General features: G+C 37.7%; 1 protein-coding gene, 1 long non-coding RNA gene and 1 pseudogene across 6 annotated transcripts; all 3 read right to left on the minus strand.

The window, feature by feature from the left end:
• Positions 1–9,044: 9,044 nt before the first annotated feature.
• LOC145161614 (heat shock cognate 70 kDa protein-like) lies at positions 9,045–14,186 on the minus strand. 5 transcript variants are annotated; one of them, XM_079081189.1, is made up of 4 exons: positions 14,128–14,186; positions 12,173–12,344; positions 11,080–11,302; positions 9,045–10,989 (listed from the first exon to the last, which is right to left on the minus strand). In XM_079081189.1, exons 3-4 carry the CDS (start codon positions 11,282–11,284, stop codon positions 9,341–9,343), a joined length of 1,854 nt encoding a protein of 617 aa, XP_078937315.1. In that variant the 5' UTR covers positions 11,285–11,302; positions 12,173–12,344; positions 14,128–14,186; the 3' UTR covers positions 9,045–9,340. The 5 variants fall into 5 exon arrangements, with proteins under 5 accessions (XP_078937315.1, XP_078937307.1, XP_078937324.1 ...); XM_079081181.1 differs by having other exon boundaries at positions 12,173–12,339; positions 14,128–14,184; XM_079081198.1 differs by having other exon boundaries at positions 12,173–12,339; positions 14,150–14,168.
• Positions 14,187–30,204: 16,018 nt separating this feature from the next.
• Positions 30,205–30,849, minus strand: LOC145124331 (secreted RxLR effector protein 161 pseudogene; annotated as a pseudogene).
• Positions 30,850–69,374: 38,525 nt separating this feature from the next.
• LOC145107548 (uncharacterized) lies at positions 69,375–71,428 on the minus strand. Its single transcript, XR_013707896.1, has 3 exons — positions 71,152–71,428; positions 70,182–70,403; positions 69,375–69,755 (listed from the first exon to the last, which is right to left on the minus strand). It is a non-coding gene; the product is annotated as an uncharacterized LOC145107548 (long non-coding RNA).
• Positions 71,429–72,089: the final 661 nt, after the last annotated feature.

Below are 72,089 nucleotides of genomic sequence, written 5' to 3' on the forward strand. Positions count from 1 at the left end.
GGTGTGACTGGGGACTCTGGAGTTGGAGGACTGGTTTCTTCATCTTCAAAATCATTACTGGAATTATCCCCTGAGCTCCCACTGTCAGTTGAATCATCCCCAGATTCAGGGATTTCGACTGGAGCTTCTTTCTTCTTTTCAACACCTTCAAACTCAACATACTCCTTCTGATCTTCTGGACTTTTGTTGTTTCTGTCTTTGTATAACTCGGCTTCGTTAAAGGTGACATTCTTGCTTCGGATTATCTTTCTGCTCTCACTATCCCAAAGCCTGTAACCCATTTCATCCGACCCATAACCAATGAATGTACACTTCTTGGTCTTTGAATCAAGTTTATCCCTGTCACCATCTTTTAACAAACTGTAAGCAGTACAACCAAAGACTTTCAGGTGTTTGAGACTTACTTCCTTCCCTTGCCACATTTCTTCTGGTAATTTAAAATCCAAGGGAACACACGGTGAACGGTTGATCAAGTAGGCTGCAGTATTAACTGCATCAGCCCAAAATGTCTTAGGTAAACCAGAATTCAACCTCATGCTTCTAGCCCTTTCATTCAGAGTTCTATTCATTCTTTCAGCTACACCATTCTGCTGAGGGGTTCCTGGGACCGTCTTGATCATCTTTATCCCTTGCTTGGCACAATAGTCAACAAACTCCTTGCTTATGTATTCACCACCATTATCCGACTTCAGGCATTTTACCTTCAAATCAGTTTCATTTTCAACAGCAGATTTCCATATCTTAAAAGTATCAAATACATCAGATTTATTTTTAAGAAAATAGACCCATACCTTGCGTGTTGAATCATCGATAAAGGTTACATAGTAGTTTTTGCCTCCTAGAGATGAAACTGGTGTTGGTCCAAATACATCCGAGTGAACAAGCTCCAACTTCTGAGCTTTCGGTGTCTTCCCCGTTTTTACAAAAGTAACCCGCTTTTGTTTCCCGAGAACACAAGATTCACAAAATTCAGTTTCGACTTTCTTCAAGTCTGGAAACTTTCCTTTCTGAGCCAACATCTTCAATCCCTTATCGCTCATGTATCCGAGTCGTTGGTGCCATAAATTAGATGGACTCGGATTGGTGGTTACTGCATGAACACCATCACCAGGTATCTCTACCATGTATAGAGTGCCTTTCTTCTTTCCTTTGGCAATCACCAAGTTGCCTTTGATCACTTTCCATTGTCCACCCCCAAAGTGAACATTAAACCCTTCATCATCCAATTTTCCAACTGAAATCAACTTTCTCCTTAAGTTTGGGATAACCCTGACATCTTTCAATGTCCAGTTGGTTCCCATGGAGGTCTTCAAATCTACGTCCCCAATACCCGTAACATCAAGCACTTGATCATCGGCCAAACGAACTTTGCCAAGATCACCTGTTTGTAGGTTCTTGACCATATCTGGGCATGAGACGGCATGGAAAGAAGCACCCGAATCCATAATCCAGGATTCCACTGAATTCTCAACACAGCATATGAGAAAATCTCCCGATTCTTCAGAGGATACATTGTTTACTTCTTTCTTTTCAGCTGGTAGTTTTGGGCATTGGCTTCTAAAGTGACCCTTTTCTTTGCAATTCCAACATTCAATATCTTTTCGGTTCTTGGACTGCCCCCTTTTTCTGGACTTTGATCTGCCTCGACTACGTCCTCTTTCGTTTCTTCTTCCTCTACTTTCTGTATGCAATAAAGAACTAGAACTAGAACTAGAAGTCTCACCATTGCTTCTCCGTCTGATATCTTCATTTACAATCAAGTCACGAATACTCTCGAAAGTGAGTTTAATAGTGCCGGATGCACTACTAACAGCTGTGACGGTGCCTGACCAACTATCGGGCAAAGATGATAAAAGGAGGAGCGCTTGTACTTCATCTTCAAACTTTATTGCAACTGAGGCTAAACGAGAGATAATCGAGTTAAACTCGTTTATGTGAGCGGTAACTGACATGCCTTCCTTCATTTTGGTGTTAACCAATTGTTTGATGAGGAACACTTTGTTGGAAGCGGACGGCTTCTCGTACATGTTGGACAAAGCCTTAAATACTCCATAAGTAGTTGTTTCATTAACAATGTTATACGCAACACTCTTTGCCAATGAAAGCCTAACTACACCCAAGGCTTGTCGATCCAACAACTTCCATTCTTCATCATACATGTCATCCGGTTGTTCGCCCAACATAGGCAAATGCAAACTTTTCTGATACAACATATCTTCAATTTGCATCTTCCAAAATCCATAATCGGTTCCATCAAACTTGTCAATTTTGATTTTACCATCTTCTGCCATTTTTGTAATTTTCTGAAAGAACAGGGACCTGTCTTGCAATTTTCTGAAACTTCAGGGACCAAATCTGAGTTTTTCAAATTCTGCTACAGTGACGCTACAGTGACGCTACAGTGTCGCTACAGTGTCATCTTCTCCGGCAGGTCTCCGGCGTACAGTGTCGTCTTCTCCGGCAAGCTCCGGCGTACAGTGCCGTCTTCTCCGGCAAGGCTCCGGCGCTACAGTGTCGTCTTCTCCGGCGAACTGGTTTTCCCGGTCACTATTCCGGCGAACCTTTGACCGGCGATTTGGACGTCTTCCGGTGGTCGAAAAATTCAGAAAAAAATATTTTCGGAATCTTCGGAACGAGACCTTTCCAACGGTATACACCAAAATCGTTTTTGACGAAAACAAATTTCGACCAAAAAACTGAAAATCACCTTCTGGAGCTAAACCAACGCTCTGATACCATTTGTTAGGATCGAGACACTTAACACACGACTCTAAACACACACAACTCACGAAAAAACAAGAACACGAGGGATTTAAGGTGGTTCGGTCTATTTCTGACCTACGTCCACACGAGGGTAACTTGGAGTTTATATTTCTTGGTGCTAATCTGCACTCTTTCTTTGTTACACTATGTTGGGTCAAAAATATGGTTTATACTTTGCTTTTCTAGGAAAATATAATTTTATGTCTGGAACCGTAAACTGCTCGGTGTTTACGGCCGTAAACAAGTTTACGGCCGTAAACCCTGTTTACGGCCGTAAACCCTGTTTACGGTCCAATGGGTGTTTACGGTTGTGTTTACGGCCGTAAACAGGTTTACGGTCGTAAACCCATTTACGGCCCATGTTCACCAAGCCCATGTTTCTTATGTATAAATACAAGTGTAAGGGGTGAGGAGTAGATGGATGAACACTAGAGGAGCTTAAGTGTGTGCATTTGAAGGTGTTCTAGAGAGAGAAAGAGAGAGAGAAGAGAGTGTGTGTTAGTGTGTGTGAATCTTGTATCCGGATCTTCATTCTAATCAATACTATACAAGATTCATCATATTCTTCTTCCTCTTCTCTTCTTTTTGATCTGACATCATCCGTTTGATTGGGATTCCGCACCATCAAACGGATCTGATTGATACACAAGCAGATTAGGGACTTACAATTGGTATCAGAGCTTGGTTTGTGTCACTCATCTTTGTCAGATCTGGAGCCGATTTGATCTTATTTTGGAAAGATTCTTGCGTTTTTGGATAGATCTCGAAAAATTAAAGGGGGTTTGTTCTTCCCGTTTTTCGTAAAAACGAGTTTTTGATCGAGTTTTGGAGCAAAAAGGGTGAAAAAACGCTGTTTTTCGTCAAGAACAGCGATTTCTGGAGAGTTTACGGTTCTTGAAGAGTTTACGGTCTTTGAAGGGTTTACGGTCCGGAGTTTACGGCCGTAAACGTGTTTACGGTCGGGAGTTTACGGTCGCCGGAGTTTACGGCCGTAAACGGGTTTACGGTCGGCGGTTGCGGCTCGGCTCGGATCGTCTGCGCCTCGGCTCGGTGGACGGTGGATTGCGGCTCGGTTCGGCTAAGCTGCGGCCTCGTTTCGTTCAGCAGTACCTCCGGTTCGTTCAGCAGCTTCAAATAAAAAGGGACGCGAAGTTGGGGGTGCCGGGGATCGAACCCGGGACCTCTAGTTCACAATTCAGCGCGCTTAACCAACTCAGCAAACCAATTCCTTGTGACTTAACTTCGAATTTTTGAACTTAAACTCTCCCAGTCGCTTCCATATTTCGCAATTTGTCATTTTTAACCCAAAAATTCAAAAAAATTTATTTTTAAAATCCATTTTCAACCAAAAATTTTAGTTTTTAAATTTTGACTTTTATTTTTCACTTTTTACTTAAAGTTTTGACTTTGACTTTAAAGTTTGACCTTTGACTTTAAACTTTGACCTTCTTGTTTGACTTTTAAATTTTCAAATTTAGCTTTTCGGTTTGACTTTTAAGTTTGACTTTTCAAGTTTGACTTTTGAGTTTGACTTTTTAAATTTGACTTTTAAGGTTGACTTTTGAGGTTTATAGTCAAAGGGCATTTTTAAATTTAAGTTTGACTTTTAAGGTCTAGTTGTGCTTTTAATAGTTTTTGAAGTTTACGAGGGAATTGAAGACATGAAAGAGAGTCGTCAGGAGATGTTAAGGCAAGATTTCAACATGTTTGATTATATCCCTGGAGAAACCCTGGAAGCTCAGTTGCAGCGTTTTACCACACTCACTACTGAGATGAATATAGCTGGGATCTTCTTGACCAAATCTGAGATAAACAAAAAGCTATTGAATGCACTTCCGAAATCATGGGATATGAACGTGGCTGACATCAAGAAGACAAAAGATCTCAATCGTCTTAGTCTTGCTGCTGTAATTGAAGAACTTGACGCTTTGAATTGTCGAAAAACAATGAGTTCCACAAACCTTCCGGTCAATGAAGTTTCTTGTTCTCAATCATGTGAAGTTTCATGTTCTCAATCATGTGAAGCCACGATTAAACTTCTTCGTGAACATAATGATTTATTAAAAAGAGAAGTTGAGGACCTGAGATATGAAGGTTATCAACTCAGGAAAGGACAGAAACCCCTAAAGGCCCAGTTAGAAACAAAAATAAAGGACTTTAGGAAGCTTCAGGAAGAATTCAGCAACAAGTGTGAAAATTATGACTATATTAAGAGACAACTTGATGCTGTAACCGAAGAACTTGACGCCTTGAAAATTAAGTGTGGAAAAACTGATGTTAGTTTCAAAAATTATACTGCGTCAAGTAAGACAGTCGACTCCTTATTTGAAACCCAATTAAAATTCAAAGATAATAAAAACAAGGGTCTAGGGTATGATAGTGTTCCTCCACCTTTCAATCATAACTACACATCCATCCCTTCGACACAGGAAGAAATTGACAGGGAGGCACATCTTCAATATGGCAAACCAGCTGGTTTTGTATCAGGAGGCATTATTAATGTTGATAATCCTGATGCTCCTGATGTTTCTGTTACATGTGCAGGTAAAGTAGTAGAGGATGAGAACAAGGAGAACACCATTGAACAAACCAACATCTCCTTGAGCCCTGAATCTGTTGCTTCGAACTCAGTTACTTCTGATCAACCTGTTGTTCAGAAATACAGGCCACCAATTCCAGTGAAACAGAGTGCCTGCTGTAGCTGTGCGTGTGGGAAAAGCAAGAGACAAGGCATGGATACGCCACCAGGGGCAGGAAGAAACAATTTCCCAGTGAAGAAAAGGACTTGCTTTCACTGTGGAACACCTGGACACATTGCCAGACATTGTCCAAATCGCGCATACGTTCCTTACTATGCACAAGGCTGGCAGAACGCGCCAAGAGGGAGATACTCCAAAAGAAACCCCTCAAGGTCACGTTCAGACCATGATGACTGGAACGCGCAGAAGGTCAAGAATCAAACCCACAAGGCCAAAAATCCAACTCCCAAGGGAAATAAGGGAATGCCGGCCAAGAAGCCAAATCCAAGAGATGCTCCCGTGAAGTCAAAATCAAAGTCATCTCAACGACCAACATCAAGTTCAAAAGCAAGTACTGAGCCACCCATCAGATCGAAAAAGAAATGGGTTAAACCCAACTACAAATGGGTTCCAAAGGCTCACTCTCCCAAATCAACTAATGACTCTAATATTTCTTCATCTTCTGTTTGTGATAAACAGGATATGTCATGGGAGAGAGTACCGTGCAAGGATGACAAAGGTCGACCCAGTTTCAAAATGGACTGGGTTCCAAAGACCAACTGATCCCACTCTGTGTCGGAGCAGCTATGGAGGCATGTCATCAGACTTCGGTTTGTTGGTAGTGGCTGTTCCTGGCACATGATAGGAGACATCTCTCAGCTGTACAACACTCAGAACATTGTTTGGGAGTATGTGTCCTTTGCGGGAAAGGAAGAAAGGAAGAGATCACAAACGGGGTTAGTGCTTAATGACATGAAGAATTTTCGGATCTGTTCTGAGATTACGTGTGTTGTTCTCAGACCTTCTGGATGCAAATTCAATCGGTGACTTACGGTTTGAGTTTTCTTCTCTATACTCCTGAGTTTTTCTTAAGCTGATTCGCTTTAAAGACTATTTTTTGTTTTAGGATAGTTTAAATTTGCGCATTTACTTTCGTTTCTCTCCTATGCACAAATTTAGGGGGAGAAATAAAAACAAAAAAAAAATTATTAGAAAGTTTTAAACAAAATCCAAAAACATTAGAAAATCCAAAAAATCCAAAAATATGTTGGTTAATGAAATGAGTTTGAGTGAGATGTTTTGGGAAGTGATATAATCAAGTGATAACAGGCATTCTGAGTCTGCGTAACGTACCCAAAGTTGAAGGGTCTATGCTCTGGGTTTAATGCGCTGGTAGGCACGAAAGATTCTAATGGACTTGACTAGGCAGAGTTGAACTTAAGAAATTCTTAGACTTGACAAATCTTAACCTAGTTAAATCCGTTTAGCCTGACAATACGACGCTCGGATAGGTTGAGCAGGGAGATATATATGGGAATCTGCTCGTCACATTAAATGAACCCGTACTTGGAACCGTGGATTAACTTTTCCTCGATGTGCGGATTTTGTCCTTAATTCCGGTATTGATGGGGCGACTGGTAAATTCCGATGAGTTAGGTCTGTAGAAAATTGTTTTCTTTCTCTTCTTATCTGTCATTCATATGTTGCATCCTTTGCGTGATTGGAAGAGATCCGACCTGGACAGCAACATATGCAAATCTATTTCTCTGCATATTATTTCTGTGAAACTCTTCCTATCTGTTAGACATATACTGTCTCCTTTGCGTGACTCATAATCCGACCTGGTACACAGTATATGCACCATTCTACTTCTCAATCCCTCTAAGAACTATAATTAATAATAATCTAAATCTATCCTCTCTATGATTAATTGTCTGCTCACCCGATGTAAGGAGTATTCTGGAAGTCCCTGATTACTGGAGCATATCAGGAAGCGGGAATCATGTTCTAGTACAATTAACAATTGAACACTTACAGATTGTCTGTAGATCTCGCTGCTCAATTTAGGTGGACAACAATATCCCTGGTTGTCGTCAGCTGAATGGTCCTTAAGATATAGTATCTAGGAACTTAGGATCAGATTTAGTATCTGGGAACTTAAGCTCACCTGTCTTGTAACAAATAGTAATGTCCAAAATCTGTCACAATTTTTCGTGTTTAAGTGGACAACAATACCGGCGATCGACCAGACAAAGACGTGAAGATGAAAGGTACCGACAAGTAGATTATGGCTGTCTAAAAACTTTGATCCCAAATCACTCTTAAAGTTAGATATCATTTTATTTTTGTTAAATTTGTTCATAGTTTCTTCTAATTTAAATATTAGGGGAGAATTAAAAATTTAAAAACCAAACAAAAATCAGAAAATTAAAAATCCAAAAATAGTGTTATCTCTGTTTTATTTCTTTTTCAGAAAATATGAAAAATCCAAAAATATTGTGTGCTAAAGTTTTCTTTTAGTCTTGTTTTGTCTTGAAAAGTGATTTCAGGTATAGATAAGACTCATGGAGTTTGTGTTGAAGATTTCTGAGCCAAGGCTTCATCCGTGAGCATCGAAGAATTCTCATTCGAAAGAGCAAGAAATGAAGATTATTCTTTAAAATTCAATCTTTCAACCCCAGAAGCAAAGTGAAGCTGAAATTGAAGATTATGTGACGGATTGCATTGAAGCCTCCTCAATCAGTCCGCTGCTATCTATGAACCTGCTGAAGTGATCCAGAAGATTTGTTCTCTCTGATGTTCTCTCTAAAGATTCTCAAGCTGAAAGCGCTATCTTTCAAGAATCAGTACAAGAAGCCTCCTCACCCAACGTGCGTTCAAAGCCAAATTCTGAAGAAAAGCCCAACTGCTCAAGATGAAGTCATTCATGGAAGATTCATATGTTCATCTTGATGCTGTGAAGAATTCGAAGATTAAAGCTGAAGCCAAAGCTCCTAATGAAGATTATCAAGAAAGCCAGCTACTTTTTAGGGGGAGCTTGTTGGGTCATTTGAGAAAAGAAAAGAAAGCTATAAACCAAGGGGGAGATTGTTGGGTCAAAAATATGGTTTATACTTTGCTTTTCTAGGAAAATGTAATTTTATGTCTGGAACCGTAAACTGCTCGGTGTTTACGGCCGTAAACAAGTTTACGGCCGTAAAACCTGTTTACGGTCCAATGGGTGTTTACGGTTGTGTTTACGACCGTAAACAGGTTTACGGTCGTAAACCCATTTACGGCCCATGTTCACCAAGCCCATGTTTCTTATGTATAAATACAAGTGTAAGGGGTGAGGAGTAGATGGATGAACACTAGAGGAGCTTAAGTGTGTGCATTTGAAGGTGTTCTAGAGAGAGAAAGAGAGAGAGAAGAGAGTGTGTGTTAGTGTGTGTGAATCTTGTATCCAGATCTTCATTCTAATCAATACTATACAAGATTCATCATATTCTTCTTCCTCTTCTCTTCTTTTTTATCTGACATCATCCGTTTGATTGGGATTCCGCACCATCAAACGGATCTGATTGATACACAAGCAGATTAGGGACTTACACTAGATACAAATGTTACAAATACAGAATAATCTCTTATATAGAGATGGAAATCACAAGTAGTCAAAAAAACACAACTGGGTCTTCATTCAACAATTGTGGCTTCACAACTTCACATTGTTCCTGCCATTTTTGACCAGCTTTTCTGTGGATTCACACTCAACATTTCTGTGGATTCACACTCAACATTTCTGTGGATTCATACTCAACAATCAATATCATACACACATGATCAATTTGTACGTGACATACATGACAGTATCACTCATGATCAAATCAAATTCATACGTTACACACTTGAAAAAGAAAAAAGAAATAAATCTCATTCATACAGACATGATCAAATCAAATTCATTGCTTAATTTTGAACCAATGTCCAACTCTTATTGAAAAATAAAAACAAGCCCATAGCTTATAAGAAAAGCAATACTACCACAATACCACTCATTTTCCACCATAGACAAATTAATCTTACTTCTCAAGTTGGGCAATGATTGGAGCACATACCTTTTCCAGCTCATTTAGTGTTTTCTCATACATATCAACATCTGCAAGCTTGCTTAGATCAAGAACATGGCTTGCGCTCTCTATCACATTTTCCATTTTTCCCAAATCTTCCTTTGGGATCTTTGTGTTATCAATACTTCCTATGCTTTTGATTTTGGCGTTCACGTCGTAAACGTATTCCTCCAACGCATTATGTGCAAAAACCTTCTTCTTATACTCCTTATCATCAAGTTTGTACTTTTCAGCATCTTTCAGCATTTTTTCGATCTCTTCCTTTGAAAGTCTCTGTTTGTCATTGCTGATTGTAATCTTTTTCTTTAGGTCAGTGGTTAACTCCTCAGCCGAGCAATTTAAAATACCATTAACATCAACTTCAAAGACCACATTTACCCTTGACTCACCCTTTAGTGCAACTGGTACTGCAACTTGGAATTTCCCCAACCAGTTATTGTCCATAGCTCTACTTCTCTCACCTTGATAGACATCAAAAGTAATAGCACTTTGGTTATCCACGCTTGTAACATAGATTCTTTCCTGTTTGACTGGTATTGGGGAATTTCTTTTGATTATAATAGATGAAGAGCCATCATGAATACTTACACCAAGTGAAAGAGGGACGACATCCAACAACACTAAGTTGTTCACTTTTTGATTCATTTCACCATTTAACTTTGCAGCAAGAACTGCTGCACCATATGCAACCACTTCATCATTACAGATATTCATAGAAAGCTCTTTCCCATTGAAGAAGTCTTTCAACATTTGTTGTATTTTAGGTATCCTAGTTGACCCACCAACAAGAATTACCTCATTTACATCTTTCTGATTCATTTCAGCGTCACCCAAACATTTCTCCACCAACTGTATGCACCTACTAAATAAATACTCATTAAGATCTTCAAATTTTGCACGAGTTATTCCCATAGAAAAATCAATACCCTGATGCAAAAAATCAATTTCGATAGTAGTTTCAGTAGTTGAAGAGAGTGCTCGTTTTGCTTTTTCACAAGCTACCCTCAAACGCCCCATTGCTTTTATGTTCCCACTCATGTCTGTATTCTGCCTTTGGTTGAATTGCATCATTAAATGGTCCACCATTGCGTAATCAAAGTCCTGACCACCTAAGTGAGTGTCACCGGTAACAGTTTTCACAGTTATCTTACCATTGTTATTAATGGTGACAAGAGATAGATCAAATGTTCCACCACCCAAATCAAAGATGAGCACATTTGTGTCATGAGTTATATCAGTTTTCATGTCGAATCCATAAGCAATTGCAGCAGCTGTAGGTTCATTGATTATTTGTAGAACATTAAGTCCAGCAGCAAGACCAGCATCTATTGTGGCTTGGCGTTGGGAATCATCAAAATAAGCTGGCACTGTGATGACTGCATTTGTCACCGTTTCACCAAGGTATGCCTCTGCAACTTCTTTCAGTTTCACAAGAACCATGGATGAAATTTCCTCTGCAAAAAACTCCTTCGTTTCACCATTGTATGCAACTACAATCTTTGGTATGTCGTTAGTCCCTTTTATAACTTTAAAAGGCCATAACTTCATGTCTTCCTGAACCTTGGCATCATGAAATCTCCTTCCGATCAATCGTTTTGCATCTGAAAATTCAAGTATGTAATAATCAATTGTGAATAAAGACACTTTTATAAACTCAAACTGCCTATAACAAAAGACAATAAAATACAAACCATAAATTGTGTTGGTGGGGTTCATAATCATCTGGTTCTTAGCACTTTCACCAACTAGACGGCTGACTTCGTTGAAACAAACACAAGATGGCATCATCCTATTACCTTGCTCATTGGGTATGATCTCAACTTGCTCATGTTGCCAAACAGCCACACAAGAATATGTTGTTCCAAGGTCAATACCAATAGCCTTTTTCCCAACCATAATGCTTTCAAGTCAAACCTACATTATATGAAATATAATGACTATTCATTTAAATATTTATACTCATTTAACTTGATTCCAACTATTTGCAGTTGTGTCACATTAGCATCTTTTAACAATAACAAAAACACAAAAAAAATACACACAATGTTAGAAACGGGGTTGGACACTAATGTATAATGCAATAATCAAATCTTGGATATTGAGTGGGTTACATGGAGTCACTTTCCTTTTGCAATATTTCAACCCTATAAAGCTTTGATGTTATGTAATTTGCGGAAGGACAATATTAGAAACTCTTTGTTAGAAAAATATTTGCTATAGACTAAAAATGGTGAGACTTAGTCTTGTGCATAAGAGTTAAAAGTGAAAGAATCCTTTAGGAGATCAAACAAAGCAGATACCAAAAATACAATATTAAGGAGATCCATTAGAGAATTGAAACATATATTAGAATCGCTTTATTAGAAAATTATTTTCCATCGGCTAAAAATGGTGAGCTATAGTCTTGCGCATAGGCGTTGAAAATGAAATAATTTTTACAATAAAAGTAAGCTTAAAGGAAGATATGAGTTCACATGAAAAGACCTAGACATCGTACTTGGTTAAGTTAACAGAGAAAAAACATTACTAAATACGTAGGTGTTGAAAATATATGAGAAAAATGAGCGATGTCGACAAAATGTACTTTCGCAATATTGTTAATCATGGATTTTCTAACTGAAAAAAGAGCCGACTACAATGATATATTCTCCCTGGTAGTAAAATGATAAAAATCTGATTAGTCTTGATTATTATAGAAGTATTAGAATTAATATGACACAACCCACAGGATTTTAAATAGCGGGAAAAGAAAATTTAATATGCAAATTGAAGAAAAGTGCTTACATATTGACGCAAAGACGATGTTTCTTGTTGTTTAATAGCTTTATGTAGATAAGTAGATAGATGCACGATATGTGAAAGAGGAAACACACTCTTGATGTTACTTAGACACGAAGGTATGTATGGAAAGGATCCCTTACATTTTGTGTGTCGGTCTTTCCCTTACTTTTCTTTCCTTCATCAAAACTCAGGGTGTATGAGAATGATATTTCACTTCTTTTTCATTTTTTTAAATAATATATTTCATACAAATATTATATTCATTTTGTAGGGAATAAAAAACCATAAATTTAGATGTATATTTTTTTAATTTTTTAATATGTATATAATTTAATAAATATTAAAAAACCAAAAAAATAAAAAAGAAAAAGTTAACCAATCAAAACAGAAAAGAAAATGTGGAGTCTCTATCCCCACTCCCTTTCCGCACCTCAATGCAGAGACGGTGCAGTTTAATGTGTCCATCCGGCCTTAGAGAGATGACATCCATTTAAAGTTTTAAAGTAGAGAAATTAAATATTCTCCTACTTTTTGTTCCTACATATCTCTTATCCAATGAAATCGTGACATGTGTAACATTTAATGCTAATTTAATGAAATTTAATGATATTTTAGAATACTAATATGAAACATGTCATCATTTAAATGGGTAGACGGATTGGTAGGATCAAAAGGTAGGAGGATATTTAATTTCTCTTTAAAGTATATTAATCTTTTTTTTTTGTGGAAATACAGTCCGACAAGAAAGAAATCTACGCATTTATTTATTATTTCGTTTTTATTCTATGTTACCGATATGAATACTCTATTTGACAAAGAATACAAATAAATCAAAAGAAAACCAATGATAGTTAAATAATAATTTGTAAACTGCAACAAAATATAAATAAACATAAAAAAAATGGCTAGCTTCTTTATACTTTAATTAGGGATATATATATATATATATATATATATATATATATATATATATATATATATATATATATATATATATATATATATATACTACTTTTTGTTCCTACATATCCTCCTATCCAATGAAATCGTGACATGTGTAACATTTAATTCTAATTTAATGAGATTTAATGATATTTTAGGATACTAATATGAAACATGTCATCATTTAAATGGGTAGGAGGATTGGTATGATCAAAAGGTAGGAAGATATTTAATTTCTCTTTAAAGTATATTAATCTTTTTTTTTGTGGAAATACAGTCCGACAAGAAAGAAATCTACGCATTTATTTATTATTTCGTTTTTATTCTATGTTACCGATATGAATACTCTATTTGACAAAGAATACAAATAAATCAAAAGAAAATCAATGGTAGTTAAATAATAATTTGTAAACTGCAACAAAATATAAATAAACATAAAAAAAAATGGCTAGCTACTTTATACTTTAATTATATATATATATATATATATATATATATATATATATATATATATATATATATATATATATATATATATAGAGTCAAGATCAAATAAGAAGAAATTTTTTGGTAGGAAGATAAGAAGTTTTTTTCTACATATTTTTTCGCGAACAAACAAAATGAATCATTAGATGATTCATTTGTAAGATGATTCACAAGAAAAAATTCTCAAAAAAAACATCTCGATGATTCATTTATACAATGATTTTGTTGTTATTGACTAAAATTGTCATAAAAGTGATTTTTTTTTAATTTTACTTAAAAATGAATCGTAAAGATATTTTTTTGGGAAATTTTTCTTGTGAATCATCTTACAAATGAATCATCTAGTGATTCATTTATTTTGTTCGTCAAAAAAATATATAGAAAAAAAACTTTTACCTTCCAACCAAAAATTTCCTTCTTACCGGATCTATATATATATATATATATATATATATATATATATATATATATATATATATATATATATATATATATATATATATAGAAAGTTTATAAAGCTTTATGAGTACCTGTTTTGAGTTGAAGACTCACCAAATTTTGTATGATCCCTTGTTTATGTGTACCTCCTGCATGTACATTGATCACAAGCACACCACGTATAAGGTTCATTTCACATCATATTAATTCACACGGAAAATGTAGAATAAAACATGCAAGCGTTTCTTTAATGTTTGTTGAAAATATTAAATAAGACGTGACATCCAAGCATGAAATCAACTATTATAGAATTTATATATAAAAGAAATAATAAAATTTTATGTTATTGCGATAAATAGAAGAAAGATGTCATTACATCAAAATCTCACCTTTTGATGAGTGAATGAATGAATCCCACCGTTCCTTATATATATACAACCAATTACCCAGTTATTAATACTCATGGGTGAAGTTTTTGGGTTAAAAAAGAACCAAGTTGCATTAACCTAATCAATTCAGATCAAATCGAATCTAAACTTATAATCTTTTAAGACTTTCCAAAATTTATGGTTATAATATTAAAATTACAAATATGGTTGTTAGAGCGTTGACATATATTGTCGATATTAAAATGACAAATATGGTCGTTAGAGTGAGCATATATTATTTGATATTAAAATGACAAATTTGGTCGTTAGAGTGTGAACACTGTGAAATTACAAAAAGAATAGTGGACATATTTTTATTCCCATATTTATCTTCTACATTATTCCCTATATTGTTTAGGATCTATGCTTTATCCTTTGCTTAGACTTTTATATAGCTGCTTTGTAATTATCGTTAATTAATGAAACATAGTGAAAACCATATCTTGCTCTACCGATTTTCTCATGGTATCAGAGCGGGATATAATCCAACCCTAATCCGCATCAACCCTAGCCGGTAATCATGGCCGGCAATGCTGAATCCTCTAACAAGAATGTTGTTACCACACTCAGACACCAACTCACCTCTCTACATTTATCCTTTTGACTACCCAAAATAGATGCATGCCAATGACGCCCTCACCGAAAACAATTATGTTGATCGGTCCCAAGAGATGATGGACTTTCTCTTCGCCAATAACAAAGTAGGGTTCATTGATGGCTCGATTCAAAAAACCTGAAAATAACTCAACATATTATATGTCTTGGATGCAATGTGATGTCATGGTAAAAGGTTGGATCACGAAGACTATGGAGAAGGAGATCAGAACTAGCGTGAAGTACACAAACACCACTTCATAAATATGGTCAAATCTCTTTGAAAGATTTGGAAAAGAAAGTGCCCCTAAGGCTTACGAGTTGAAACATACATTGACTGCAAACTCATCAGAATGGATCTTCTATCTCAGCTTACTACACAAAACTTCGAGGGATCTGGGATGAGATGTAGGCTACACTACCAACTCCTAGATGCACATGCAACAGCTGCACATGTGACATTGGAAAAAGCAAGAGCCAAATCAAAGACAAAGAAAAACTTTACAAGTTCCTCATGAGTCTTGATAGTGAGTTCGCTATCATCAGGACTAAAATCCTCGCTATAAATTTGATTCCCAACCTAGGAAATACCTACCACCTCATTGTAGAAGATGAAATACAGATGGCTATATCCGCTGAAAAGAAACCCTCAAGGGAGGCGGCTGCCTTCAAGCCAACGTTCATGTGCAACATAAAGTATTACCAAAGATTCCAAAGACTTGCGGGCTATTACCAAAGATTCATCGAAAATTTATCCAAAATAGTCAAGCCTCTCCCACTCTAACCCATAGAGACAAGAAGTTCGATTTGACAGACAGATAAGAGTTTGTCTTCCATAAACTGAAACAATTGTTGTGCAATGCACTAATTTTATCTCTTCCACCGGGAACAAAAGACTTTGTATTATTCTGGAACGCTTCTCACTAAGGGTTAGGATCCGTATTGATGCAAAGGAATAAAATCATTGCATACATATCTAGACAACTTAAGTCAAACGAGACTAACTACAGTACCTACAACTTAGAATTAGGAGCTATAGTGTTTTCCTTACAACTTTGGAGACACTACCTATACGGAAGGAACTGTGTCATGTTCACCGCCCACAAAAGCCTTCAACACATCTTCGATCAGAAGGAGGTCAACACGAGACAACAAAGGTGGGTCGAATTGCTAAATGATTACAAATGCGAAATTCATTATCATCCTGGTAAAGAAAATGTCGTAGTAGACGCTTTAAGCAAGAAAGAACGAGCAGATCCACTTCATATAAAGGCTCTAAACTTAACAATCTAATCCAATCTCACCACCCGAATTCGAGACGCTCAGCTGGAAGCACTCAAACCTGAAAATATCATAGAAGAAAACCTATGAGGAATGGACAAACAGTTCGACCTGTAACATCCCTAATTTCTCTGCCAAAAAAGATCGATTTGCTTATGCTTTATTTGAAAATCAGAGTATACTTTTGAAAAATATGTTGCGGAATTTGTTCCCAAAAATATGATAAAGAATTTATCAAAGCATTTCTGAAGAAACGTATTTTCATTATATTAAAAACCTCGGGATGTCATTGTTAATACATATAAAAAGCATAAACTGAAACTATATACGCCTTACAACATTATATTTATTTCGACTGGCCTATAATCCATAATCCCTTATCAGATCATCGCATCTATGCTCTTGTGTTACTACCTGTAATACAAGAAACTGAGTAGGTTAGGCTTGGGAGCCTTGCGAGCACATAGGGTTTTCAACCCACAATAATTAAGCTTATTAATTTCATCAGATCAATCAACCTGATTACACATTCCGGTTATCCTCAGTTTCTGTCCCTAAAACATCTAAATTAAGGGACTTAGCCTAAGTATCATCATCGGGATGGCAATACTGCTTAGGGGATTCCTCAACAATATATGTCAGTAAGGCAACCATGTGGGGGATGGAGTACACCGGTGAACACATCGTTCACAAACACCTACAGGTTGCGAGCCTGCCAACGTTCCACTAGACTGACTAGAATAGTCTGTGGTCGTCATCTATACTCCACTAGATGACTAAGTCAGCTTAAACATCGAGGCCTCTCATCATTTTAATTCATCGCTCATCATCTATTTCATCTACCCATCTTTACCCGTCATAATTATAGGCATAAAGTACATATACAGTTTAAATCCAATAAAACATGTATATTTTTTTCATCCAGCATAGATATCAAGAACACAGATAATATGCACACATAGCACGTAGTTTATATTAAATACTTCATATCTATGTTTAAGTTGAAAGTAACTATGCACTCACTTGTTAAAATGATTATTCCCAACTCGGGCAGCGCTTCGCTTCTAACAATTCTATTTTCCTTCGACGAAACCTAGTATCATTACCACTAGATTTTAGTCTGATATTTATTGCGACTATTTATGAACAATATAGTTTTATAAGTGTTAAACAATACTTTTCAACCACTATGTACAGATAGGGGGCAGACATGAAACACCAGAGGGCAGGACCATTTTGGCATTATAGCACTTCTGAAATCCTACAACCCTATGCGGCCCTTCAAACCAGATTCTCCGTACCGCAAGTAGTTAAAAGATATTATAATAACACTTTGTATATTATATTTTATAATACATATATTGTTTATAGGTTTATAGTAACGATATTAAACTTAAACATAAGCTATACTTAAAGTAGGGTAAGCATAACATACTTATAAGAAGGTTTGGCTAGGAAGCGGGATCTGCGGGGGCCGAACATACGAGCTGAAAGCTCTTCTTCTCGGAGTCTTTTGGAGCACCGAGACTCGCCTCTAGCACTTAGGAAGTACTAGGGAAGGGGAGGGATAGTTTTGGAGTGTTGAGAGAGAAAGAAGGGTGAAGGTGTGAAGAGATGAGGTGATTTATACCTCTATTTATAGGCTGTCTGGGGGCCTCTCACGTTCTGAGACATGCCTCTCACGTTGTGAGTCTTGCGTAGGCACCAAGGCGAAGCCTGGTGCTGACACGTGGCACCAGACTCAGGTAAAACAACCAATTTTAAAAAATTCATAACTTTGGCATATAAGCTCTGTTTTTGACGTTCTTTATATCAACACGTGGGTATTGACAAGATCTATAATTTTCTGTTTGACCTTGTTGGCTAATTCTTGACCAATTTTTAATTTAACAGTCTGAGAAGATTACACTGTTAACGACTGTGTAAAATTCATAACTTCTACATATGTACTCCGTTTTCTATTGTCTTTTTATCGTTGAACTCCTATTAATGAGATATTTAATTCTCATTTAGGTTGTGTCGGCTAGAAACCGATCAATCTAAAATTCGATTTTCGGTTTGTGCACTGCTACACTAAATCTTAGAAAAAATCATAACTTCCTCATATGAAGTCATATTTGGACGTTCTTTTTATGCACGCTCTCGGTTTAACGCATACTACGACTTTAGTTTACATTGCTAAGGCTAAAAAGTAGTTTATCGCAAACTCACTTTTTACGATACACATCGTCGTGCCGATTTTGTCGCAAAACTTCGACATACCATAACTTCTTCGTTATAAGTCGGATTTTAACGTTCCGTATATCCCCGAAATCCTTGTTACGAATACTTCAACTTTCTATATAGATATTGGGTCTATCTATTATTTTATTTTTGATGCTTATTTTTATTATTATTTGATTACGTCGTTATAAGCAAATATAATGAAAACTAAATCACATAAATAACATAATAATCAAATAATTCCTCTTTATTACTTCAAAATAGGTTATAATTGTTTACCGTAAATATTACATCATCATACTAATGCTTAGCCAGAAACACAAGAGTTAAAATTCTCTCCTTCTTAGGATGATTATGTCCCCAAATCATGCATCAACATGTGGATAGCGACTCATCATCTCACTCTCTATTTCCCAGGTGAGGTTCGGTCCATTCATATGTTTCCATTACACAAGCACTAAGTTGACCATCTTGCGTTGTAATTTCTTCGTCTTATGGTCAAGAATTGCCTCAGGCTCTTCGATTAGTCTCTTATTTTCATCCATCCTTAACTCCGAAAGTGGAATTATATTTGGAACTTCTCTCGTGAACTCCCTCAAATAACACACATGGAAAGTGTTATGAATACCATCTACTTCTTCTGGAAATTCCAGCTTGTAAGCTTGGTTCCCAATCCTATGAAGAACCTTGAATGGTCCAACAAACCTTGGACTCAACCTTCCTCTCTTTCCAAATCTTATAAGTCCCTTCCACGGTGAGACTTTAAGCAATACCGAATCTCCAACTTCAAATGTCATTGGCCGTCGCTTCTTATCAGCATAGCTCTTTTGGTGATCTTAAGATGCTAACATCCTTTCTCTAATCACTTTTAGCTTTTCAGCAGTTTGATGGACTATTTCGGGGCCCATAATATGCTTTTCTCTGTCCTCAAGCCAACAAGACGGCGTACGAAACGTTTGTCCGTACAAAGCTTGATAAGGTGCCATCTTAATGCTCGAATGGTAACTATTGTTATAGGAAAACTCTACCAGGGGTAAACGCTCATCTGAGTTACCTTGAAATTCTAGTGTTCATGCTCTTAACATATCTTCCAATGTTTGAATCGTTCTTTCGCTCTGACCATCAATCTGCGGATGGTAGGCTGTACTTAAACACAACTTCATACCCATTTCCTCTTGTATATTCCTCCAAAACCTTGTTTTGAAATGACTATCATGATCTGATACAATTATTAAAGATACACCGTGAAGTCTTACTACCTCCTTCATGTAAGCATTTGCAAGCTAATCCATAAACCATCTTTCATTGGCTGCTATGAAGTGTACACTCTTAGTGAACCGATCCACGACTACCCAAATCATGTCGTGACCGTTCTTCGTCCTGGACAGTTTCGTCACAAAATCCATGGTGATTTCTTCCCGTTTACCCATGGGTATAAGTAAAGGTTCTAAACTCCCACACGGTTTTTGATGGTGTGCTTTAACTCTCGCACATGTTACACACTCTACCACATACTTTGCAACATCGAGCTTCATCTTCGGCCACCAGTAGTAAGGTTTCAGATCCCTATAGATCTTAGTTCTCTCGGGATGAATCGAGTACAGTGTCTTGTGAACTTCTTCCATCAGAAGATCTCTTATTCCTCCCATTTTAGGGACCCAAATCCTATCTTGGAATACCTTTAATCATTGACTATTTGTACTGAATTACAACGTTTTTCCTAAATGTTCTTCCTTTCGGTGATTTTTCTCCAAAGCTTTTTCCTGAGCTTTCTTAATGCTTTCCACAATTGTTGAGACAACTTCTATTCTTAATTCTCTTGCCCTTTTTTATTTCCTATTTTACTTTTCGACTTAGAGCATCAGCTACGACATTTGCTTTACCAGGGTGGTAAAGTATCCCACAGTCGTAATCCTTGAGCAACTCTAGCCAACATCGTTGCCTCATATTCAATTCCTTTTGATCAAAGAGATACTGGAGACTTTTATGATCAGTGAAGAGCTTGCACTTTTTGGCATAAAGATAATGCTTCCATATCTTTAATGCGAATATTGCCGCTGCCAACTCCATATCATGAGTGAGCTAGTTCTTTTCGTGATCTTTCAGTTGTCAAGATGCATATGCTATCACTTTATCTCTGTGGGTCAAAACACAACCTAACCTAACTCCAGATGCATCGCTATAGACTGTAAAGTCTTCAACTCCATCAGGTAAAGAAAGAATTGATGCTTAACACAAATTCTTATTTAATTTCTCGAATGCTTCTCACTCCATATATATGTAGCTCCTCTATGGGTCAACCCTGTCAAAGGAGCAGCTATCGAAGAAAAGCCTTGGATAAACCTTCGGTAATATCCAGCTAATCCCAGAAAGCTTCGAATATTGGTGGGACTTTTTGGTCATTCCCATTTCATCACAACTTTAATCTCTGCTGGGTCAACGATTATACCCACTTTGTTAACCACATGACCCAAGAATTGGACTTCTCGAATCCAGAAATCACATTTGGAGAAATTTGCATACAGTTTCTCCTTCTTTAGAACTTCTAATGCTGCTCGCAGGTGCTTGCCATGCTCCTGCTGGATCTTTAAGTAAATCAGAATGTCGTCTATGAAAACTATCACGGATTTATTGAGGAATGGTTTACAAATCCTATTCATCAAATCCATAAATGTTGGTAGAGCATTAGTTAGTCCAAATGAAAAAACCAATAACTCACAGTGTTCGTATCTCGTTTTGAATGCGGTCTTCTCAATATCCTGTTCTCTGACCTTTAGCTTATTATATCCTAACCTAAGATCGAACTTTGAGAAATAGATCGAACCTTGTAGCTGATCGAACAGGTCAACAATCCTTGGCAATGGATACTTATTTTTCGTCGTTGCCTTGTTCATCTCTCTATAATCTACGCACATCCTCATGCTTCCATCCTTCTTCTTTACGAATAACATCGGAGCTCCCCAGGGAGATGAACTAGGTCTAATGAAACCGGTGTCCAACAACTCATGAAGTTTCATCATAAGCCCCGTCATCTCTGTTGGTGCTAACCGATATGGTGCTTTCGCTATTGGTGTTGATCCTCGCAACAAGTCCATTCGAAACTCCAGTTGTCTATCACGGGTAATTTAGGAAGATCTTGAGAAAAGACTTCCGAATAGTCACACACCACTGGTATTCTTTGTATCTCTTTCTTCTCCGTCTTTGCATCAATCACAAATGCCAAGTATGATGTGCATACTTTGGAGTAACATTTTCTGGCTTTCATCAGGGAAATGATTCAAGAATTTAATCTGTGTTTGTCCCCGTACACCATAAATAACTCTTTTCCATGTGAGTTTTCTCTCACCATCTTCTTCTTGCATAGTATTTCGGCATCATTTGCACTAAGTCCATCCATTCCCAGTACGATGTCGAAACCGTTCAACTCAATGGGTAACAACTCCTCGTGGAATTTATTCTCGTTCAAGTCGATGATGATGTTTTTAATGCAATTGCTAACAGGTATGAATTTGCCACTAGTAACTCCTACAACTAGAGTATTATCAAGTTTATCTACAGGCAATGCTAGTCTTCTACCCAATTTGTGCGATATAAAGGAGTAATTTTCTCCCGGATCAAACAATATATTGGCAGGAAATCCATTTACGTGAAAGGTACCTGAAGCGACATCTGTTGCATCCTTTGCTGCTTCCAGGGTCATCTGGAATGCTCTTGCCTTTGGCCTCGGCGGAACATTAGGCATTGATGCCTCTTTCTTCTTCGGACAGTCCCTAGAAATATGCCCTTCTTCATTACATCCGAAACACACCTTCTTGTTGAATGTGCACTCGTTGGCGTAATGCCTAGACTTTCCACATTTAAAACAAGTGACTTCCTCGCCACACTTTCCAAAGTGCTTCTTTTTTCACTTCTCACACCATCTTGCTTTGCCTCCTCTTCCTCCTCCAAACTTCTTCAAACCAGACTTCGAGAACTTTCTCTTCTTGTTGGACCTTTAAGATCCATCAAACTTCCTTTTTTCTCCTAACTAGGCCCTCTCCAGACCTTTCTCCCCTAACTGGGTCTCGATATTCTTAGTTGCTCTAACGGCTATCTTCAAAGTGCTTGCCATTTTGACTGTTAGGCCAAAATCCGATGGCAATACATTAGCCAACTTTTCTATCTTGGCGAGTTCGGTAGGCACCAAGTAGGGGAATAACTTCATCGTCTTAGTGAATGCAGTGGCATAGTCATCAACACTCATCTTCCCTTTCTTCAGGTTCTGGAACTTGTTTTTTAGGTCTATCAGATCCACTTCCGAGTAGTATTACATATTCAACTGCTCCATGAATTCTTCTCAAGAGATCCTCAGGGCTTCTTCTCATGGCATTGTATCTGCCAATAACTTCCACCTACTTAAAACTCCGGTCTTTAGTTGTCTGACTGCGAAGACGGTTTTCTGCTTGTTACTGCAGTTGAACCTTTCAAACACCATTTCCATCTCAGAGATACAATCCATAATCTCCGCTGTATTTGGGTTTACCGAAAGGCTTGGTGATTTGGCACCCAAGAAGTTCTTATACAAAGGCCCATCCCTGTCAATCCCTCCATCTTGGTTATTCCTTCAACCACTGGCGGTTTAGCTTAGCCAACGGTTCTACTATAGTTTCCTTTTTATGACTTTCCCTCATTCAGTTCGGACTGTTCAACAGGCACAGTAGGTTCATCCCTATTATGTTGAAGTAGATGCCTTGTCTCTTCCATCTGGCGATCCAACATCATTTGAATCATTACTTGTACTCCTGCCATAGTGACTGGCTCGGGTGCAACTGCTACCTCTGGTGTATGCTTAATCACAGGCCGCTGGTTAACATTAGCATTTCCGAATCCGTTTCGGGTTCTCTCCATGTCGGTCTATAGACCAAAGTAGGTGATTTCAAATCTTTGTTTACGATTGACGTTTAATCCTCCTTGTCACTTTGAAAACTTACATGCTAGTTCTAATACCATAATTATACGTTTAGAATTCTGAACACATAAAGTTTCCAGATCCGGTTGGCAACATACCATAGATCCGATCAAATAATAGCATATAAGGCATCTTTATAGCTATAACATAAATCATTTAGCACATAAAAGCAATTTAGGCATCTTTAGTAAAATAAGCTAGTGCTTGTGTCTAAAATATAGCAGACACTCATCTCACAATCATTGATTAGCATTCTAAGTTTGAGTCTAGAAATCCTACAAATTCCTAATTCGCTTAAATTAATGCGCTGATACCAACTGTGACATCCCCAATTTCTCGGCCAGAAAAGACCAATTTGTTTATGCTTTATTTAAAAATCATAATATACTTTTGAAAAATATGTTGCGGAATTTGTTCCCAAAAATATGATAAAGAATTTATCAAAGCATTTCCGAAGTAAATTATTTTCATTATATTAAAAACCTCGGGATGTCATTGTTAATACAGATCAAAACAATAAACTGAAACAACATATGCCTTACAACATTCTATTTATTTCTACTGGCCTATAATCCATAATCCATCATCAGATCATCGCATCTATGCTCTTGTGCCACTACCTGTAATACAAGAAACTGAGTGGGTCAGGCTTGGGAGCCTGGTAAGCACATAGGGTTTTCAACCCACAATAATTAAGTTTATTAATTTCATTAGATCAATCAACCCGATTACCTATTCCCATTATCCTCACTCTCTGTCCCTAAAGCATCTAAATTAAGGGACCTAGCCTAAGGATCATAATCGGGATGACAATACTGCTTAGGGGATTCCTCAGCAATATATGTCTGTAAGGAAACCATGAGGGGGATGGAGTACACCAATGAACATATCGTTCACAATCACCTACAGGTTGCGAGCGTGCTAGCGTTCCACTAGACTGTCTAGAATAGTCCGTGGTCGTCATCGATACTCCACTAGATGAATAAGTCAACTTAAACATCGAGGCCTCTCGTCATTTTAATTCATCGCTCATCATCCATTTCATCTACTTATCTTTACCCATCATAGTTATAGGTATAAAGTACATATACAGTGTAAATCAAATAAAACATGTATATTTTGTTCATCCAACATAAATATCAAGCACACATATCACGTAGTTTATATTAAATACTTCATATCTATGTGTAAGTTGAAAGCAACTATGCAATCACTTGTTAAATTGATGATTCCAAACTCGGGTATCGCTTCACTTCTAACAAATCTATTTTCCTTCAACGAAACCTAGTATCATTACGGCTAGATTTTAGTCTAATATTTATTGCGACTATTTACGAACGATATCGTTTTATAAGTATTAAACAATACTTTTCAACCACTATGTATAGACAGGGGCCATACATGAAACATCGGAGGTTAGGACCATTTTGGCATTATAACAGTTCTGAAATCCAACAACCCTATGCGGCCCTTCAAACCAGATTCCCCGTACCGCAAGTAGTTAAAAGATATTATAACTTTCTTTTGTTATAGTTTATAATACATATATTATGTATAGGTTCATAATAACGATATTGAACTGAAACATAAGCTATATTTAAAGTAGGGTAAGCATAACTTACTTATAAGAGGGTTTAGCTAGGAACCGGGCTCTGCGAGGGCCAAACTTCCGAGGTGAAAGCTCTTTTTATCAGAGCCTTATGGAGCTTCGGGACTCGCCTCTAGCACTTAGGAAGTACATGGGAAGGGGAGAGATAGTTTTGAAGTGTTGGGAGAGAAAGAAGGGTGAAGGTGTGAAGAAATGAGGTGATTTACGCCTCTATTTATAGGTTGTCTGGGGGCCTCTCATGTCATGACACATGCATCTCACGTTGTGAGTCTTGGGTAGGCACCAAGGCGAAGCCTGTTGTTGACACGTGGCACCGGATGCAGGTAAAATAACCAATTTTAAAAAATTCATAACTTTCGCATACAAGTTCCATTTTTGACTATATATATATATATATATATATATATATATATATATATATATATATATATATATATATACATATATATCCATGCGTAGGTATTGACAAGATCTACAGCTTTCCTTTTAACCCCATTGGCTAATTCTTGACCGATTTTAAATTTAACGGTCTGAGAAGATTACATTGTTAACGACCATGTAAAATTCATAACTTCTACATACGGACTCATTTTCCGACCGTCTTTTTATCGTTGAACTCCTATTAATAATATCTTCAATTCTCATCAGGTATACTACAACAACCATCAATCCCAGAATGGAAATGTGAACAGATAACCATGGACGTCATAACAAAGTAGCCAAGAACCTCAAGCGCTTACGACACCATTTGGGTGGTGGTTGACCATTTGACCAAGTCCACCCATTTCCTAGCCATCAAAGAAACTAACAAGATGGAGAAAATTGCCAGGGTCTATCTCAAGGAAATATCCAGACTACTCAGTGTGCCAATATCTATTATCTTGTACCGAGATAATAGATTCACTTCCAGATTTTGGCAATCATTGCAGTGGTCCCTAGGAACCAAACTAGACATGAGTACTGCATATCATCCTCAAACGGATGGACAGAGTGAAAGAATAATACAAACTTTGGAAGACATGCTCCATGCTTGTGGGATAGACTTCGGTAATGCATGTGATACCCACTTACTGCTAGTTGAGTTTTCATACAACAATAGTTATCACTCTAGAATAAAGGCTGCTCCATTCGAGGCCTTATACGGACGTAAACTTCGTTCTCCGATATGTTGGGCAAAAGTTAAAGATGCTCAACTAGCTAGAAAGCATGTTGGAGATACTCTACTTACTATTCCTAAAATCATTCATGAACAACGGAAGATAAAGGAACAATTAAAGGAAACACGTAGTTGCCACAAACGTTATGCTGACGTGAGATGTAAACCCCTAGAATTCAAATTAGGAGACCATGTCCTACTAAAGGTCTCACCATGGAAAGTTCTCATTACATTTGGAAAACAAGGTAAACTAAATCCATATTACATCGAACCTTTTGAAATCTTGGAAAGGATTGGTCCGGTGGCTTACAAACTCAACTTCCCTCAAGAACTCAACAAATTTCACGATACCTTCCATGTGTGTAAGCTCAAGAAGTGTCTCTCTTATGAGAACCTTGTTATTACTCTCGAAGAGATTTAGGTCAACACTAAACTTCACTTTGTGGAGGAACCAGTGGAGCTCGTGGATCGAAAATCCAAAAGCCTTAAACAAAATTGCTTACTATAGTAAAAGTCTGATGGAACTCTCGTAGACGGCTAGAGTTTACTTAGGAACGCGAAGATCAAAAGAAACAGAAGTACCTGAAACTATTTAGCGGTGCTCCCTCCACCAGTGGAACAAAATAATCTAGAATGAAATAATTTTGGGACAAAATTCCTTTAACGGGGAGGTAATGTGACATCTCAGAATTTAGGTCTAAGACTATAGACAGTCAGTTCACCATAAACCTCTTTATAACCTAACCTATTGAGCATTAATGCATATTTTGAAGAATAAATAGTGTCATACAATTAAAATAAGATATCAGATGGTATCTTACATCTAATTGTAAAGAATCTCAACAAATCATGCAGCTCAAACTGTAACCCTAGTTAATGCGTTTGAAAAACTGAAATTTCATACTAAGCAGTTGTGAGCGAAGAAAACACTCTAGACTTGTAGTACATGTTCACCTGAGTCCGAAAATATAAACAATGTCCAAAACGGAGCTCGTCTGCAAAAGATACAATCGTTTTTGGACCTTACCTCTTTGACTACACTATTGCTTCCATGTACAAGCATGGTGGTGTTAGTGTGTTTGACTAGCCATCAAAGCATGGAGCTTGGCTACCCTTAAGGCTTGTTTAACACTATAAATAGAGACCCTTGGCCTCTTCATTTCATCACAAATTCACAGCCAAACATCCCTCACACTCCATACCTCTTCATTTCTCTCTTTTCTCGGTTTTAAACCACCACCGAAGCTGGATGCCAACCACCGAGAACCATCTCATTCTCCCCTTATTTTCGTCAACATTTGTAACACCCTGTTTTCTGTCAAATATTTAATAAAGGATTATAAGTATAAATAAAATAAAAAAATGATTGTTTTATAAGAATTTAGTTATTGAGGGATTTGTGATTATTTTTCAAAAGAGGGATGGAAATTACTTAAAAACCTTATATTGCGAGAAAATTTGTTTTGAGCGGCTATTATGCCAATATGGAAAACCTGAGGGTTAATATTGAAAAATATGAAACTTAGTCCATATCTTTGACATGAATAAAGCTTTGTTGGTTCTCTTGATTTGCAGCCCTCGTCCATTATTATTATTGTTACTAGTTTATAACATGTGGGAACCACGTGTTATGTAATTAATTAAACTTTCATAATAAAATTTTATAATTATTAATCAATTAGTTTAAATCATTTTAAATAAATTATTAATTAAAAGATATATCAAATTTTTAAAGTTATTATAACTTCAAATTTAATATATAATTAGAAAATATAAATTTGAATTTTGAAATGAGTTGCCTAATATATCTACATGACACATGCCATAATATTAATGATGAGTTGTACTAGAGTAACAATTGGCAAAATGAGATTAAAACTATTCATTTATTAAAATACGGATTATCATTAAGTTATTTACATACCAAGCCTTAGAAGCCCAAAATCTACACCCAAAAACCTAGTTTAAATGTGTGTGTGGGTCGTGATTGCCCTTGCCGAGAAAGAGAAAGAGAGCGGGAATTTTCTTGATCGAGAAGGAGGCTACAGTGGGTGTCGATCCAAGGAAGAAGGAAGGGTAGAAAGGCCAAGCAAGAAGGAGGAATCAATGGAGGATCGTTTGTGACAAGGTGAATGATTGAATTCCTTTCTTGTTCTTCTCTTTTGTTCGTTTTAGGGTATAGCCGAGAATCACAATGGCCTTGTCCATGGCTGCCATTCACGTTTACCAATAGCCACTGTGCTAGGGTGGCCATGGGTGGTTGGGTTTCAACATGGAGAAGCTAGAGTTTTTTGAGAAACCAAACCCTAACTTCATAATGTTAACAAAAGGGGCATTATACTTTCGTTCCTCATTAAAAATTTTACGCCTTGAGTCATAACTGAAGTTGGGATGATTACTTGGACTCAATGATTTGTCACTCCTGTTAAGGACGCATTTTCCTGGCTATAAGTCATTTTGGATTGGGTCTTAATGGGTTAAGAAGCTAATTAACCCTAAAAAGCCAAAGCTGTGATTTCAGGATTTTTCCCTAATCCGTCCCTCTCTTTGAAAAATCATATCTTGGTCGTGGAAAACCCTTTTTAGTCGAAACCAAATCCTAGAGTTTCGTTTTTGAGTCCTATGCATTTCATTTGTTTTGACCAAAGCCCAGAAATACACATAACTTGAATTAAAATGACCATTTACCCAGACCGGTCCGGATTTGACTGTTATGCGAGGCAGTTTTGTAAAATTCGCCATAAATCGTAGAAAAATCTTATGGAGGCGTGTAAGTACTACTTTTAAATATAAGAAACTAATATATCAGCATATGATACAATTTTGAAAAATATGAAGTTTAGGGAAGTGAAAAAAGGTCCTGAACAGACCCTAATTTTTATGTAGAAATCTGGAAAATTCACCCATTAGTTATATTCATAATTAAGGCAATTTAATAACTAAAACCAGTTGAATTTATTATTATTAGGAAGTGTGAAGGGAAAGCAGGTGTGAGTGAGTTTCGGGTTGCTTTGGAGGTTGCTTTGTTTTTGGAGGTGAGTTCTTCACTACACTGTGTTGTGTTATATTCTCTTTACGTTAGCTCGTGTGTGCTATGTGTTGTTTATGCGGGTAGTACTAGGAGGGGTAGAGTCTAGTGGTTTCCCCTCACATATTGAGTATTATGCATGGTAGGACTCGGCGCATCCGAGTGGGGATCGGGCGTAGCCAATATGTCCTAAAGGCTCGACAAACTGAGCAAGGGGGATCGGGCATGGGCAATGTGTCCCAATGGGTTCGGGTTCGGGGGATCGGGCTTAGCCAATGTGTCCCAAGGGCTCGATGTACTGAGCAAGGGGGATCGGGCCTATCCAATGTGTCCCAGTAGGAGTATGTCTGTTACTGATTCGTTCTTTGACATGCATGTGTGGCTATGTGTTTGATGTCGATTGTATTCGTGTATAAGGATAAGGATTATATGATATGATACTGTGTATGTGTGGAATTCACTAAGCTTTGTGCTTACCCCTTTTCCCTTAAAAATACTATTTCAGGTACACTGGATGGTCGGACATGTTGGCTTTTCACAAGCCTGTGGCAATGAAACAGTAACAAAACAAAAACAGAGCACAATACTTAAAGCTGGAAGCTTTTCTTTACTGAATTGAAGTCAGGAGGTGATGACCTCAACGTACATACTGCTAAGCTATTTAAACTCAAGAAATGCTAAAAAGACTGCAACTACCCCTAGTGGCATAAGACCCGAACTCTACAGCCCACATCGCTTTGATTTATTCAAAAGAAACTCAAACACGTGACTAAAATAATATCAATTTCTGAATTACACTAACATTTTACTCCTTAATTCAGAAATCATACCTTCACTACTCCAAGGAGACTTCGCATCTCCTCAAACTTCAATCTTCCCAGTGACTTGGTCAGAACATCAGCTTATTGTTCCTTGCTACAGACATGAGTGACTGAAATGTCCCCATTCTCAACACATTCTCGGATGAAGTGGAAGCGAATGTCTATATGCTTGCTTCTGCCATGGAAGACTGGGTTCTTCATCAAATCGAGTGCTGATTTGTTATCAACTTTCAGCTGAACAGGTGGTATCTTTTTCCCGGTTACTTCACTTAGTAGTCTCCTTAGCCAAATCCCTTGACAGGCTGCCATTGTGGCAGCCATGAATTCAGCTTCACAAGTGGAGAGAGCCACACATCTTTGCTTCTGTGATGCCCACGTGATCAGATTTTCATTCACATAGAATGTCATGCCACCAGTGCTCTTCCGATTATTGACGTCATTTGCTAAGTCACTGTCTGTATACCCTTTTAGTGTGACTGGTCCCTCTCCTTTTAAGTACTTCAAGCCAAAATCCAGAGTGCCCTTTATATACCTTAAAATACTCTTTACTGCTTGTAAGTGATTCACAATTGGCTTCTCCATGAATCGACTTACAATTCCCACAGCAAAGGTTATATCTGGCCTGGTATGAGTTAAATACCTCAGCCCACCAACTATACTTCGATACTTTGTGGGGTTCACCAATTCAGATTCATCTTCTTTCCGGAGCTTGAGCTTGTGTTCCATAGGGGTCTTTGTGGGATTACAATCTTGCATACCTTGTTTGATAAGCAAGTTTTTTGCATATGACTCCTATTTCAGGGTAATCCCATCTCCTTTTTGGTTCACTTCAATTCCCAAGTAATGAGTCAAGAGACGCAAATCACTCATTTCAAACTTGGTATTCATGTCCTTTTTGAACATTTGGACACTTTTAGGGCGGCTTCCTGTCACAAGTAGGTCATCTACATACACTCCTACAATTAAGGTATTCCCCTCATACCTCTTGGTGTAGACTGAGTACTCATGGGCACACCTTGTGAAGCCAATATTCTTTAGATGTCGATCCAGGCAAGCATTCCAAGCCCTAGGAGCTTGTTTGAGCCCGTAAAGGGATTTGGATAGCTTATACACCTTGTGAGCTTGGCCTTTCTTCTGATAGCCATCAGGTTGACTAACGTAAACCTCCTCTACCAGGCTTCCATTTAAGAATGCTGATTTGACATCCAGATGGTGAACCTTCCACCCATTTGAGCCTGCTAGGGCTAGGATGAGGCGAATTGTGTCGATTCTGGCCACTGGGGCAAATACCTCATCATAATCGATCCCGTGCCTTTGGACGTACCCCTTCGCTACAATCCTGGCTTTGTGCTTGACAACTTTTCCACTTGGATCCTTTTTTAATTTGAAGACCCACTTCAAGCCAATAGCCTTACGATTCTTTGGAAGATCGACCAGGCTCCACGTGTTGTTTCTTTCGATCGATGCTAATTTTGCATCCATTGCATCTCGCCATTCCTTTTTCCTACTGGCCTCCTGGTACGATGTGGGTTCTCCATCGTTTCGAATCAGCATTAGTTCTTCAGGTGGTATATGAATTTCATCGGTGCTTTCGTACAGGTCTGTTAGTAACCTGAATCGCTTTGGAGCACCACCACCCGCCGAGTTAGAAGCGGTGCTCGGAGTCGCTGATTGAGTCGATGAGGCGATCGTAATGGGAGAATTCTGTGCGACTGAGGTATTTGAGGGTATCGGACTACCCAGTGGGCTTGATTGTGATTGACCCGATACATTGGACTGCACACTGTCGGCCCAATTAGACGATGATGACCCAATTTGCTGATCTGGAGTATCAGGGACCCATTCTCCTTCACCGTCCCATTCGCCTTCATCTTCATAGAAGCCATCATCAAGGTCGAAGCCTTCAACTATAAAGGATACACCTGGTGTCGCTTTGATCTTTTGACTTTTCTCCCACAGCCAATTTCGATTTTCTTCGAATACGACATCTCGAATCACGTAAACTTGCCCTGAATCTGGGTCCAGAAGCATGTATGCTTTCGAGCCTTTTTCAATTCCAAGATGGACCAGGGGCATACTTTTATCTTCTAGTTTCTTCAAATTCCCTTTGACAATTTTCATGTGAGCTATACAACCGAACACCCTGAGATGCGCTATATGTGGCTTTCTCCCAGACCATGCTTCATACGGAGTCATATCCTTCAAGGCTTTCGTGTGAGCTCTGTTCAAGACATAAATAGAGTATGATACAGCTTCTCCCCACAATGCATTGGGCACGAACATTGTCTTTAAGTTGCACCTCACCATCTCCAATACAGTCCGATTACGTCTCTCTACTACTCCATTTTGCTGTGGAGAGTAGGGAGACATCGACTGTCTCTCTAGCCCAGTTTCTTCACAGTACTTCGTGAATTCCTTTGATAAGAACTCTCCTCCATGATCGGTTCTGAACACTTTCACTTTCTCCCCTACTTCAGTCTCTACCTTGCTTCTAAAGTTCTTAAACACTTGTAGAGCTTCATCTTTAGACTTCAACAAGTACACCCACATCACTCTACTAAATCATCAACCATCAACATGAAATATCTATTACCAGAGGGTGTTGGAGGAGTAACTGGCCCACATAAATCACCATAGATCAACTCAAGCTTCTTGTTTGCCCTGAATTTCGTCTGAACTGGAAATGGATCTCTTGCTTGTTTTCCCACCAAACAGCCTTCACACGGTTGTGAGGGAATCTTTATTTGTGGCACACCTTCGATCATCTTCTTATCAATCATCAGCTTCATTGAATTGAAATTTACATGCCCCATTCGCTTGTGCCAGAGCCAAGTTGGATCATCACACTCTGTAGCAAAGCACACTGCAGTAGCTTCTTCTAGCTCTATTTTGTAAAGTCTATTTGCTGATCTTCTCACCTTCATAAGCAGCTTTCCAATTGAGTCATGAACCCATAAGAATGGGTCTTTGATCTTGATCTCATCTCCCCCTTCTGCTAATTGACCCAGACTGATGATGTTGCTACATAACTCAGGTATGTAGTATACATCATTCAATTTTCGACGCCCACCATCTTTGCATTTAAAGACTATTGAGCCCTTTCCTTCAATCCTCACTTTCGATTCATTCCCAAACTTCACAAAGCCATGAATTGATTCATTCACACTTCTGAATTTGGTTTTGTCTCCAGTCATATGGTTACTAGCACCTGTATCCAGGTACCATGTGCAAGACGACTTCTTCAAATTTCCATGGGTTCTCAATTAAGGACTGAGATTTTCTTCATTCAGAAATACCAAGCTTTCATCTTCACATGTTGACAGCAACAGGGCAGGCTCATTGTCGTGATGTTCTTGGACCAGGTTATTCTCGTGGGTCCGTTCTTTTCGTGGGTTCTTACATTCAGATGCATAATGCCCATAATCTTGCCAATTATAGCACTGGATGTCACTTTTGTCATGGCTACTCGATACACTGGAATTGCTCTCCTTTTGGTGATGTGATCCGCCTCTGCCACCACGACCACCACGGCCCCCTCCGTTTCTTCCTCTACCTCTGGCACGACCGCCACGTGAACCACCAAGTCCAACTCGATTTGATCTCTGCTTTGAATCACCCTCTGCATTCTTTTTGTTTCTATCGGACCATTCTTTGTGAGTTAGGAGGAGTTTTCGATCATCACTATCACCGGTACTCATTCATGCGTTCTTCATATGCCTTGAGTCTTCCGATCACCTCTTCAACGGACATTGATTCCAAATCTCCAAATTGCTCGATTGTCGAGGCAATCTAAAGAAATTTGGACGACACCGCCCTGAGTAACTTCTTCACCACCTGAGATTCTTCTACCTTGTCACCCAAGGTTCGTAATGTGCTGACTGTGTTGATGACTTTTCCGGTGAAGTAATCAACACTCTCCGTCTCTTTCATGCTCATGGCTTCGAGTTCAACCTTGAGTGTTTGAATTCTGGCAACCTTCACTCTATCTGCCCCTACAAACATAACTTTGAGGGCTTCCCAAGCTTCTTTGGCAGTCTTCTTCTCTGCCAATATCATAAGCAGATCCTCATGTATTCCCTGATAAATGGCAGCCAAGGCCATGTTATCCTTCTTTGCTTCAACGAGGGTGTTGGGTGTTCTGGGTTCTACAACATCCCACACACCTTGGGCCAACATAAACACCTGCATCTTTATTTCCCATGCCCCATAGTTGCTTCTTGTTAACATCGGATAGTGGAGTGTGATTTGCCCGTCTTTGTCACCATTCCTATTGCTGTTGCTGCCTGTCATTTCTTCTTTTTGGGGTTGATACTTGGGCATGTACCAGGTTCGCTCTGATACCAAATGTTGGCTTTTCACAAGCCTATGGCAATGAAACAGTAACAAAACAAAAACAGAGCACAATACTTAAAGCTGGAAGCTTTTATTTACCTAATTGAAATAGGGAGGTGATGACCTCAACGTACATACTGCTAAGCTATTTAAACTCAAGAAATGCTAAAAAGACTGCAACTACCCCTAGTGGCATAAGTCCCGGACTCTACAGCCCACATGGCTTTGATTTATTCAAAAGAAACTCAAACACGTGACTAAAATAATAACAATTTCTGAATTACACTAACAGGACATGATTGTACACACTGGCTCGAGGCGGGTTTTTGGAATTGATATTGAATTGGTTATATTTTTATAAATTTTCGAATTACAACTAATAACTAGATTATGACCCGCGTTACACGCGGGGGAGCGTATAAAAAACATAGAATTGTAAACATATATTACATCGTAGGAAGCATGACAATTAAAAGTACATTACCATAGCTATTTTAAATTCATTAACATACATTACAATAGCTATTTTAACCTCATAACAATTAAAAGAATAAATAAATAAAAACTAATAAATCACAGAGTAATATAAAATATTTAAATAGTTCATTACAAAAAACAACTATGTTCGAATGCAAATTAAAATATATATAATCACTAATATCTACTTGGGGTTTGTATTTCATTAATTTTGAATAAAATATAGTAAATGGATGATTTATGTTATATTTAAAAAAATCAAATTTGTTGTAAATTTTAGGATGTTACAAGTTGGTATCAGAGCACATCTTGAGAGAATCAGGTCACTTTAGTGAGTTTTGAACTCAAGTTTGCAGCTCAAGAGTTATTTTTCTAAAATAAAATTTTATGGAAACTAAATGAAATGGTTTGGAAAAGGTGAACGCAAGCACAGTTTGTACAGTTAGGCGGTGCCAAAGGAAAGTGTTAAAATCTTATTTATTGTTCTCGGATATAGGATTTAATTATGTATGCTAGATAACCGGATTCTTCACATGCTATGTTGGATGCCTGTTATGTGTTATTTGGAATTTGTGCTAGTACTGATAGGTTGTTAAGTGAATGCTTTGAGTTGTATGCAATAGGAACTAGATAGAGTTAGAATGACTGGTTTAGCCTGGTGCGTAGCTCTTGATTGAGTCCAACCGTTCTGGTGCAGAATCTTTTACTCGAATGACTATCTGGTTTCCCATTGTATACGATTGTGCATTCACAAGACGACACGTCAGGAATGGTGGAGACTCCATGTGATTTAGAGTAGCAGAGTAAGGGGATTCCTATAGATCTTGGAAAAATGTAGGAAATGCTAGTATAGAGTGGATATGATATAATTTCCTGTAAGTTTTACTGCTTATTTGCCGATTGATTTGTGCTTTTAGGAATTCTTGATAATATTAATTAGCTATTGGACGAATATGTTAAGTTGCATGCCACTAGAATTAAGTGGCCTCAGATTGTAGGTTTAGCTCTATTTCACAGCTCTTGTTTGAGTCCAACCGTTATAGTGTGAGATCTTCAGTCAAAAGACTACTTAATTCTAGTTGCAGGTAATGGTATTCACGATCTAGTTAATCAACATTAATAGGAGTTTCTTTCCAGTAGAGTAGCAGGATGCGTGGGAGTCCAAGTAAGCTAGGAAGAGTGTTAGCATGTGCTAATGTAAAGCACATCGTTAGAATTGTTGGTGAGAAGTGACTTGGTTACTTCGGGATGGACCTTGGAGCAGGCATGAATCGGTGTGGACGATAGTAGTAGGGCCCTTGCTATCGAAAGCATATGATCTACGCCCGAGTCAAGAGAAGTAACAAAGGAAATCCAAGGAACTGCGTGTAGTACGGATCATATGGTTCTATGTTTGTTGTTAAACTGTAGCAATCTTAAGGTTTCCCCATTTGATTGTGGAATGGTGTCTACCAGAAAAGGTGTCGCGAGATCTGCTACTGTACTGAGTGCCAATGAGACACTAGAGATGATTACGACAGTGATACCATATGCTTTTGGGATTGGTGATCGGGTATACTAGTGTGCGAGTAGATAGAAAATAGTGTAATAGTACACTTGAATATGTGGTGATGAGGTATATGTTTATTCTAAACAAAAGGTCGACTACATTAAATGGAGTTGAGAGCTCTAGGATTGGCTCGGACAACACAATATTGCATGTTTGGATTGTTGATGAGGTCTCGTTGACCTTACTATAGGAGTTTCCTGGTATCATTAGACAAATCACTGATAGATTGGTTATCCAGTTTAAGGAGTGGGTTGTAGCCATTCAGAATGCTGATAGGATAGTGGAGGCGTCTCAGGAAAAAGAGATTAGTTGGGAGATACAACTAGGGATGAGGAAGAAGGCACAAGCCCTGAATTTGTTAACAACTATCAAGAAGGTTTTAACGTTGGTGTGCCAAGAATTGGAGGTCAAAAGAACCATGATAGTTGTGGTAAGGGTGGGAGGACCCACGTGTGCGAGCGCTACAAGTCAAAATGCGGCAAGTACATACAGAGAGGACATGCTTGTCACGATTGCATATTGGAGATGAAGATATGTCGCCATGGTCATCATTATGATCACATTAATCGAGTTGTTTCTTAGTATGTTTTCTTCGTGTTAGTGTGTTTATTCTGTCCTAATTACATACGTTCGGGTATAAATAGCCAACCTTGTAACATTTATAGCCTAACCGAGTTGGGAAGTTATACGAGTAGGGTGCATAGCCTTAGAATTACTTTTGACTATTTATTTGATCTTGTATTGTGTGTGATTGCTTAAACCAATTCCGACTTAGGAATGAGTCTCTCTTAGGATCGTTTACATTTAGCAGGAAGATAATGTTGAGGTAGGAGTTCTGGAGCACCTTCAGAAGTTAGACGTGGCCGATTGACTTGGCTCTAATAGCGACGTGGGACTGCCTATGACAGTGGATATGGATTTCAAAGACACTGTTGATGTTTAGTTTGTCTGTCATCGCAAAAAGGTATGAGTTTGAACCCAAACAGGGGAGAACAATTAGTACAAGGTGATGTTGTAGATACGACATATCAAAAAGTCTAGTCGCAAGGAGTAGAAGTTACCAATAAGCGTAGTTGTATCAGATGCTTAGCACTCATGGTGGATATGTGTAACAACGTAGAAGAGAAGACATATGAGGATGTGTTGGTCGTATGTGAGTTTTCAGGGGGTTTCCTTGAGAAGCTCTGAGATCTTTTCATGAATAGAGAGTTCTACCTAGTTGCGTACTATGCATAGTTACAGAGTCTGGACCATATGGTCCGTTCAAGATAATTAGGGGATCGATCAGTCAAGAGCAACATCAAAGGTTTATTGGATTCCAAGTGGGGGAGAGTTAGCCATCCAGGGCAACACTCTAAGGACTGCGCAGACCTCAGTATGGTAGGGAGGACTTGATAAAGCCACTGAAGGTTCCTAAAAACTCTAGTCTTTTAAGGCGACGCATACAGGGAAGAGAAAAAGCAACAAATTCTTAGATATGGATGATTCAATTCTAGGATTGTCTTCCATTGTCGCCTGTTATGCATTCAAGAATGTTATGGGGTTGATTGTCTTTACCAGGTGCTTCTTGTTCAAGAAAGTGATCGTTAGATGTTTTGAGTCAGCAACATCGATTCACATATTAAGCATTTGGATAGGCCCTGGTCTGGGATTGTAGTGAGAGTTATCTTGCTTTTTCTTATTTGATGAAGGTTTGGAGATTCGAGGCATGGTCTGAAGAGTGGATAGATCTAGGTTCCTTGAGTTTGATATTTCATTTTGTTCTTAGGTACTACTAATATGGGTTATGTGATGAGGGTATTATATCTATATGCCAATGGGGATGACATCAAGACTAGTGAGTTGTCGTGAGCTGAGGGGATGGTAGTTGGAAACCTGCATGTTTCGGGAAATATGGTTACATGTCTATAGACCACAATGGTTGGTTATGAGCTTACAATTGTTTGGTATCATATGTGTTATAGACTAGTTATTCTGATTGTCCTGTACTTGATTGATGAGGGTACCATGGAGTATAGTATGATGCGAGGTGCGAAGAGGAACAATATAAGAGTGTGAGTTGGACGTACCGATTGAAAATCATTTGCAAGTGTATAGCTTACGCCTCATACATGCAGTAGAAAGTGTTCATTTGTCAGGAAGACAACTCGTATGCTAAGAGTTGTATGGAAGTGTGTCATAACCATATTTCCTATCAAGATGTCTAGGAGGTGTTGATCAAGATATTACATCCTTTGGGAGTGATAGAGTTCCTTATTAATGGATTAGTCAATTTTTAGGTTAAAGGATTAGGAGTCATCGTCAGCCTTAGAGGATCTGTATCGGAAATTTTACAACATATATTTTAGAGTTATTGGAGTTTTGCAAGGAGTTGGGTTATATTGCTAGGCATGGTTAAGGATTTCAATGGCAAGATATTTTACTATTCCTGTAAAATAAATGTAGTTGTTGATGGTCTCAGACAAAAATCGGCTAATGAGCCATTTTAGGAGTTGTCTCTATGAATGACGATATTTACTCCTCTATTGGAGTTGAAGAAAATATGCAGGGAGTGACATTTCAGGATGAGAATGACAAGTACATGGGAGATTCAAGCAAGATTCTGAATGTTAGCCAGGATAGTCAGGGTTATTTGACATATCAAGGTCAGGTTTGTGTTCCTATACTGGATATTGCACGCAGATACCTAGGCTAGGGAGGTCGTAGCCAAGCACGAGGGTGTCAGTTTCTATTGTCTCTGCTAGGGACATTCGTTTTATGTCTCGGTTTTGGAAAAGGTTCCAAAAGGAAATTAACACTCGGGTGCAGTGTTTGCATGATGTTCCATCCATGAGCAGACGGTCAGAGTAAGTGCATGGTTCAAATCTTGGGGTGATTAGGATTGATATCTTCCATTAGCAGGGGTTTTCCCATAATAATAACCTTCACTATTGTATTATCATGCCACCTTTTGAACTATTGTATGATAGGAAGTGCATGACGTCCCGTTGTTGGGGATTCAATACCTAGGACCATGTGAGATTGTTGTTCGAGTAGGGAAGGAAATGCTATGCTTGGAGCCGTGTTGAGTATTTAGTTGTTGCGTCATTGGGCTTAGTGTTTAGTCTGTTTTGTAAACGGGTTGGGCCTGTCCTCCCATATTTATTTCTAGGGTTAGAGTATTTATGGTGCATGCATGCATCTTATTTTAGTTAACTCTGATATTTACCTTGTAACCCTAATCACGCCTCTACAGTAGAAATTCTTAATCGAGTTCTTCTGAGGAGTGACGTTTAATCATTCAGCACTTGTTTGAACATCTTTGTGTTCTTTTATTTACCTGTTTGAATCTAATCGATCATCAAGGATTAACATCCTAACAATTGGTATCAGAGCAGGAGACTGTGTAATCTATACGCATCTCTTCTGTTTACAGAGTTTTAGAGTTTCCTTTAATATAGGATCTAACTCAGTCGTCTTCATTGTTATATTGACGGCTTAAAGTGATCTTGATATTACCCTACAAACAATCTCAGTTTACACGTCTGATTCATTACATATTTCAAAGAAAATATCATCATGTAGCACGACGATTCCAACATCAACTCTATTAATATCTCAAGTAGTATTGGATCAACAACAAGGATCCCGATTCTCTTTCCTCTTGAATATGAAGTATGGGCGCTTCATTTTGAAGATTATGTTCTCGGTTCAGAAGACAATGGTTATTTGATATGGGAAGCCATCACTCTAGGTCCATTTGTTCATACAGAGACCAAAAGAACCATCAAAACTCAAAAGGAATACAACCAACTGCTCCTTAATGTGAAGGATGTTCCTCAAGACGAAAAAGATAAATTGGTCAACAACGTCAAAGCAATGAGGATCATTAGATTCGCTTTGCAGGCCGTTACTTTTCGTCTTGTTAGTTCGTGTGACACTGTGAAAGCCATCTGCGAAAGGCTTAAAGAACTTTACTCCACTGATGCAGATATTGAGTATTCAACTCAAACACTCCTGCTTTCGGAGTTTGGTGAGTTCGTGCAGAAGCCAGAAGAGAATCTGAGCCAGACATTCAATCGCTACACTCATCTTCTTAGCAAGATGATGAAGCATGGTATTGGACGCGAGTTAATCGAGAAAAAGGTTACTTTCATGAATGGGCTTAGATCTGAATGGATGGCAGTGGTTTCTACCGTCAAAGCGCACGAGCAATTCAAAAGTTATACTTTAGCTACACTTGTTGGGATTCTCAAGTCACATGAAAGTGAAGTGACGAAAGAAGCGAAAGTTGCTTCTAGAATGGGGTCTCTAGCTCTTGTTGCGAAGGGCAAAACTGTTGCAGAGGAAGATTCTGAGTCAGATCATTCTGAATGTGATCTTACGAACGAGTAGTTCGCTATAATGGTCTCAAAATCCCAAAAGGTTTTCAAGGAAGAAATTCCCATTAAACAAAAACCAAAACTGGCAGGGTAGCTACAACTCAGAAAGGACGAAAGAGGAGAATAAAAGCGCTTCTCAGAAGGAGGAAGATAAGAAGGAGAAAAAGGGAATGGGAGACTCTGGCTATGACTATAACTATTGTCATGGAAAAAATCATCTAGCCAAGGATTGCATGCTGAGAAGGCTAAATGAGAAGAGAGAAGGAGAAGATGATGAGTCCTACCACATGCGAAAGCTGGAGAAGATAAAAAAGAAAAAGATTGTTGATAACTTTATGCCTGCTTTAATTGTGCAGGAAAATGTGGCTGAAATGAGTTTGGAGGAGTAGAAGTCTTGTCAACTGACTCAGAAGACGATGAAGTTCGCAAGCCCACACATGGCAGGGCGTTCGTTGCGAAAGAGGAGAGTTTGCAGTTTGCAGGAAGGTGTTTGATGGTGACAAGTAAAGGGTCACAGACGCAGGAGAATGCTACTGAGAGTGAAAGAAGGGATGATAGTCGTTTCACTGCGAGACCAGTTCCTGAACAAATCAACGATTGTGAACGGGTAATCAACAAGGTAAACTCCATTCTTGTATCTCTCAATATACTTGTGTCTAGATATGAAACTAGATTAAACGACCTAAATATCACTTTTCGAACATTAGTGATAGTTTAAAACGAACTCGGTTGACAAACTCTAACCTAACTGATCCATTGAGAAGGGTTTCGATGAAAAGTGATGAGAGGCGCATGTGGATTCAGAAGATCGAGTCTGATTTGTCTAAGTCTAGGGATGAATCAATTTATTTGCAACGAGACAATTTAATGCTTTTAAAACAACATAATATTTTTTGTTTAATTGCTAAAAGGCTTTATTTTAATATTACTCAGTTGCACCTTGATTGTGAGATTCGTAAGAAAATCCACAAGATGATTTTACCTTTTCTTGAATTAAAGGAAGATGAAATCAACGTTGATTGTTATAAATGTGAATCCATCGTTTCTTCTGAAGAAACCTTTGATGCTTACAAATATGGACTGGAACGAATTGAAACTTACATTAAGTCCAAGGACCATAAAAGCATGTTGAAACAAATTCTGGATGAAAATGACAAAAAGCAAATCAAGACTGATACTATGAAGAAATTTGACTCATTGAGTGCCAAATTGAATTTAGAAAACAAAATAAATGTTGAAAGCACATCTGAATTCGATGAGGACAGTGATATGAGTGAAATCTCTGTAGAGGATGAGGTAGATTGCTCAGAGTTTGTTAAGAACGAATCTGCACCAGCGAAAGCTCTAATTTCTAAAAATTCAGTGGAGTTTGCACGTATCTCTCAAAACAAACCCGAAATTTTGAAAGAAAAAACAATTGTATTTCCCAAAGTCTAAACTGTAACTAATCAAGTCTTTAAAACTGATGGAGTGGACGAAACACAAACTGTTGAATTAAAGTCCATTGTTGATAATGACAACAAAGATGGTTGCGATGAGTACTTTTGGTCTGCCCCAATTGACAATGCAGACAAAACGAAGGGTCTATCAGAACGAACTTCGTGGAGAGTGAAAGGCCGATATGTGGCAGAACCAATAAATAAGTCGTCAAGCTTTGAGAAGGGTAGTCCAAGCGGTACCAAGGAAGTTCAAAGCGAAGCCAAGAAGGTTAAGACCGAACCTCATGCAAGAAATGCAAAACCTAAAGTGAACATTCACAAGTCCACTGAGCAAGTCGCAGAGCAAAAACGTCAAAGAAATCAGAGATATCAGAGAACTCTCAATGAAAGGAAGCAATTTTGGCAATCCCAAAATTCCAACTATGTTCGTAGAGAAAAATATTCCAATCAGAATGCGAAAGCTAGTTCGCATGCGAATCCTGGTCGATGTTCGCACTGTCATTCTAGCAATCAACAAAAACCATCAAGGAACTTTGTTCCAAAACCCTCTTTTTCAGAGAAGCCTATTGAGAGACCAAAATCTCATCACTATCTACCCACAAAAGCTTCACCCAAAGATGTCAAGGGAAAGGGAAAGTTAGTCTCGGATACTAAAGCTCAAACAAAGAAGTCAACAACTAACCTTAAGAGAGTCGAGAAAGAATTCGTCAAAAATCAAATAAAAAACAAACGAAAACAATATGATTCAAAAGAGACGAAAATGACAAATAATAAAGTAAAAGTTTTCACCATAACTAAGAAAGATGAAACCACCTTAATCAAACGAACTTATATGGTTGATCTTGCAATTACTTTTCCTCGTTCTGTAAAAGGCTCACAAGGACCCAAGCAACTTTGGGTTCCTAAATCTGCTTAATTTTTGCAGGTTATTCGTGACGAGTAGTTTGACACCGAACGGTACATTGACAGTGGCTGCTCACGTCACATGACTGTGAGGAAGGAGGAACTACGAGAGTTTCGAGCTCTGAAAGATGGTGGAAATGTAAAGTATGGAAACAATTTGTTTGGAAAGATCAAAGGTTATGGGACGATAACGAATGGAGATTTTTCAATTCGCAAGGTGGCGTATGTGGAAGGCTTACAACACAACCTAATTAGTGTTTCGTAATTGGTTGTAGGACGGGTTTGAAAGTATCCTTTGACAATGAAGGATCTGAGATAATAGAAAAAGAAAACGAAAGCAGTTCTCTTAAAGTCGCAGCAAAAGGGAGAAATGTATCCTTTGAATCTAAACCCGATAAAAGGGAAGTCTGCCATATGTTTTCTTAGGAAAGCTCACTCTGATGATAGTTGGCTATGGCATAGACGCCTTTCGCACCTCAACTTCAAACACATCAACAAGCTAGTTCTTGGTGATCATGTGCGAGGACTTCCTCTCCTGAAGTATGATAAGGATCATTTATGTGCAGCCTGCGAAATAGGGAAGCAAAGAAGAAAAAGTCATCCAATAATTGTAAACACGAAAGTCATTGAACCATTGGACCTTCTACACATTGACCTTTGTGGACCTTCTGCAATCGAAAGTGTTGGTGGTAGTAAGTACATTCTTGTCATAGTTGATGATTTTTCATGTTTTACATGGGTATATTTTCTTAAACATAAATCAAGCAACACCAAAACTCAAGGATTTCATCAAGCAAATCGAGCTTCAACTGCGAAAGCTGGTTCGCAATGTACGCAGCGACAACGGGCTTGAATTCAAAAAGCAAGTGTTCGAGGAATCTCTTGTTGAAAAGGGAGTAACACACAATTCTTCTACTCCTTATACTCCACAACAGAATGGCGTAGTTGAAAGACGAAACCGTTCTTTGTGTGAAGTTGCACGAACCATGATGACATTCGCATGTCTGCCACTCTACTTCTGGGCAGATGCTATTGCAACTGCTTGCTTTACCCCAAACAGATCCATCCTGAATAAGCGATTCTTCATTATTCCTTATGAAATCTTAAATAATCACAAACCTAATGTTAAGTTTTCCCACGTATTTGGTTCCAGGTGTTTCATCTTCAACTCCAAGGAACAACGAAACAAGTTCGATGTGAAAGCTGACGAGGGTATATTTCTGGGATATTTGCTGACCTCCAAGGCATACAGGGTTCTCAACAAATGATCAAAGAAGATGGAAGAAACATACTATGTAACGTTCGATGACAATTACTTGAAGAGAATTCAGTCAAAAGAGAATCACTCGGAGGAAATATTTCCCAATCCAAGTCCAGCCACTGTTCCAATCTCCAATATGTATGACTAATTCATGTTACTCTTTGATGAGCCAGAGAAGGCTATCACATCTGAAGCGAAAGCAACTGACAACAACGTAGATGAATTGAAGAAGATAATTGATGATGCTGCGAAAGACATGCACCATCAGCCATCAACTGCGAAAGTACCTCAAGGCACGAACGCTACATTCCATGGGGAGAATTATGACTCCAATGCGCGTCCTCAGGGGGAACAACCAACTCCACAAGAAACGAACATTCCGTTACAGGGGGAGGGCTACACTTCGTCTCTTTCGTCTGACCCACCTTCTAATACAAATGACTTACCTCCCAAAGTGTCTCTCGAACCTCCATTCACAGGAGATACTTCAATTCCTGATGAAGAGGACCACTAGGCATTCGAGGGGGAGAATAAGGATGTGAATGACGATTCGGACGTTCAATCAGAATTCGAAGAAGTAAACGTTGAATTGGATCCCTCTTATGATCCAAACTATCCTCCACTAGCCAAATGGACCAGAGATCATCCGAAAACCCAATTTATTGGTGAAACTTCTACAGGTGTTCTTACGAGATCTCAACAAAGAGCAAAACAAACTGCATTATTCTCTCAAGTAGAATATTGTATGTTTAAATCATTTGTATCCAAGGTACAACCCAAAACCGTCAATACTGCTTTTGATCATTCTGATTGGGTGCAAGCGATGCAAGACGAACTCAATGAGTTTGAACGAAACCAAGTTTGGAGGCTAATTCCAACTCCACCAGATGCATCGGTTGTAGGTTTAAAGTGGGTGTTTTGCAATAAAATGGATAAATAAGGGAACATCATAAGAAACAAGGTGAGACTCGTGGTTAAGTGATATTTTCAGGAAGAAGGCATCGACTACGAAGAAACCTTCGCACCTGCTGCAAGTTTGGAATCTATCCGCATCTTTCTGGTATACGCAGCACACAAGAACTTTGAAGTGTTTCAAATGGATGTTAAATGTCCATTCTTGAATGGAGAATTAGAAGAGACAATATACGTGGAACAACCTCCTGGGGTCGTAAACGAGAAGTATCCAAATCACTGCTACATCTTGGATAAGGCAGCCTATGGTCTGAACCAAGCTCCGAGAGCCTGGTATGAAACTCTCACTCGTTTCCTTAAAATGTCCAAGTTTAAAGAAGGTTCGGTTGACCCAACCTTCTTTCACAAGAAAGAGGGTGACCACTTATGGCTTGAGTATGAATACATAGTTGCAGCTTCATACATAGCTGCAGCTTTCACAAGAAAGATGAACTCAATGAGTTTGTATTTTTGAGGCTGAATACATAGCTGCAGTTTCATGCACATCCCAAGTCATTTGGATTCAAAGCCAGCTTTGTGATTATGGCTTGAGTATGAAACGAATCCCTCTTTACTGTGACTCAGAAAGTGCAATTCGCATTTGTCATAATCTAGTGCAACACTCAAAAATGAAACATATAGCACTGAGGTATCACTTCATCAAGGATCATGTGGAAGATGGAAACGTTGAGATACATTTCGTAAGATCTACTGATCAGTTAGCTGACATATTCACAAAGGCCCTACCTGAAACAACTTTTAATAGAATTCTTCAAGGGCTAGGAATGATGGAAGCTGAATCTGTACCAAAACTACTGAAACATCCCAAAAATACAAGCCAAAAATTTCGTTTTAAAAAAAATATTATGAAAACTATAATCATCCATAATCAATAAGAAAACTAAATGTCATGTATCTCAAGATCTCATATCAAATACTGTATCAAAAACAAATGAGAAAATATCAGAGTCTCAATCAATCCCAGGCTGAAAGTTGTGGTGTGTGTCATGCGATCATCCCGAGCCCTTCCTTTTTCTAGAAGAAGTACCTGAAACCAAAACTGAAAATTGTAAGCACGAAGCTTAGTGAGCTCCCCCAGACTACCACATACCATATAATAACACATATAACACATAATGGGCCTTGCCCACTGCATCAGGCCCCGCCTGGCATCGAACCGAAGTCCGACATAAATTGGGCCCCGCCCACTGCATCGGGCCCCATCCGGCATCGAACCGAAGTCCGGAATAACTTGGGCCCCTCCCACTGCATCGGGCCCCGCCCGGTATCGGACCGAAGTTCGGAATAACTTGGGCCCCGCCCACTGCATCGGGCCCCGTCCGTCATCAGACCGAAGTCCGGTATAACTGAACATAACATAACATAAACATATAACATAATCACATATACTGCATCGGGCTTGCCCGACATCGAACCAAAGCCCGAAACATATAACACATAAGATAAACATGCATGAATCACAAAGACATCAGGCATACATAACTGCTTCTCGGGACCGCCCCGACATCGGACCGAAGTCCGGAAACATATAAACTGCATCGGTTTAACCCCCGGCATCGGACCGAAGTCCGAAACTACTAACATCTAAACGGGTCGGCATTGTGGCCGTAGACCCGTTCCTAAAGGAGGAAACTCACCTCTCAAACTGGATGCTGAACTCGTGTGTGAGGGATCTCTGCTGGCTACTCCCACGACTCCCGGGCTGACTCTATACAATAATACTTAGTCAGAACACTGAGAATCCTTCTAAGGGTAAATTGACCAAATTACCCCTGCTCTAACTTTGGACCATCTCCAAGGCCCAAATCTAACTAATCCTTCTAAGTCCACTAATGGCCCACTAAAGGCCCACTAATGGCCTAATTTTCTAAAATGGGACCAACTCCTCATATGGGCCTTCCATAAGCCCAATCATGTCCTTGGTCCAAAATCTGACTTCTGATGGCCCTACAGAGGCCCAATAGCTGACAAGTCCAAAAGTTGGCCCAAACCGAGGCCCAAAATGTAAAGTCCAAAAATGTGAGTATACGCTGAGCGTACAGCTTGCATGGCTTGTACGCTGCGCGTACTGACGTGTACGCCAAGTGTACTCTCCTGTTAAGCCATTTTTTAAAAACCTCTTAAGACACTTCGTCCAAACTACAGATCTGGGTCCAATAATCCATCTTAACCCATAAAGTTGATCACTTGGTGGCTTGCACTCCACCAAATGAGATTAAACTTGGAAAAATAGCAACTATCTTCAGGGAAATGACTAGATCTCTTGCATGGATGCAAATGGACCTTAAAGGTTGCAACTTTACTACGCAAAGGACTCAAATAGCTTCATGGGTGGCAATCCTAAGTCCAGAAACGGATTTGCACCATAAAAATCCATTCTTGAAACCAAAAAGGGACAAAATCGATGAGAACCTAGATCTATGATGTAGAAGCACCAAGATGAGAACTTTATACCTTCAATAGGCTGGAAATGATGTAAAACCTCTGGATCTACAAGCTCTCTTCAATCTCTTGCTTCTTCTCTAAACACCTTCTTCTTCAAAAACACCAAAATACTCCTCTAATGGCCATCCAAGTTCCAAAATCACTCAAATGAGGGCTAAGGGTCGATTTATAGGGTTTAGAGGGATGGAGGCTAAAAATATTAGGGTTAGGTTATGAGATAAGGAGCTTAAATAGGGTCTAAGACCCTAAAATAGGGTTCTGATCTGACTGGCATATGCCCAGCGTAATTCTGGTACGCCCAGCGTACTCCAAAGAACATTCGCGACTATCCTGGTTAGTACGCCCAGCGTACTCCAAGGTACGCCCAACGTACTACCTTCTTCACCAGTACTCCCCGCGTACTCTTTGAGTACGCCCTGCGTACTCGGCTAGGCCTGAAAACCATGAAACTTCTTAAGGCCATAACTTCTTCGTTATAAGCCCGATTCCGACGATCCTTATATCCACGGAAAGGTGGCGAGAAGCTCTACGCATCTATCAACTTTTCCTCACCACAAAACCTTTTGAACAAAAATCCAAAATTCATAAAGAGCTCGAACTGCCACTTTACCGATATACCACGTGGCTCCAAAACACGAACCGAACACCCGAATCTCTTATAATACATCACCCGCACCCAAATGGGCCTAGATCCTACCTTTTCAAAAGCCCTAATCCTTATGATGACCGATCTTCGGGCCACATCCTTAGACTAGAAGTCAATTTGGAACGGGGCGTTACAACCACTTTCACACTCATAAATATGTAACTGCGAATCGGTGCGAACGTTCTCAGTAGTTCGCAGACAACTGTTCATTCGCAGTCTACTTTATCGATGCGAATCGGTGTGAACGTTCATAGTGGTTCGCAGTCGATTATTCATTCGTGGTTTGGTCACTTATATCCTTTTGTACTTTATGTATATTATTGCTTATCTTTGTTTCATTTTTGCATATTTTCTGTTTTTGATTCTTTTTCAGAAAATCTCAAAATCCTAAAATCATTTATTTGTTTCTGTTTTACTTCTTTTCAGAAAAACAAAATTACAAAAATATTTTCTTTGTGTTTTATTTTTGTTTCTTTTATTTTCACAAATCATAAAAATACCAAAAATATTAGACATACATAACGCCCATGGAGTATGTTTGTGACTTGTATCAATTCAGGTGATGGGGCAGGTATAAAATTCTTTATCTTTGTATTAGCTAAGCGTCCCTAGAAGCATGATGATGCATGTTGTCCTAAGCCTCAAAGACTCAATTGTGAAGCCTTAATGAATTGATTCTACCAATCGATTATTCCCAATCAGGCTCCGAATTCACATTAGTCATGAGCTACCTTACTCTACTCACTATGAGATAAGAGTTATCTGCTTAGTCACGTTCGCATAGCAGAGGTACATTCGCTTCTCTGGAAGCACCTTCATATTTCTCGATTACCTTCGCACTCATAAATGCAACCCTTGAGACTCTCAGCTATACCACTGAGGTTTATCGTTGCACAACTTCTATGTTAATGATCTTAGCTTCGTTCACCACAAACTTAGTGAAACCCAAAATTCAACACACTTATATGAATTGACGGTGAACAGTTAAAGGTTCTAGATTTTCACAATAGAATTAACGAAAGCCACTTTCGTGGTTTGTACCTAGGAATCTCATTTCTTTTGCGAGATCTTTATGAAGTGCTCTATTACCAAGTCACTTTTTCCCAAAAGATCTAGTTTTATTTTGTTTGAGATTTCAAAGTTTTATCTCGTCACCAAAATGATTCCAAACCTACTCGTTCAACTGACTACACTGGTCACACGAGTACTTCTTCCAACTTTCGTACTTATGTCAAGTTCGTAGTTTGGTAGAAGATTAAACCACCCATTTAGCCAAATTAAAAGATGCCTTTCAATGTTTCTTATCAAACATTTGATCATATTTCAATGGGAAACCACACAGACACTTCTTAGTCTCTCTTGACTTCGAAAGAAGAGATCTAAGCCCGGGATCAACTGTTTTGTGTCTATAGTTAAGACATCACAATATTCATCATATATGTTTTGCTTTATTTCTTTATATTTGACACTTTTGCACGAAGATCCCTGTGATTTTCCAAAATTCTTGTTCGTGGTTCTTAATGTTACTTTCAAGTTCGCAGTTCAATCCATGTCATGTGAAAACGAACGTTCGTGTTGGATAGGTCCAATGATGTTTAAACTGCGAAAGAGAAAAGTTGATGCGACAATTTTTTATGATAAGAATTCAAATGGGTGTGTGAAAATTTGAATCGACAGCTAATTTATCGTCGCGTGACATATGGGACTGACATCTACAGTTTTCAAGTCGCACTTTTTCAGGCAACTTTTCAATAATCGATGCACTCTCTGCCCGCATTGCACTCACAAATCGAACCATATATAAAGATTTTGGCGATTTATCTCTCATTATCATTTACCAAATTATCTCAAAAAAATTTCCAGCGATCAAAACCTCTTAACTGTTCATCTTCTTCATCAAGCTTCTCCAATGGCGGGCTCATCTGAAAACGTCTCTGCTCAAGATCAAACAGCACATTCTTCTCTTCTTGCTGTCAAACAAAATCAAAACTTAGTGATTGATCTCGATCCGGTCAAATACGACAGCTTCGTGTTGCCTATGATCGAATGCCTCAAGTATTCTCCTCTCACAATCGCTCTTTCAAGAATGGAGAATGTTCCTCTCTCACTCATGTCTAAGGCTTACTCATCAGCAAACTACATCAAGGAAGAACAAAGGATCACTTTCAAGATCCACGATCGCAAAACCTCAATCACAAAATCTCGATTTTGTTCTCTTCTTCAACTTCCTCAGTCTGATGATATGATCAATCTAAAGTTCGTCACAAATGTTGCTCTACTCAAGATGTTCTTCCAAATGGGTTACAAAGAAACCCTATCTGCCGTCTCCAAGTTCAAAAACCCAATTTGCCTCCACAGTGGAACGGACTCTTCACGTTACTGTTTAAAGGGTTCTCTGAAAGGGTGATAGGATCGGACTGTGCTAGCAAGCTCTTCATGGCCATTCTCTATGGTCTCTACACAGGTTCTAACATCGATTATGGCTCTGTTCTATGGGGTCAAGTTATCCAGAGAACTCTCTCCGCCACACGTCACAGTGAAATCTCATGTGCACATTTTTGGACTCTCATTGTCCACCGCTCTATTGAAAACCTCCAGATCCCAGTGATGCAAAACTCTTTGTTGGCTTCAATCTCTATCTTTCACACTACATGAATTATCGTTTCAGATTCTTCCAAATTTTCCTTCATTGGATCAATCCCAGAAGTTAGTTTTAAGGATGTGCCTCCTTCTAGCAAGATCTTGGAGGGGTACCGGAAGTTAACTCCATCTGGGCCTCGTGAATTGACAGAAGAAATGCAAATTATCCTTGCTGAAGCAGATAAACCCAATAAAGGGGGCAAGGGTACGAAGAAGGGAGGAAAGAAATCTACAGATAAGGAGGGATCTTCTGCCACTGCGAAACCTCCAACCAAAAAGCGAAAGGCTGCAGCAGCTTCTTCTACAGCTGCTCCTAAAAGGCGAAAGCAGCCCGCTCGCAACCGAAAGTCTCCCACTCCTAGTGAAAGCGAAGGTTCAAAATCTGAGACTGAATTCGAAGTTCGGATTGAGGAAAACTAACATTTACGCAATGAGGAGGAAGAACATGTTCGCAATGAGGAAGTTCAAAATGAGGGAGTTCACAATGAGGAGGGTGACAACACTCGCATTGAAGAACTGAATCCTAATCCAAAGGTAACTCAAGATTTTAATGATTCTGTTCCTGCTCCTCGTCCATCACCTACAACTTCTTCTATTCCAATCACAATTGATCCATGCCCTCCTCCTGTTTCTTCATCAACACAAACAAGTATTCCTCTATCTAATCTAATCTTTACTGATTCCACAATCCCACCCAATACTTTTGTTGGGTTATGAGCATTCTAACACTCCTAAGTGTACATGAAGCTTGAGTGCCTAGTGCCCCAAGTGTGACACCTCAAATGGTTCACACAACACCAACTACACTTGGAATAACTTGAGAGAAACTTGAACACTCCTTGAAATCGTCTAGCCCTCACACTCACACATTAGTGCACGATTTCTTGAGCCATGGGATTCTTTTATATGGTGGCTATTAGGGTTACACCATGTAACTCATAACTTTACCCATTCCTTATGCTCCATGGATTTTAACCTCCATGGAGTATCCATGGGTCACCCCATGGACTTAGTCCAACATAAGGAATCTTGGATCACAAGCCCACATATATAAGAATGAATGATTTACACAATCAACCCATATATTTAATTAGTCTCCTTTTGATCACTTAATTAATTCCAAACTAATTCTTAATCAATACTAATTAAATAACCTTATTAATATATTAGAACTTATAATATATTAACCAACCTTAAGTGTTATTTCTCTCATTATAGTCTATCCAAATGCATGATGCCATGCAACCCAGATGGACCATGCCGGGTCGGGTCAAGTATTACCAATTATAGTTATGGACTTAGACATTAATCCAACAGTCTCCCACTTGGATAAGTCTAAAACTATTATTGCGTATGACTTCAGGAACCGATCAGCAATCGTAGCTCTCAAAAGCTTATGTCGAACTCTGACCTTGTCGATGAACTCTGACCTTTGTCAATGACTTGTCCATTAGATAAGGGATCATATATTCCTCCATTCTAGATATCATATGGACTGAGACATGGATTATCAATCATTCTCTCTGTCCATTTGTTGTTTCCCGATTTCCGATTCATGATGACTGACTGATTGAACAAATCAAATCAGTCCTGGCTTGGCCAAGCACTCACATGTATCATCTTTAAATCATCGAGGGGCCCACATATATCGCTTTTATCCCGAAGGTAAAAGGAATGGATAAACTTCGACTCATATGGCTTGTTCTACTACTTGTTGAATCGTACACAAAGGCACGTTTTATAACATCGAGTTACGAATGCGTTTTCGTGCAATGAATGTATAACCAACTCATAGTAACAACTCATATCTCTAGGTTTGAAGAATATAAGATATTATCGTCTCATGATCACTCGTGATAAAATCCATGAAGTGATTCAAATGAGCGCGGGTTGAATCCAATACTCAGAACTTATGAGCACTCATGAGTGTTGTAGCACCACTTTGTCCACCAACTTGGACCTCTACAAACCAACCCATGACAGTCTTGATTCATATCTACTTCCAACATATGACCGACTGTGGATGGTTTGAATAACTTAATCATTCAGGAAGAGCGACTTAGTTATTCTGGAAGTCAAAACATGCAAAGTGAAACACAAGAATAAATTAATCAAATATGGTATCAAACCCTATGAATATAAATAAACACTTTTATTTATCACCATACTGATTACTCATTATTTATTGTTTCGGTTTTATCAACTTTATACTTGAATTTAAAACAATAGTTGTCCCATGCTCCAAGCATGCACACTATGTTTTCTAAACAGTAGTCATGCCATACACCAAGTATGCATACTATGTTTGTCTATGATCTTTACTTTGTAAAATAGATCAATTGAACATCACTCCAATGATCCTCTTTTCACAATCCCAAATCCTTACTGCAAATGCAAGAATTCCAAATTCATGCCATTTACTGAAATCTGTTAGATTCTAAACTTATATGCATTGATCCTCTTAATGATTATGCACGAAGTCAGAAAGACTTGACAACAATCATTACAGAGCATTCCAAAGGATATCAGCTCCTTGGAAACATCCTTCTTTCATTAAGTTTCCTAATCTTACACAGATTGAATAATTTCTAACTTTGAAACATTTCCATATTCCATTTTGACTATCACTTCTGAACAAGAGTTGCCTCCTTACAGATTATGTCAATATGGTCCTTCCAGAATTAACATTATACTTCCAACTGTCCTTGAGCAACCAATCTTTGGTAAACCTTAGATTGTCCTCGACAATTGCTTAATCATTTTAGTCATATCCAATTCTAGACCTTTTCCCTTCATAATGCCCCAGGCATTTGGAAAATTTTAGAAAGGATGAATATAGCACATGTAATAGATCCTATATCCGAAGCATATGGGACACGATTCATGATGTCTCACATAAAGACTAAACCAGTCTTTTGCTATAATATTTCCATTTCAATTTGCCAAGTTCTCAAAATTCAGATTATGAAAAGGGATGCCGTAATCATAATCGAATTTTAGAACGCAAATAATGGACCCATATATAGAATTTCCTTATGTTGAGCCATTCCAACATGAAATTCATATATATATCCTTGATTAAATACGATTAAAATCTCAATCTAAGCTTTTAGAACTGAAATGAAGTATAATTTCCTCTCCCTTAATTATAGCAAAACAACTTTTTCAACCCATGCAACCCCACGAATTGAAACTTTTGTTTTCTATAATTAACATTGCTAACTTGCAACCTTTGTCATAATTATCATGCTCCCACTAACATGATGATTATTAGCATAACACTTATGCTCCCACTAGCTTTGACATGTACTCAGAAATCAGCTGACTTTTTTACCAAAGTTCAGATTTCTGATACTAGATTGTTTTGATAAAACTTTATCAAAATCATACACCTCCTTTAGATAGCTCACATGTGTGTCTAAACAATTTTAGAACTATGAAAAGGGATGCCGTAATCATAGTCTCAATTGTTTAGACCTTTGCCACTTCTCACAAGTCCATGTTAGTGTTCCGGTAAACCACACACGCTTCACTAACGACTTTGAGAATGCAAATATCACAATTGCTATCTAGCTAAAATCTACTTAGTGAAAGTGTTTCCTCACCATCATTTTCATGAATCGGAGAGAAACCTTATGACACTTAGATTTAATAGTGTATGTGTTCTTATCCATGTGAATTTGTCAAAACCATAATCACAAGACAAGGTTAGTGACAAATCCAAACTTATATTGATTAAACTTGTGTAATCTTAAATTCTTGCCATTTGGCAGCTCAGGTGCCTGCCATTGCTTCCAAGTAGTTGTGCAACCAATTGAGAACTCTCAGAACTCCTATGCAAAGCCAACTTGAATAGGCACAAAAATTTCAACACGATAGGTTATAAACCTCAAGTCGTGTGCTAGTGAAGGACTTTAGGTTTTATTCTTGATTAGTTCTTGAAATTCTTTTTAGGATCTTTAAGACTCCCACTATCCTCTTGACATATAAGACTATCTTGCCAAATATTCAAGAGATAGTGCGGATTCTTTATCAAGACAAACACTTCACACAATTGGCCTTAGTTGGTCTTTGTTTTATCCAAAACATCACAACTTATCAATTTCAAATGTACAAGAGTAGGACACTTTTACTCTTACATTTGACAAATGTTTTAAACCTTTCTTTAAGATATGTCACTCAAGTTACAATCTTGGAGTATGACTCTAAGAATTGTTTTGGAACGAAGTATGACTCATCTTCCTGATCTAACCATTTCAACAATTCATGACTCCTCTTCTTAGTTATAAGAATGCACTAAGATGACTTTAGAGGACCAATTGTGATATGGTATCTTAATCATTAAGATGATCATAAACATGATACTAAAGTACTCTCCCATCTTTTCAGATTTGAGAAACTTTTATCTTTCTGCCATACTTTGATTCTTCTTATTCGTTCTGTCTCACATTGAAACTTCTCCAATGCTACAGACTTATACTTAAACTTATAAGTATAACCATATTTACTGAACTTAAGTAAATCATGAGGAATAGTCTTCTTGATCTTTTGTGGTGGACTTGACCAGTGCACAAGAATGTGTACTCGATCCCTTAGTCATTTCCTTATTCACATAAGGAATTAGTCTTAATTTTCCAAGCTGAAAGTTCTCATTCATCATACTATACAACTTGCATGATTCCAAGTTTCAGTCCAATTGAACCTTGGGTGATGAGAATCTTTCCTTATTTGGTAATATTAGACACTACCACAACCGAAAGAATCAAATCCATTTTTCCAATATTGCTATCAATGGAATCTTATAAGCAACAACTTTTCACAAATGCCATTGTAAGGATACTTAAAATAAATAAAATCAAAACCTTTTTCTTTTATTTTAAAACTTTGCGGAAAAACTTATCCTTACAATCCATATGAAAACCTTGTTGTTATATATTCCTAAGCAATATAAATATCATAACTCTTAAGTAATAGCCCAAATTTCTGATCACCGAACCATGCGATTGAAATCCATCTTCGCGATCAGAATCAACATGTACTTAATAGAGTTAGACAATGGACTTTACCTAAAGTAGAGCCAAACTTATTGACTTTAACATCCTTAGGTAAATTTGGCAGCTTCGTAACCAATGCCCCTTCCTTTGGCAATAGTTACCTAGGGACCTATGATAATGGGACTATCTCAGACTTCGCCTCTCTCTTTACCATTGGGTCAACCGAGTTGACTATGGCCGATCCCTTTCCATTGGGAAGAGAGAGCTTTATTGGATATCCAATGTCATCATTGTCAATGTCCATAGTGTTTTAGGAAGTTGATCTTAGCAAATAGATAAGATCATTAAGGGTCTTGTCTTAGTCTGTTTCATAGGATTCCCAAAAGAACTCACTATGTGACTTAGAAAGTAGTTGAGCCACCAACTTTCTCAAGACTTTGACACCCAACTCTCCCGGCTTGTCAATATCTAACTACATCTCCAAGATGTGATCACACCTAGACCTTGCCTTGCCAATAAGGCTTGAGTGACCTTAAACGTTTTAGGAACTTGTGGGTTAGGGAGAATAATTGGAGGAGGTGAAAGAAGTATGATATCCATGGGACATCATCTTCATTTAGGAAAGCTTGTTTCAAGAGATTTGGGAAGATCATAAATGTCTAGACCAGACATCTTTTTGGGAGATATTCAAGATAGTTGATTTAAAGTCCTTAATATGACACCCAATATGAAATATTAAGGCTAGGACCCAACAAACTATTTTATAACTTAGAAGAGGGATGCCGAAATCCAAGCTATAAAATATTTGAAGGTAGGTGAATGACGATTCACCAATTTCCACCATGAAAAACGAAATAATTTATTAGGTTTTAATTGGATTTGAAAGTCCTAGATCTTTGAGATTCATTGAACTGTTCAAAGGCATGTTTCAATCTCGAGTGTGCCCTTCAGGTTTTGTGACTGGGATGCCGAGGATCACAAAACAAGGTGTGAATAACCATGCAAATATACTTGGTACCCTTAATATTTACCCCTTAATCAGTGTGCCGGTTAACCACACACGCTCCACCGATACTATGATAAATATTAAGTTACCCTTTGCCTACCTTGTTAAGTCCAGGTTAGTGTGCCGGTTAACTACACACGCTCCACTAACGACTTAAGCAAAGTGCAAAGTGTAATTTCATGGGTTAGCACCAAATTCACATTTTCCTAAGTAACTAAGATTGGGTATTAATAAGAGTTTAGTTACTTAGTATTTATCATTAATACTTTTAATGAAAGGAGAATTATAGTCCTTGTCCTACCCGTTCGGCTAACGACCCTCCACCAGTCAAGGAAGCGGTGGGTGAGAGTGGACACCCATTAAACTGCCATTTTATAGGCACTAACCTTATACCCCCCTTATAGACCGGCTTCGTGAATGAGGCCTACTAACAGTAAGAGTGACTTTACTCTTATACATATATATATAAATATTATTAACTTATAATATTATAAAGTATAAGGGTTGAATTTTAACTTTTAAAATTCTAAGGGCTAACTTGGAATTAAAGTATTCATAAGTGAAAACTTTTCAAATTCCAAAACTTGAGGGCAAGTTTTGAAACTATTCAAAACTAATTAATTCCATAACGTATGAGTTTAAAGTAGTTTTAATTAAAAAAAAAACTCTTCAAGTTCGATAACTTGAGGACAAGTTATGGAAGACTTTAAACTAATTAATAAAAAAAAAATAACTTTTTTTTATTGTAACTTATGGAACTAATTAAGGTTACACTTTTTTTTTAATTTAATGAAGAGACTCTTGAACCTCCATAACTTGAGGACAAGTTATGGAGTCATAAAACCATTTAATTAGAACTAGACTCTTCATTTTGTAACCTTTGCCAACTTTTATGAGTTTTATGATTCCTAAATGTGACTTTTCATATAACTTGAGGACAAGTTACAAAAACACACTTTGGAATCAACTCTTAGATTAAAATGGATTGAAAACAACTATTTCACACAACTTTTCTATTAATCTAAGAACCTCATAAGAACAAGATAATTCAAATCATCAATCTTCAAGAAATTAGCATGTACATACAAACTAATACAAATCTTGAAATTATGACAATTATCTTAGTAATTGGATTAGCATGAACATTACCACATCAAAAACAAGTTTATAAGTCCAAAAACATCTTAGAGTAATGTTCCTAGTCCAATTCCAGCCAAAATAATCGAATATATGCATCCAACTCGATTTTTCAGCTACTTTTGCAAGTATAACAAGAAAACAAGCCTAGGCTCTGATACCACTGTTGGGTTATGAGCATTCTAACACTCCTAAGTGTACATTCAACCCTAAATACCTTGGATCTATGTTTTCTCTATTATACATACAATTATGAACATCCAAAGTATTATCCTAATCTAGCATACAAAATAATAAATATAACAAGATAGAATACATACCTTTTTGATGTAGAATGTCTTCATGAAGCTTGAGTGCCTAGTGCCCCAAGTGTGACACCTCAAATGGTTCACACAACACCAACTACACTTGGAATAACTTGAGAGAAACTTGAACACTCCTTGAAATCGTCTAGCCCTCATACTCACACATTAGTGCACGATTTCTTGAGCCATGGGATTCTTTTATATGGTGGCTATTAGGGTTACACCATGTAACTCATAACTTTACCCATTCCTTATGCTCCATGGATTTTAACCTCCATGGAGTATCCATGGGTCACCCCATGGACTTAGTCCAACATAAGGAATCTTGGATCACAAGCCCACATATATAAGAATGAATGATTTACACAATCAACCCATATATTTAATTAGTCTCCTTTTGATCACTTAATTAATTCCAAATTAATTCTTGATCAATACTAATTAAATAACCTTATTAATATATTAGAACTTATAATATATTAACCAACCTTAAGTGTTATTTCTCTCATTATAGTCTATCCAAATGCATAATGCCATGCAACCCAAATGGACCATGCCGGGTCGGGTCAAGTATTACCAATTATAGTTATGGACTTAGACATTAATCCAACAACTTCTGCCAACCCTGAAGTTACAGTCAACGTATCTGATATGGGGGCTAAAACTTCAAGCATCTCATCTCACACTTCCCCTCCTAAACTAGATGACCCATATATGATCTTTGGTGATGATGAAGACAAAGATCTTGGGGGGTTTACTTACAGTCCTTTTCAGATAAGGACCGAGTGTGAAGATGATGTCATGGTTACGAAAGGGAAACTTCAGTCCCTTCATGAGAAGATTGACCAACTGATTCTCTCGACAAAGGATTCATCTTCTGATGCATACGATAAATCTGCAGTAGAGTCTCTCTTTGAACAGCTCAAGAAGAACCATTCTACCACTGTTGAAGCATCAAATAAAGCAGTTGCTAATTTTGTTGAAGTATGCAAAACAACGACCGAAAAAGTCTATAAACTAATTGCTGACACTACCGCTTTCATGGAGAATTTTCAAACCACTTTTAACTCCAATACCACTACAGCCAATGAAGCTCTAAAGAGTCTGGGGTCTCTCTTCAAATTTTAGAAGGCTAAACTGCAAGAAATTTGCACTGGTCTGAAAACTGACCATGAATCATTTCAAGCCACTATTTCCTCTCAGATTTCCCAGCTCAAAGATGCTATGGCATCGGAGAGTAACCTTAAGGACTCTCTAGCACTCAAGACTGAAGAGGCAAGCGTGTTTTGTGCCAAACGGGATGCTTTAGAAATTCGGGTCAATGATTTGTTATCTGAGAGGGCTGTCATGCGAACTTGTATTACTGATGTTACAGGCATGCTCTCAGATATCCTTGAGACCAGGGATCCAATGCTCACCATTACAGTTCACAAGCATCTACTTTAAAAGGTGAGACCAGTTTTTGCAATGCTTCACTGGTTAAAAGGTGTTCCGGAATCTGGCTTCATTCCGAAACAAGGGGGAGAAGGTGCATCTGGAAACGAACATCCCAAAGCCCTAGTCAAACCAATTGTCAAGAAGGAACCTAAGGGAAAGGAAAATTTAATTGACAATGAAGAAGATGAAGAGTCTGATGAAGTTGAACTTAAAAGGAGAAAGACTCGTGATGCCGAGTTGAATGAACACCAACGAATCATCAGGGAGGCAGAAGAAAAAGAACGAGCTGAGAAAGAGGCTCAGACCACTCTTCAAAGCAAACAGTTTTTGTTTCCCAAATGGACCATGAAGCGAATCCAGAGTGACGCGGTCGATTTACCTAGCTAGTATTGGTTAGAGCCAACTATGTCTTTTGATCTTCAAAATACACAAGATTCGTAGTTGGATCTACCCATTACTCCGAAGGCATTCAGATTTTGTGCGTTCGTGAAAGTTGCGAACGTTCCTCTCTCAGAAAGCAGTGCTGATCATATGTTGTTCACGTTTTATCTGAAGCACATGAAACCTCAATACGATACTTGGTCCCTGAGCAAGATAACTGGTGTGAAGGTCACTGGACCGATTGAGACTGATAGCTTTCCGAATGCCAAATTTAAAGTCGTAAGAGGTTCAACCAGCCAGTGCTACGAGTTCACTCTCGCAGATTTACCATGTCTTAATCCTAATGACTGGTTTGTTCTTTACAACATGCTGCTGAAAGAAAGAGAGAAATACGAACCCGTCATGTCTCATCTCCATATAATGATCAAATCCTACATTCAAGAGATTGAGGAAATGGGCGTAGAGGTTGCAGCTGTGTTGAGAAAGAATCCTTCTGCTGTTCTTAAGGAACCTCCAAAAGAGTTTGAGAAGATGAAGCTGGGGAAGATCTATAGCAAGGGATGGTATATGGTGTATCAAGTTAGGGAAACGACTGGTGCAGACTTTCGCAGGGAATGTTTCTTCCTTTCTGACAAACACTTGTACACTACTTCCTTCCTAGAGCATGTACTGGATATGGTGAAGAAGTTCAAGGGCAACAGTAAGGATGACAAAAAAATTCTTCACTGATATGATTTTGTGGTACTTGCAAGTTCGACAGGCATTGTATGGCATCATTCCTAAAGTTTATGAAGTTTAAAAACGAATTCAAGGCTAGTGAGTTCGGGGCCCAATTGACGCAAAGGGGGAGATTGTTGAGTATTTAGTTGTTGCGTCATTGGGCTTAGTGTTTAGTCTGTTTTGTAAACGGGTTGGGCCTGTCCTCCCGTATTTATTTCTAGGGTTAGAGTATTTATGGTGCATGCACGCATCTTATTTTAGTTAACTCTGATATTCACCTTGTAACCCTAATCACGCCTATACAGTAGAAATTCTTAATCGAGTTCTTCTGAGGCGTGACGTTTAATCATTGAGCACTTGTTTGATCATCTTTGTGTTCTTTTATTTACCTGTCTGAATCTAATCAATCATCAAGGATTAACATCGTAACAAGCCGCTAGATGAGTTGACCTTGATCGAAAAACTTGACTAGGCAGCATCAGAAAAGTATCAAAATGCACTTGGGAGTCGAAGATGGATATGCGAGTGCATTATATAGGGTTGTTTGCTAGAAGTGACTTTGAGGACGAAGTCTGATTCAAATGGGGGAGAGTTCTAACACCCTGTTTTTCGTTCAAATATTAATAAAGGATTATAAGTATAAATAAAATAAAATTAATAATAAAAAATGATTGTTTTATAAGAATATAGTAATTGAGGGATTTGTGATTAGTTTTCAAAAGAGGGATGGAAATTACTTAAAAACCTTGTATTGTAAGAATTTTTTTTTGAGTGGCTATTATGCCAATATGGAAAACCTGAGGGTTAATAGTGTAAAATCCGAAACTTAGTTCATATCTTTGACGTGAATAAAGCTTTGTTGCTTCTCTTGATTTGCAACCCTCATACATTATTATTACTGTTATTATCATTTAGTTATTTACATACCAAGCCTTAGGGACCCAAAATCTACACCCACAAACCTAGTTTAAATGTGTGTGTGGGTCATGATTGCCCTAGCCGAAAAAGAGAAAGAGAGTGGGAATTTTCTCGATTGAGAAGGAGGCTACAGTGGGAGCCGATCCAAGGAAGAAGGAAGGGTAGAAAGGTCAAGCAAGAAGGAGGATTCAATGGAGGATTGTTTGTGACAAGGTGAATGATTGAATTCCTTTCTTCTTCTTCTCTTTTGTTCGTTTTTGGGTATAGCCGAGAATCACAATGGCATTGTCCACGGCTGCCATTCACGTTTAACAATAGCTACTGTGCTAGGGTGGCCATGGGTGGTTGGGTTTCAATATGGAGAAGCTAGAGTTTGTGGGGAAACCAAACCCTAACTTGATAATGTTACCAAAAGGGGCATTATACTTTCGTTCCTCGTTAAAAATTGTATGCCTTGAGTCATAACTGAAGTTGGGATGATTATTTGGACTCAATGATTTGTCACTCCTGTTAAGGGCTCATTTTCGAGGCTATAAGTCATTTTGGATTGGGTCTTAATGGGTTATGAAGCTAATTAACCCTAAAAAGCCAAAGTTGTGATTTCAGGATTTTTTCCTAATCTGTCTCTGTCTTTGAAAGATCATATCTCGGTCGTGGAAAACCCTTTTTAGTCGAAACCAAATCCCAGAGTTTCTTTTTTGAGTCCTCTACATTTCACTAGTTTTGACCAAAGGCCAGAAATGCATCTAACTAGAACAAAAACGACCATTTAGCCAGAATGGTCCGGATTTGACTGTTATGCAAGGCAGTTTTGTAAAATTCGCCATAAATCGTAGAAAAATCGTATGGAGGTGTGTAAGTACCCTCTACAAATTTTTTTAAGTATGGATTTGCTGATCGTCTCTCTTTACAAAACATTTTAAGTACAGTTTTTACTTACAAGGAAAAATACTTTTTGGTAATTTTAAAAGTATCACTACTGCTCTAGCAGAAAACTTGTAACTCTCACCAACCTTTTGTTGACCCTCAAAACTACATGTATTCTCAGGAAATCACAAAACAAGCATTTCAGATGATGGAATAGTCATGGATTTTAGGCGACCTATTTTTCTGGTTTTTGTTATATCTGCTTGTTTGTTAAGGCAATTCATGTACTTTATTATTATCTGTAAGAACCTTGTATTCAAACTTGAAGATGAATTAAAACTACCATTTTGTTACTATTGTACTTGTGTTATATATCCATTTTTCTGTGATCCATGAACTACGTCGCACAACCCGGCATGTTCTACCGCCTCGGTCGTGGGTGTGACACCAACATACAGTAGGCCCAGTCCACTCATACAAATAGGCCTAGCCCTATATGCATGCCAATGGTCCTAGCCCAACATAAATTGCAAGAGTCACAAAGACAACTATCATTCTACATAATACATCCTAGTGTGTCGGTATTGGTGTCTTCGACCTATGGGTACAACGAAGAGACTCACCTGACTCACGAATCAGCTAAACCATAGCTCATAGCCTCACAACCACTGCTATAGCACTCCTATCACATCATACAAGGTCCAACCTTAGTCTACACACTAAAACCAATCATCTTGACAAAAAGTTAACCCATGTCAAAAGTCAACGATCAACGTTGACTTCAGTCAACCACCATGTTGTGGCCCTCCTTAGCCACGTCGTGATCCTCCTTTGATTAAACAGACGAAAATTTCCTAATTGCCACGTTGTGGGCGCTGAGATTCCAACAACTTAATGGATTAAGGTGTTTTCTTTGATTCCATGAGCTCCAAAGCTCGGATCTTATCCCTTCTATGGTTTAAATGGATAAAGTTTCCAACTTTATCCTTTAAGACACCCAAGGATACCAAGATCTCCAACCTTAAGTCCAAAATAAAGCCAAATACCACCATTTCTTAACCATTAAGCCCTTAATCTGAAAATTCCTTAACCCAACCACTCCAGAAGGGTAATCTAACACCAGATCCATCATAAATATGAAAGCTTTATAGAGACGTATGTCCAAAACATGTCTAGAATTCATTTTAGGTAAACATGAGCTATATAGACTAAAACATAAGAAAATGAAAAGAACCTCTACAAAAGACTAGATCTATAACATATGACGCTCTTGGGACTCTGGAGAGTCATAAGGTTGCCAACTTTATGAGCCTTATCCTTCCAAACTTGTTAAAAGATAAAGAACGTGGGACAAAATCCTATATCTAGCCACTTCAAGCCATAAAGATTGAGCCTTTGACACTAACAAAGGTCCAGGAGCAATGAGAGATGTTGATGATGTTGGTTCCTTGCAAGTTCCACCAGTGGAGTACCTTCTTCTCCTCTTCCCCAAGCCAGCAATGCTCCAAAAAAGCCACAAACCCCAAAGGAATGAGAGTTAGGGTTTCTATGAGGTATAAGGGTGTTGGAGGATGGAAAGAACCCAATAAATGGCTTAGAGGGGTTTAAATACGAATCAAACCCTAAAAGAATCATGAGATTGGGCCAAAATAGCTGCCACACCATGGCCTTCCTTAGCCACATTGTGGCGGTCCAATAATCATGCGATCATTTTATTGTTTCCATGTCGTGGGCATCCTTGTCCCACGTTGTGGCACAGAGTTTCCTCCAAAACTCCATCTTCGGTCATTGATAAAAGTAAGCTTAACCAATCTGAAACACTGGTGTTACATGGATAAGTCATGTCTTATTTAGTCTTTTCACCTAGGGTTTGAGATTTCGACCTTTTGGGTGGTCTTATCAGGTTAAGTTGGAAACTTTATCCTTCTAGACCTTGTTTCAGACCAGATCTGAGTTTTGGAGCTCTTGGGATCGAAGAAAACAGCTTAACCCTTTAAGTTGTTGAAAACTCAATGCCCACGACATGGCATTAGGTCACCACGGCATGGCAACTAGGAAAATCACGACTGTTTGGATGTTTGAGGGCCATGGCGTGGCCATGGGTGGCCACGGTGTGGCGGTTGACTTAAGTTAACACTGACCGTTGACTTTTGACTTGAGTTGACTTTTGGTCGGTCGCCTAGTTAGAAAAAGAGCTAAGGGTTTATCTGATATGACTGTATAGGCGGTGCGTAGCAGCAGTATTCTGACCGTAAGAGTAGTAGCAATTGAGCATTTTCTGATAGGTGAGTCTTCGCACCGCACTTATGGTCGAAGGCGCCAATGTCGGCTCACTGATTTGTATTGTAGGATGTATGTTTCTATGGGAGAATTACTGATATGATTGTGTTTTGTATACATGTAGCCGATATGGACTTGGAGTCATTATGGACTCGGGGTTGATACGGACCTGACACAGCTATATGTTGTTACATAGAGTCGTTATAGACTCCGGGTTGATACAGACCCGGAGGTTGATACGGACTGACACAGTCACGTGTTGTTATATTTGTATTTGTATGTTGTATACGGTATTTTGAGGAAAACTCACTAAGCCTTGTGCTTACAGTTTATGTATATGGTTTCAGGTATTTTCGGAACGAAGGGGAAGGGCCTAAGGTGATACCACAACATCCCCCTAATGTTTCCGCACTTACGATATTTTGTACTCTGATGATTTTGATATTTTATAATACAGTTGACATTGAGGCATCTGATGTATAGAATTTACGATTTTTAGAACGAAAAATTTTATCACTGTTTTTGGGTTGTTACAACCGTACTTGACGCTATAGCCTCATAAGATTTGTGGTTTTGGCATGCCTACTTGCGTAGTGACGGTTCAATTAATGTCATTAATATTCTCAATAATTCACCGTTATTTAAGACTTTGCTTGAGGGTATTGTCCTTGATTCTTCAATTGTACTAAGAGGAAAAGAGTTCAAATTTGGTTACTCTCTCATGGATAGGATCTATCCTCAGCTTTCTGTTTTTCCAAAAAAAAAAATCGAGTCTAGATGACCCTTAAAGAAACAAATATAAGAGAGCGCAAGAAAAAGGAGGAAGGATATTGAATGAGTATTTAGTACACTTGAAAACCATTGGCAAATTGTTGCTAAAGAATCAATATTTTGTGAAGTAGATATTATGACCATGGTGATGTATACATGTATGATATTACATAATACAATAGTAAAAGATGAAGGAAAAGCTATATGTGACAACGACGAGAATTAAGTCATCCCCGAGACACAACCGCTAGTATATGGTGGTCCAAATTTTACATAAAGAATGGGAACACCTTAAAATTTTGTTATCCATTCTGATCTTCGTTGTCATTTGACCGACCATCTTTGGAAGATTGACAATCTTCATCTTTGGCAGGCCAGTATTTGAAGGAATACCTTTTTCTTTAGTTACGTTAATGTATTAGTCATGACATAAGTCATGTTTTTTATGTTTTAAGTCATTTATTAAGTCGTGTTTTAAGTCTAGTATTAAGTTATGTTTTCTAATTCAAATATTTGAATGTCTGTGTTTTTTATTATTAGTCGTTAAAAAATAAACAAAATTAATAATGATTAAAAAATATGCTATGGCATGCCAAGGTACACCACCACTCCCTAGAATCATTCAGTGCTTACGTGGCATGCAAAAAAATGATTTGACATCATGCTTAGCACACCACCACTCCCTCTAGTCTTATTTCCTTAGGGTTCATAGTTGGATTTTATTTCTAGGTTGTTTCTTACATATATGGTTTAAGTTATGCTCTTACTAATTCTCAAGGTTGTAAAAAATGTTTGACGTTAGCTGGTCGGTTGGTCGGTGGACTGACATTAATGGATTAATCGATTATGTGAGAATTAATCGGGGACCATAAATCGCTATGCAGAAAAAAATAAAATTGTGTACACATCACTTTCCTTTTAATTTTGAATTATGATTGTAAACCGGGATATTTTAATTAATTTTTGAGAAAACATTACAAGAGAAGGTTTAAAAAAAGAAAAGTTACTACATACATCAAGAACATATATTTCTTTTGTTTTTTAAACGGCAAATCTAATCCTAATATACACCTTAAATCCACCTATGTCTAGGACATGACTTCAACCCTCAACCTCAAGGAGGGAGGACAACACCGGATACCGCTGGGCTAGAAGCCCTTTGGTAAAAACATATATTTCAATACCTTATGTCCAAGCCATTGCAAATACTCAATAAATTAGAATTGAAAATTATCTGATGAAATGAAGTTTAATTATATGATCCATTGATTATTTCGGATTTGAATGATGTTAGGTATTCGATTGTTTGTTAGAATAATGTTTTAAACATATTGGATCCATATTAAATCGGTAAAAGTCCCACCCAGTCTTAGAAAGTACATAAACCATGTCCTAAACTACAACACCACATACATGATAATAAATAGACAATTTACATAGATACAAATCCCACTTCCCATATTTACAAAATTTATTCAATGATAACAAGTTCAATAGGCAAGAAAAATAAAAAACTTAAGATTACTAATTTACTATACATCTTACAAAAAAATACTCAGATCGTTTACGTATATATCGATTCACGTATGCAATTTACATAAATGTATTTAGTCCTTGTTATTAGAAGACTGGTCTTTCTTCTGTCCACCACCAAGAATACAAGATATCTCTAAACCTCTGTTGAATGCTTGGTTGAAAATCATACGTGTTTGGAATTCTGACACAAATGGGAACCATGCAAGAAATGCAACCGGGGTGAATAAAAGTAACCCCATGATTATCTCATAGTATTTTGCTAGGGTTCTAATCGATGACCACAGTCCAGATCTTTGGAAAAATGGCCTCAAAGCTTGTGATATCTTACAACAGATAACAGACAACAAATAAAAAACACCCATTAATATCACTAATTTTTTATTTTGATGACATGGCACCGACGTCACAATGTTATTAAAACAAGCTCATTAAGTAGTATTTTGAAAATGTTGGAACAAATTAAAAAGTAAATAAACCTGCCACGTCAGCAACAAGTAGAAAATTCCACTGAGCGGTAATTTTGTAAATACAGTAAAGACAAAAATACTAACCAGAAGTAGTCCCCAGCCAGTAGGGAGGAAGGCGAGGATGCATACGATTATGTCTTTGATTGTCATGTGTGGAAGTGAAACCAATGTGATTAGAGTAGAAGCAAATGCAACAACTATGAAACCATTGATTAATCGGAATAGAAGTTGATAATCAGCACCAAGGGTTTTTCTCCAATATGACATGGCCTGAAATTAGATGTAAAAAGTCAAACAGATTTGATATGCTAGCCAAGCTTATGGTTATGAATTTTTATGCAAAAATGTTTCATAGATTAAAGCTAAAAAGATACCAGGTGTTTTCACAGATTATTTATAAATAGACGTACCATACACAACTGATCAAAGTTTCTCAAAACTTATGTTGCTTGTTCAATAAAAGGACATGTAACTATAGAACAGAAGCAGAATACCAACGGATTCAGTATAAAAATACCTTTAAAATTTAAAGGGGAATACAGTTCAGTTGTAGAACCCTCTTGATATTTGTTAAAAAAAAATAATTATAATTATATAAATAAATATTTGTCGTTATACTTTTAGTACTTTCGTAAGAGATAGTGATGGTCATGGAGATTATGTACCTCTCTTACTATCACACCTTTATAGGGTAGAAGTTGTCTCAGGCAGATCTTTAAGCTTCGAGCATGATGAAGTATCAAGATGTTTAAGACATGGTAGCTGTTGTAAGACCTCCGATAGTGATTCTACATCCATAAAACCTTCAAGTTCTAGAGAAACTAGAGATGGTGGAAGAAGAAAAGATGATGAATCAGTGGTATTCCTCATATAGTTTGCCACTGCAAATGAAACCACTCCTGAATTTTGGCCATATAAGCTTAGTTTAACCAATGAGGTTGGAAAGTTGTGATGCACTACTAGAAAAATGGATAGTTAGCTACAAGGAATATTGTTAGTATTTTGTAGGAAATAAAGTTTGGCTACAAATTTCCAACGAAAAGTGGTTGGTGGAAAAAGGGCCGTGGGAAACAAGGTTCCTACAAACTTCCAACAAAAAGCTGACACATTTCCTACAAAATATTTCGTAGGAAATTTCAACAAATTTCCAACAAGTTTTCCCTAGACTCCCTGCCACTTTTTTTCCAACGGAATTCCTACAAATCATGTTTCCAACGAAATTGCTACAAACTTTTCCAACAAATTTCCAACAGCCTCCCTTTTTAAAAAAGTTTGATTCGATGCTTTTTTTCTGTTGGTATTATGTTACAGTTTTTTTTTAAATACTATAAATTAAGAATATTAATGAAATTATAAATAATGCAGTTTCTACATAAATTATATAATAAACTATAAATCAAATACAAATTCTTCAAATATGCACTTTTAACCACAATAACAACAAACACAAATAATTCAATACAAATCCAAAATGATAACTACTATTCATTACTTCAACAACATGATAGTAATTACTAAATATCCACAAAACCATATGTATTATGTAAATATCCAATACTTCATCCAAATGATAGTTACCATCTACTACTTCACCAAAACAAATACAGTTGTGTACTTCACCAACATGCTTAATAAAAAGTTCCAACAACAAAACTAACATCGGTCTTCAGGAGGGTTACCAAATCGTCTCATTAGTTGAGCCAATTGTTGTTCCATAATTTCTTGTTTTTGTTGCATCAAAACTCTTTCCCTCTCCACGTTTTCAAGTTGGGTTCGTAGCTCCTTAACCTAAAAACAAACATATAATTAGCAAACAAACAATATATCAACATTCTTTATCCATTATAGAAACATACCAAAAACATATTCCATAATAGCAATGTACTTTAATTTGCTACCAATATAGGTCTTGTACTTATTTTTTATCCATAATAGCAACACACTTTATTTTAACAAAATTCTAACAACAAATTATTTATTTAGTGGCTGTTTTCATTCATAATAGTAAAATACTTCATAATAGCAAAATACTTCATAATAACAAGATACTTCATTTTTCATTCATAACTGCAACATAATACTCTGTGTAAGTTTCTTGGCTATTTTGAAATAAATATATTAGGGACTGTTTTCATGTCTCACAAAGTGTTTAATTATAGTAATGTACTTTCTTTATCTATAATATAAACAATCTATTTATTAAAGGAAATATACCTCCTGTTGAGACCCGCAAGAGGACGACGAACACCCCGCACCAACAGATGATTTCCCATTGAACAAAGAGTTTATATCCGAGGATCCAACTCCATAGATATAACTACTCCTCGAAGCACCACTTATCTCCCTTTGGGTTTTCGCCCACAATTCAGCATCATCAATCGGGTGATCAACCAAATCATCCCCATACTTCTCAAGCAAGGCTCGAGAGTACGCTTCCTACAAGGAAATAAAACACAATTATTATTCAGCATCATCAATCGGGTGATCAACCAAATCTATGCACGGACATCTAATTTCGGAAACCACCAACCCATTTCTTAGAGTTCTATATTTGACGACTGTGGCGTTGTTAAATGCATAATCCAAGAATTGCTTGACATAGAATTGAAATTCTGCATTAAAAATTTGATTACTATTCACTCTCATCGTGTACATCCATTCTCTATTTGGCACCATTATCGATATGTAATTCTAAGATAGTGCAAATGTTAGAATGTAACTAATTAACAGATTTGTCTTGAAATTTATGAGGTAACATCTATCAACAGAAAGATACAATGATATATTTTACAGGAAATTGATATATTTTACAGGAAAGATTTATTAATTGTGTAAGTACTTGATTTATTATGTTAGTTTGTATATCTAGAGTTGTGAACTGAAATTATCATTTATTAATTCTATAAGAAAGATTTCTATTAATCATCACAAAAATTTTTCAAAATAATGCTATAATAGTAGGTAATCCATGAGCACAATTTTCCAACATAATTGAGAAAAAGAACAGATACAAATTGTTACATACAGATACCATCCACACATAGTGATACATTGACATACATACATACTTATTGTTACATTCTAATCATACATACTGATAGATTTGATAAACAGATAGAAATTAATAAATGAAACTATTTGATAAACAGGTAGAAATTGATAGAGGTGGTATCAAGCAACTGACCTGAAGTCACTGGCGGAGGAAGCAAGTGTTGGTCTAGAAGTATCCGGCGTCGGCAATGGAGACAGCGTCAGCGTGAAGCAGGTGTGCCGGTGGTGTGTCGCAGCAACAGTGGGGAGAAACGCCGGCGTGAAGCGGCTGTGATGGTGGTTTATCACAGCAACGGTAGTGTGGTGGGACAAATCGTCGGTGGCTAGAGATTGTTTGGGGATTCGTCGGCCATGGTTTGGGGAGAGCGGTACTTTTTTTTTTCATCCAAATGTAAAGAGCAGCTAGGTTAACCGAGAGTAAGGGTTTTGATTTTGTAGGAAATTTGTCGGAACTTTCCAACAAATTTACAACGGAAGCCAAAAATAAATAAATAAATAAAGCTAATTTAACATTTGAATTCCACGTTTTGTTTCAAAAGCCTTGTATATTTTCAAGTTATATGTATATATAATATTAGAAATTAGAAATTACTGTTTTCATTAACTTGATAAAAATTATTGTTTTTATTAACTTCATAACAAATTATTGTTTTTATTTGTTTTATAGGTTTTTTTATTTTCTTATTATTGCTAATGTAAATAACTTGATAATTTTTGTTTTTTTTAACCGATTCAAATTCTATATTTTTAGTTTTTTTTTTAATAATTGTTTGTTAATTTGTTTTATATAATGTATCTTAAAATAAAAAAAAATTAACTCCAAATATTAGGAGGGAGAAACAAAGACAAAAGGTGGGAAAACGTTTTCAAGTCCCGCTATTACTTTTCCTACGAATTTCCAACAAAATACTAATTTTAAATATTATTTAATATTTTCGTTGGTGTTTTGTAGGAAAATAGCTACACTTTTCCAACAGAATATGTAGGGTATCTATTCTAGTAGGTACTTTGTTGGAATCTTGTTGCATTTCACTTTTGTTGCAAGTTTGTAGGAAATTAGATGGATATTTC

This window comes from Lactuca virosa, chromosome 1 (assembly GCF_052849685.1).
Source record: "Lactuca virosa cultivar CGN04683 chromosome 1, Lactuca_virosa_CGN04683_v6, whole genome shotgun sequence".
NCBI classification, from domain to species: Eukaryota; Viridiplantae; Streptophyta; class Magnoliopsida; order Asterales; family Asteraceae; genus Lactuca; species Lactuca virosa.

Bases quoted from the DNA above. Each gene is read 5' to 3' on its own strand.
- LOC145161614 (XM_079081189.1), bottom strand. From the start codon at position 11,284: ATGGTTGGGAAAAAGGCTATTGGTATTGACCTTGGAACAACATATTCT. The intron at 10,990-11,079 runs GTTTGTATTTTA...TTGAATTTTCAG, and splicing joins CCCCACCAACACAATTTATG to ATGCAAAACGATTGATCGGA.